Source organism: Pecten maximus, chromosome 8, assembly GCF_902652985.1.
Source record: "Pecten maximus chromosome 8, xPecMax1.1, whole genome shotgun sequence".
In the NCBI taxonomy this organism is placed as follows: Eukaryota; Metazoa; Mollusca; class Bivalvia; order Pectinida; family Pectinidae; genus Pecten; species Pecten maximus.
Genome location: NC_047022.1, coordinates 8,403,475 through 8,475,563, shown reverse-complemented (window position 1 = coordinate 8,475,563; position 72,089 = coordinate 8,403,475). Strand labels below are relative to the sequence as shown.

The 72,089-nt window shown below is 35.3% G+C and overlaps 3 protein-coding genes and 1 long non-coding RNA gene across 4 annotated transcripts; 2 read left to right on the top strand and 2 right to left on the bottom strand.

Moving 5' to 3' along the window:
- Positions 1 to 1,284: 1,284 nt before the first annotated feature.
- On the top strand, positions 1,285 to 15,744 carry LOC117332085. The gene is made up of 5 exons (XR_004533718.1): positions 1,285 to 1,555; positions 3,409 to 3,499; positions 12,772 to 12,954; positions 13,326 to 13,521; positions 14,010 to 15,744. It is a non-coding gene; the product is annotated as an uncharacterized LOC117332085 (long non-coding RNA).
- A 21,762-nt stretch (positions 15,745 to 37,506) lies between these two features.
- Positions 37,507 to 39,206, top strand: LOC117332094 (polyketide synthase PksJ-like). The gene is made up of 2 exons (XM_033890979.1): positions 37,507 to 38,206; positions 38,611 to 39,206. Exons 1-2 carry the CDS (start codon positions 37,507 to 37,509, stop codon positions 39,204 to 39,206), a joined length of 1,296 nt encoding a protein of 431 aa, XP_033746870.1.
- Positions 39,207 to 45,185: 5,979 nt separating this feature from the next.
- LOC117332093 (plasminogen-like) lies at positions 45,186 to 51,113 on the bottom strand. Its single transcript, XM_033890978.1, has 5 exons — positions 51,006 to 51,113; positions 50,500 to 50,590; positions 49,421 to 49,603; positions 47,711 to 47,905; positions 45,186 to 46,056 (listed from the first exon to the last, which is right to left on the bottom strand). Exons 1-5 carry the CDS (start codon positions 51,111 to 51,113, stop codon positions 45,830 to 45,832), a joined length of 804 nt encoding a protein of 267 aa, XP_033746869.1. The 3' UTR covers positions 45,186 to 45,829.
- Positions 51,114 to 57,676: 6,563 nt separating this feature from the next.
- On the bottom strand, positions 57,677 to 70,557 carry LOC117332092 (plasminogen-like). The gene is made up of 5 exons (XM_033890976.1): positions 69,548 to 70,557; positions 66,267 to 66,354; positions 65,387 to 65,569; positions 63,415 to 63,609; positions 57,677 to 58,753 (listed from the first exon to the last, which is right to left on the bottom strand). Exons 1-5 carry the CDS (start codon positions 69,866 to 69,868, stop codon positions 58,527 to 58,529), a joined length of 1,014 nt encoding a protein of 337 aa, XP_033746867.1. The 5' UTR covers positions 69,869 to 70,557; the 3' UTR covers positions 57,677 to 58,526.
- Positions 70,558 to 72,089: the final 1,532 nt, after the last annotated feature.

The following is a 72,089-nucleotide window of genomic DNA, read 5'->3' as shown; positions in this document are numbered from 1 at the left end:
GGGGGGGTGTCATTTACAATGCTTCTGACCCCACACCACCAAATCCCCACCCCGGGGCCACAAAAATAACTTTTTAAATTTTTGGTTTTGCTCATACTTTGAAATATGACTTGGGATCAACATAGAAACCTTCATATGCATATAAAAGACATCTTGCAACTTACTCCTTCCTATTACATTATATATATGATTATTTAGTCATGTTAAAACATCCGTATAATTCTTGGTCCTACATTGTAGATCTTCATCGAAATTGTCCATAATTGAGTAATGCTTTATAGATTTTCGTTTCTTAAGGCATAGGCGTGAAGTGTAATAGCGCGTGCAATCGATTCATGTGTACAGAAAATCTATATTATGATTCATAGTGAAATGTAGGGATTTTATGTTGGAGCAGAAACGAATAACGATACAGTCCGTTGACAAACCTATAATTTAGTAATATATATATTAATCAAAGGCTGTACTTGTGACTTGCCGATGCATGATTAATTTGAAGTTCATATTACGCAATACCTTTCAGGACATTGCACAAGTTTAGTTAACAAACTGTACTTAAGCGTGGATTTCAACGCATTATGTTAACGGATACTACATGATCAGTGTACACGGTGATAGTTATACTGAATATGCCAAGGAATTTATTGATTTATACATTAAATAACTATAAATTTAAAAACTGTTTTGTTAAATCTACAACAACAAAGTGCTTATATGGTAAGTTATCTAGAAAGAATATCAAACCTACATGTGCAAAATAAGGCAGGAATGATTTGAAAGGGATTTACAATCACAAATAATCACAGTTTGTTAAACCTACAAATTGTGTTTTCCTACGTTGGCCATACATGTTTAAATGGTTCAGGACAGGAAGCTGTAATCTACATGTAAACCGGACGTAAAGGAGCAACCACATTAGCTAGTGAAGTGATCATTTCATAATTTTCTGATTAGTGGTTTTATAAGATAACTTAACCGACCATGAAAAACTCGACTTACACATTGTACAAGTGGGTTTTATTCCCAAAAAAAGTTTTAGAAAGTTTGGTTTACATTGTTGGAAACAATATTTGGATACCTTGTCTAGAAAACAGATATAAGCATGAACATAGTGATTGAAACAGATGTGGTGCAGTCTGCATTATATTTAAACTGATTCGTTCGAGGACGGCATTAAAGAAACATTTCATGTTCAATCTACAGAAATCTTGATATAAGTCATTACATTATGCACTATTTCGCAACGATTTTAATTTTATTGGACTGCTTCTTCAAAGCTCTATTGCTGACACAAACAGCAGAAGTATGTCTTGTGCAGGATCAAGCAGTTCTAAAAAGAAACGTTGTTGCTATTGGTGACATTCTGCGAGTTATACAGGATTTCTCTACAATAATGTGTATGAAGGAATGCTTGACGTTTCCACTATGTAGCGCGGTGAATGTATACCCCGACTTGCTACGATGTGAGTTGATGCTTCACTCGTCTACAGATGTATCTGGCGGTGTCATAACGTCATTAGATGGAAAAACTATTGATGCTGTAGACATTCCTGTGGTATGTACACTTGTTTTTAATAAACTTTTTTTTTTAATATTTGGAATGTGTAGATTTGAATCCCATTTTCACATGACATATCCGGATATTAAATCACTAAACAGAAATTATATATTTTGTTAACTTTCGTAATATCGGTTGACGTTATAAGAATATATGGTGACATTTGAACGCATGTTTGGATTGTTGAACGCTCAACATTGTCAATAATATTTATTAAAAAAGGACGGGTTAAATTATTCAATTAATGCATGTAATTTACTTCTGCGATTATGCGTTCCATACGATATAATATAATAGTGTATTGTAAGCAAAAGGATTCAAGTAAAGTTGATTAAAGTATTTTTTTATTTACATTAATAATCAAGTACAAAAGTGATTCCTAGGGCTATGTCACACTTCTGTGCGTCAGAAATCCTAATGAGTTGCGCATTGTCATTTCTTTCATAAGCAATCGAATGCACAGCACGCACCCATATGCCCAACAGAGACTTGAGAATTTGTTAGTCTATATGTATTTTGACCTTCCCTAGTGTATATAGCACATTTGGAGACGTTTTTGGGGTCTAGATTAAAATTCGGTAAAAAATGCCGAACATTTACAGTACGCTCGAGCTCGAGAATTGTATATTAAATATGCTGATTAGTGGTTCTAGATTCGAAATTTGGAACGTACGGCTGTTTATTGATTAAATCCATACGGACAAAAATGAAACAGGGTCCAGAGAGTTATTGATATAAAATCCTTCCGAAATAACTATATACATATAGACATAGAAAATGGCCACCGTATGTGATATTTAATGATAATAATAGATTAAAAATGTTTACATAACATTGATTAGATCAGAAATAAAATATTTACCCAGGTTCTATACACGGATAACCGTAACATATCCGATACTCCTTAAATGTCGCCCGAGAGGGTTGTAACAATCTACCATACAGTGTAGATCACATAGTATGATAATGTAAATACAAAGTTAGTTGGATGAAAAATCGGTTGGTTGTGGCATTTAATGCTCGTTACTAAACCTTGCCCAAAACAAAGGCTTCCGTCTTTAGTAACACGCCATATTGAGTTGGTTTTTTTTTTACATGCAATGCGTAAATTACATGATGAAATTATCGAAAATTAGTTATCAGTTACCTCTTAACCAAATATATATAACTAAAGAAGCTTACCCCATAATTTGAAGAAATACAAATATGGATTTAATCAGAATTACTTTCTAAAAAAAATCTAAATCAGACTTTGATAGTTAATATCACTTACTGTTTTTACGTGTTCTTGTGTACAAATTTAGGTAAACAAGCACCCTTTTACGTTCGATACCTTTATGTGCTTGTTTGCTATTGTCATGTTTATAATAGATAGAGGATATCTAACAGTGTATTCAGTGATACCATTTATGTTTCACTCGTTTGGCTAATATTTTGATGTTTTCCCCATGCAGTCCGAATGAGAAATATCAAAACGTTAGCCACCCGACGGATTTTTGGTATTTCTTAAGATATTGTTAGATATTCTGTTTATTACATTTTATAGCAAAATATAAATAGTTCAGCTTTTAATTTTCCCTATTGTAGTTTAAAAGCAGTGTTTGATTGCTCAAATAAAAAAAGATACCTTCGACTAGAGAAAGATATCAGAAAAATATCAATTTTATTGAATGAATAATTTCCGATATTTCACAGGCAAAAATGTAATAAATAATATTTATTCGTAAAATACTTACAATATTTCGCTTTACAAAGGTACACTCCATACCAATTTCTCAAACATTCTACATAATTCAGTGAAAAATAATAACTTGCTATTTGTAATTCAAATTAGGATATAAATATTACAGGAATATGCTGGAGTGTGTCAAGGAAACAATTGCTCACTAAACGAGAGATGCATTGAGATACAGTCCCGGGGGTACGTCTGTGTGCAGTATGGTATGTATATCACTTTAGAGTCCTTTGTTTGATGCTTTGATTATTAACTGAAACAGTGATCATATTACAGTTTGGTACAATGCCAGATACTTTATCTCTATGATGAAAAAGCTACAATGCTAACAAAAAAATGTCATTTTGTTTTTGGAACAGAATATTTTATCTCAAACTCGAATTTCGCATCGTTTAGAGGTCTCAAGCAGACAACATAGACAGAAAGAAGCATTTGTGAAATATGAAAAAAAAACTGTTTTAAGTTAATGCAAAAAATAATTTATTCAAATACACTTATACTACATTACAATACAATTACATTTATCAAGGGTTTCCGGGAAAATCAATATCTGTCCTCGATTTTACTGATTTTGAGTAAGATGTGTGGTTTTCTTTATATATCGGTATCCACGGCTTCAGTCTATATATTGTAAAGTTTCATTTATTAGATATAAGTGCCAAACAAACATAAAAACAAACAAAAACAGCTTTACATTCATTACAAGGAAGTATGTTCCGAAATGATCATTTTACTAGTTGGGTGACACCTGAAGGATGTCACAGAAAGAATGAAGCGTAGTGAGGGGCGATAACTCTGTTTCAGCAGTTTTCATAAAAAAATCGCTCAATATCTAAATTTCAACCAATGAGAAGACTGTGTTAAAGGTTGGGCCGCGGGGCCGAGTGGTTAAGGTGTCCCAACATTTTATCACTAGCTGTCCATCTCAGGGATGCGAGTTCGAAACCGACGTGGGGCAGTTACCTGGTACTGACCGTAGGTCAGTGGTTTTCCTCCGGGTACTCCAGCTTTCCTCCACCACCAAAACCAACACGTCCTTACAAAAATTGTAAATGACCCTGGCTTTTAATAGGACGTTAAACAAAAATAAGTAAAACTGTCTTATTGCCAAGGAAATGAAACCCATAAAGTTGAATTTGCTGTCCCATAATACCCCTATTTCATTGAAATCAGACAATATCTAAATTTGGACCAATCAGAGGCCAGGAAATGGCGACCATTTTGGTAAAATGTGAAAATGAGGTGACCAGAGGGACCGGTGTCCCATGATGTACCTACATATCAAATTTCATCAAAATTGGACAATATCTTATTTTGGACCAATCAGAGGCTGGGAAATAGCAGTCATTCTGTTTTAAAAAAAGTTAAAGTGAGGTTACAAGAGTAACCGGTGTCCAATGATGTACCTATATACTGTACCAAATTTCATTGCAATCAGACAATATCTAAATTTGGACAAATTTCCTCGAAAAAGATAGGATTAACTCTTTCAGATAGGAATATCCAAGATTTTATGGGAATTGGCTCGCCCCAATATTAATCTTGGAGAAAATTGTTAATAAATCACACTTGCATGAGGAAAATCCCATTTTTGTATGAATTCCCCAGTGGAACACAATGATACAAATGAGAGAAGGAAAATTGTTTGTTTGTTTGACATAGCCATTTCTTTAAATTGATATTTCGAGACTTTCCCCATAGTTTAAAGTCAGTATCAGTGTCTTTGTCAGTGGTCCGTGTCGAGCAAATTGGGAGATTACCAGGTATCTATTTTTTTTATTCGAAAATTTTGCAACTTCTTCAGTAGTGTTGGGAATCACTAATAAGTTCATGATCAATCATCATCATATCGATAATTGATCGATCATGAATAGAACTTTAGGGAAATATCTACAAAAGCATTAATATGAATTGTACATTATAATTACCCAGGTAATTTTATATCAAGAACAGGTGAGCAAGTTATCTCCCTTTTTCTATCACAGATGAAAATTAGGTAATTAGCAAGTTTTAAATTGTCTTATGTGAATTTGAACAATAATTCATGTAAAGGAAGCTTAACCATGCATAATAAAACATGTTTTTATTTTTAAATACCTTTTTTTAACCTTTTATCAGGTAGCAGTGTACACCAGTTTGCCAAGTTTCTGAAAATTAAGTGGCAATTATCTCTTACTCTTATATATATTTGCTTTGTTAGCTTTGTTTATCACCCTTTGAATAGCCAGCTGAGTCAGTTTGAGGCAGGGTCTCCTTGTAGAAGTTAGTGACTACCTCTGAACAACATGCAGGAGACCTGTCTGTCCACATGCCATCCAGGAAATGGTGCAATAATTTATGAAAATGAAGCTTACCAAGCAAAATAAATAATATTTTCTTTTCAAATAAATGATTTAAACTTCTTGTAAGGTAGCAGTGTAGACCAGCTTGTCCGGTTTCTGAAAAATAAGTAGCATCTTTAAGTCTGAGGCTGGGTCTCCTTGTAGTAGTTGGTGACTACCTGACTGAACAACATATAAGAGGCCCATTGCATGCCATCCAGAGCAATAAGGGTAAAATGGTTCTGCCCAAAGACACAACCACGACAGCACATACCGGCCTGATTGTCAGCTTCCCTTTTCTTCTGCAGGATAACTTTTCAAACTTTTCTATACTTCTTCTATATATATAATACTAATAAACTTTGTGTATTTGGTTTAACGTCCTATTAACAGCCAAGTTCATTTGAGGACGTGCCAGGTTTAGAGGTGGAGGAAAATATTTGATATTGAGAGACTAGTTCTACAATATGAAATTAAAATCAGATTTTATGTAAAGTTTCAAAATTCTGAATTTGTTTCTTCAGTAGAATATAGAGGGAAATTAAGTGCGGTCTTTGGCCAACAATTTAGAACACCCCTCCTAATGTAAATATATGCATATGGTGGTGTTGGCCTAAAAAAAGAAACATATAAACTATTTACATGTACACTAGTCCCTGTGTTACAGTATTTTACCTGTGTGGAGATGACATTATGAAGAAGACTATTTTGTAGAATGGTTATAAATTAAAATCCTGGTCATTGTTTGAATTTGTCGAATAATTTTCTATAATACCTTTATATAATTAAAGTTTAGATTCAAAAGATTTTACTAATTGCTACCTGTGTGCAGATGAAATTTGGGAGAAAAACTATTTTGTAAAATAGTGATAACAAAATATTGGTAATTCTTTAATTTTGACAAGTAGTTTTCTATAATACCTTTTGTAATAAGTTGAAACAGATTAAAAATTCAAAAGATAAAACAAAAATACAACATGGTCCCACACCCTAAATTAGTTAATTAAATTAATGTGATATAACAATTGACATAATTTTAGTAAAATTTTGTCAGAACAGGTTTCTCGCACATGGTTTTCTTTGGCACATGTACATGTAAGCAAAGAGTTGAAATATGTTGATATGGAATTGATAATAAAGCAACTTATAGATATTTGAAAATTGACTAATTCATGAAATTTCAAAGTCAACTATTTTGTAAAATTGTGATAGCTAAAACCTGGTAGCTCTTTGATTTTGTCAAATAATTTTCCATCTTATACTTTTTTTTGTAATAAGTTAAGAAATTAATTTAATTTTAAAAGATAAAAAAAAAATGCATGACACCCAAAGCAACATAATTTTACTTAATGCAACATAATAATTGACAATATTTTAGCTTAAATTTGTCAGAACAGCTTTCTTGCATATTGTTTTCTTTGGTGCATAAAAGTGAAGGGTTTAAATATATTTGAAAACTTATTTCATATATTTATTAATGCAAAAGATGATATAATTTGACACTGTCCTAAGAACCATCTCAATAAAGGGCAGGTCAGAGACTTTAATTTCAAAATTTAAAGCATTAGAATATAAATATTTCATTAGAAATTTGAAAAAAAAACTTCTATTACTGAAAAAGAATTGTTCAATATACCAGAGACATATATACATGTCTCTGAATATACTGCTAGTGTGTACTGAAGTACGTGTACAGTAGTTCCTTGAAAGTTCGTGTCATCGTAAGCTAATATGTATGAGATTTGATTCTCGAAACGTCGTTGCTCCTCAACATAAACAAATATCAGCTGATCAAGACATCAAAGCATCAACTAACGACACAGTAATTTCATTAAACAAACAAACAATAAAAATTAAATATTACATATTTAAACGTCGCCTGTCTCTAAAACGTTAATGAACACGTAACATTTACACTAGGCCTACTGCCAGTACTGGAAGCCTACGACTCGGTAGGCTACGAGTTTAGATTTGTTATCGAAAAGAATTGAACGCTGGTCTGGGTTGACGATGAATACTGATCCTGGAAAGCAACAAATATGGTCATAGTAGAACAACTATAATCTCCAATGTCACTTTTAATATGACATAATATTAAAAAGTCCTGGTCCTGACGGGAAAATGTAATACAACTCCCTTAGAATGCAGCTGAAGCCTGGGGTTAAACGAGTAAGCGGCGTGAAGTCCCCGGTGTTGTTCCATCCGGAACTCCTCGGAGAATCATTTCAGCGATAATACCCGATGAGTTCAGGATGGCGTTATCTATAGTTGTCCTTTATATATGCGGTCAAGCCGACCAAACCAAGTGTGTAAATAATTTCTATTAAATATAAACTTCATACGTCAATTTTAACGGACCTGTTGATGTTAATGCAGGCTTTAAAACACATCATCAAGATGACTCGCGCAAAACAAATATAAAACCAGTTGATTCGTAATGAATGTAATGCTGATAACTATGTATGCCGATCCGGTCCATCTGTTCTACCGTGCTAAACGGAAAGGAAACACCCGGTCTTGCGTCATCAAAACGGGCAGGAAAATACCCCAGTCGAATGGAAAAATACTGAGAAGGTCGAAAAAATAGGCCATTTTCAAAACAATCTTGTAACCGTTCTGCTAAAGATATCGAAAAACTAAACAGACTGTTTTCTTCAGGAAACATTTATCTCTTTGTATGTGCATTGTATATATCTCTGGATTTTTTTCTGAATTTTGAGGGCGATTTAAACAGAACCTCTTAGTCAAAGTGACGATTTTGGCATGTTTGACCCAAAATATCTCATAAATACGAATTTCCACAGGGATACCAGATACATCCAGACCTAGATCGAGCCGAGTTTTACAATGGTTCAACAGCCCATCAAAATTGTATGTGCCATTTTTTCCGCTCCCAAATCGCTACAATAGCCGGCAAAAATCGCGAATTAGCTCATACTATCATTACGTTCCGTAAGGAACGATAACTCTAATGAGTTAACGCCCCTCACTACACTTCATTCTTTACTTATAAAAGGAAAATCGAAATCGAAGAATAGTTCAGAATATTCAGGGATATTAATAAAAAACATATCGTTTAAGTATTAATATGTTATATGCCTTTCTTTCAAAATGTAACAATAAAACAATTGCTTTTTAATAAAATTCGTTATTCCATACAAAGTATACGCCATGAATGGTGTGGTATATGTTTACATACAGAAGTATGTTAGAGTAATTAAACATTGAACCTCTCTTGGCCAGAGAAAATTTAATCTAAACCCATTTACCCTGTTTTCGCGCTTCGTTTTAAACAATCAAGGTTTACATTAGCACATCAGTGCAAATATCGAGTAGGAAATAGGCCGCTTTATATGTGATGTAACGTTTTTAACCAAATGTATTTTATTTGATCTCTAATGTTGCTTGGCATTGATGGATAAGTAAATATCCGTAGTTTTAATTCATGTTGCCAAATTCACACCCTTAAGTGCAAAATAAACACACTGAAGTGTGTAGTGTTTTACTGTAGGGAAGGATATTTAATTATTTTGTTTATTATTAGCAGTCTATGTGTTTGGTTTTATATATTACTAGTGTGTAGTTTAAACAACCCTCGTGTTTACTGTACCGGTTAAACAACATAGCTTATACCATCAAAATAGATGTTATCATATTCTCAACATTAAATTTTAACACTGGATAGAAAAGTTTACAATTGAGCAAATGAGGGGGGGGGGGGGGGGGGGGGGGGGGGGGGGGGGTGCAATTAGGAAGGTTGATATGTTGGGGTTTTTTCTGTATGTGTGTTTTTTGGTTTTGTTTTGGGGTGATTTTTTTTGGTTATTTAAGCGTCTTATGAATAAGATAAAGTCATAATAAGACAGTGAAAGGGTAAACACGCTAATCACAAACAAACGTGTTTACAACAGTCACATTTATTTATTTATGTCTGTTAAACCCTGGAGCTCCCTAAACTGTTTCATTTCACATTTCAGATTAAATATATAACATATCAACTTGATGAGGGATATAATCCTACCATTTACTGTTCATCGAAATATCTCCTATATGTACCAATGCTTTTTCGAAAGCGTCTCTGTGGGTTTTTTTTTAAATCGTTAAACCTGTTAGTATCGACTGCCTTTACGATTTACTTTATGTATTTCAAAGATATGTACATGGGTACTAATTTACTCATATCTATTAATGACAAGGGGGAACTTTGCAATAAGATTTTGCATTTATTTATAGAGTAACAAGTAATTGATAAGGATTCTAATGTATCTTAAATCCACTAAGATGTTGTTGGTAACACGCTGTTGATATTGTTATGACAATCTGTAAACAACAGTTAATTGACTAAGTTTAGTGTGTAAGTGAAAAATTGAGATTTTTTTTACTGTTGAAACATTGAAATCCCAAAAAGGGCAGTCGTCAAAAAAAAGTTTTAAAATATTTTTTGCAACAATTGTTCCTAGGAGAAAATTTTCCCTGAGGGACCCAACTTTTTTTTTTTTTTTTTGATTATGTGTTATATCAGACGCTAAACTTTTGCTATAAACCATAATTGTCATTTTGAATTCAAGAATTTGAATGAAATACTCCAGAACGTTAACACTAAAGTCTATGGGAAAACAATTGGTTGGTTGGTCCCTACTAGAGCTTCAATACTGGTGGTTCAGTACTGTAGCTTCAATATTGCAGATTCAATACTGAGACGTCATTACTGGAAATCCAATACTTGAACTTCATTACTGGATATTCAATGTTGGGGCTTCAATACTAGCGATTGAAAACTGTTGCTTCAATAAAGGACATTTAACTAGGTATATTATAATGGGAAGTGATTATATTACACTGTATATACATAGATTTTTCAATATATTTTCACCCAGTAACAAGAACTAGGTATAATCCATAAACCCTGTGTGGGTCTTAAGAAAAAAAGAAAACTAGTTAAACAAATAATTCAAATAATAACTGCCTCGAGCAAATAAAAATGTTTGATGGATGGGAAAAGTTGCTAATTATCTTTAGATAATAATGAAAGGTATATCGATCTGATACGCCTGGTTTTTAAATGAGACGTCATTATACTTATTGATAAATTAAAGTAACTTACACCGACTATGAAACATCTTCAGGTACAAAATGTGAAACACAAAATGTGAAATACAAAATGTGAAAGATCAATAGGATCTTCCATGGGTCTGTTCCGTGGACAGGATATCTCAACCATAGTATTAGAGTTTGGCTGGCAAGCAAGAGGCTTGCTGAGTGTTAGCAAGCTAGCATTTACATGTGGGTTAATATATATCTGTCTACGGTACAGGCCCAGGTTTGATTATTATTCTCACATAAATAATCAATCGTAAGCTGTTTTCAAATTGTGAAAAAAAAAGTTTTATTGCACTACAATTTATGTCGAAATTTATAACGTCATCAATTTGCGACCTGGTAGCGCCACATGAAATGATGATGTTTAGCGGTTGTAACTTGTCTTATCCCATCCCTAGCAACCATTGGATCACTCTTTGAAGTACGTGAGGCATATGTGCCTTTCCTGTGTTGAATACGCTGCGGTCGTATGTCGTGTTTGCCTATATTTACCCATTGCTTATGTCAGAATTTTAGCATGGTTATTCTAAAAGCTACCATACCATTTTCAGGGAAAATTAGAGAGTGTGGTACCGTAGTCGATTAGGCCCTATATTCTATCTTCCAGAAAGAAGTTTACGAGAACTTAATATGCAGAATTTTTTTTTTCAACATGAAACGGTCAACATCAGTTAATAAATTTAAAGTTTAAAATATATATCGAACATTGATCATTCTTTTTTCAGTTGTTACAATATTGCACAATTTCATTGATTCACACAAAAACGTCCATCTAAAATTAATGTATCGACTTTATTTTCAGTATTGTTGTAATTTATTTTAGATTTCAAGATTGGATTTTGTGTTTGTCGATTTCAAGGAAGGATGAATTCATATTGTTTTCAGACAGATTAACTGAGAGAAGAAGTTATATTACATTTTTACCAGTGAAATATCAAAAATTATTCATTCTATAAAAGTTATATTTTTCACTAGTGAAAAATATCACTTTTGCTGATTTGACCAATCAAATTAATGATTAGAAAATACCAAAATAATTGACCAATCAGAAAGCCCGACATATATGTCAGCGCCTGGACAGGGGGAAACTACTTTTTTTGTTTACAAATTATCGCTGTAGTCCTAGTTAGCATACGGGGTAGGGTTTTCGTTAATAAAAAATGTAATAAATAGAATATCTAACAGTGTCTTCAGTAGTACCAAATATATTTCACTCGTGTGGCTAATGTTTTGATATTTTTCAAGAGTGCGCAGCACGAGTGAAAATATCAAATCATTAGCCCCACTCGTGAAATATATTTAATACTACTGAAGACACTGTTAGATATCCTCTATATATTAAATTCGTCTCAAGAACAAGTCAATAAATCGTCCTCATATGATCAATAAAATAAATGCTATTCCTTGTGTTTTATTACATTGCGCATGTAAAAAGTATAGCTCGACAGTGAAACTTGTGCAAGTATGCAAAGAACATTTCATCAAACAAAACCATAAATCAAGTATCACTCATTCATTCATAATATTTTCGTTTTTATTTTTTGAAATCAGGAACGGATACCCGAAGCGGTTGTATTTCTTTCTAATATGCAAACGAAAAAAGCTAAATTTGTTAGTAAAAATCGACCGAATGTAAGCATATATTTAAATGCGTGCATTTACATTCATGATAATATTTTTGTATTAACAAGCAACATGTATTGTAATAATTAATGCGTTACATTGTGGAAATATATTTTAAAGTAAGAATAGCATAATAACTTTATCATAACAAAATGTCTCGGGATATGTAATTACCTTATGGGCTCTTTCACAATATTTAAATATATCAATATAACGCTTTTAATCTTAAGTACTTAAAAATCTATCTTGCAAAAAAGGCGACATGAAACAAAATGGTTAATCAATAAAAACCATCAGCCTAAAATATTAGCTATACGTTTGAACGTTATTGATTTTTATTTCCAATGCAAACACATTTTTAAAAATGCAATTAATTTGATGTTCGTTCATCTATTACATGCTGTTTACAATACATGCAATCATACATTTGATAGATTTCTGCAACGGACTTCCGCCATCAATTGTGAATACCAACTATACAATCAATAGCTCCCAAGGAGTCCCGATCGCTGTTTATTCGTGTCTCCCCGGAGCTGGCTATGTCGGTGGTGCACCGAGCTCTTTTTGTAATCCACTCACAAGAGCATGGAGTGAGGCAGATATTGTTTGTTCAACGAGTAAGTACAACGATTCAGGGAAAGATATTATGTATACCAATAAAACACCCCATCCGTAATTCCGTACTGATTTTGGGTTGGTCTGGGTGTTGTTGTTAAGGAGAGTAATTATATTATTTTCTTAATCAGGAGCGCGTGTTTCTTGACTGGATATTAACGAAATCCACTTATATCTAGTTGTACAAAGGAATGTCAACAGCTGATGTTAAAAAATTAGTTCAGGTATCGAAATAGCCACAGAGGTATTTTCATTTAAGTCCAAGATTTCTTAATTTGAAACACTAGACGAACCCTAGTTTTATTTGTTTCCATAAATATGCAGCTATTCATAGTGACCTTGACCCATCCTGTATGACGTCATCCATCTACAGGTTTACCGGACGGTTGTGGGACTCCTCCTTCACTGTCTATCCCGCACAAGATCACGCGTCCGTATGGAAACGACTCTTATTTAGCCGCCTTTCACCTGTCTGAGTTTTGATGGTCAAGTTACTCTTGACCACTGTCCAGTCACACGCTGCACTGGAATTGAACAGTGGAATTCCATTCCTAGCATGTCATGTTCAGGTATTCGCTTAATTTATCATAATCATATCCGACAAATTTTACTTCTTTTTATTTCAATACATGATATAGAATTTAAAAAAGGCATTTGTTTATGTAAATAGAGTTCCATACTTCTTATTTGCGTCTAGTATTATTCTTTGATTTGAATAAATTAAAAATATTAAATAAATATATATAGGTCAGATTATTTATGTATTAAGAGCAATATATATATTCAATTTCAATGTCTTTATTAACTTTAGCCACTTCGTAACTTTGAAATATATATGCATATATATATATATTCTAAATACATAGTTACCAAGTAATTTTTCACAATAATATATTCATTATGCACATATGAATATTCATTATGAACATTTAAATATTCAGTATGGACATATACATATCCCAAAATAAACACACATTTACATATTCATTATGAATATTTACATGTCCAAAAATAAATACACGTTTTCATATACATGACATATCTTTTTTTTCTACAGTGAAAGACTGTTATGCGAGTAACGGCGAGTACGACGGTCACGTGACATGCACGAACACCGGGAAAACATGTCAGCGTTGGGACCAACAGGTTCCTCACGCGCACACTTACTTCTTCGGCAGAAGTGACTTGCACAATTACTGCAGAATAAACGAAACTGTGATCCCTTGGTGCTACACTACGGATCCAACGACGAGGTGGGAATACTGTCCAGTCTCGCCATGTTAAAACCATACCCTACCAACCCGAAAATAAGACGTAGCTTATTTTCTTTAATAGTAATCCAGATACTGGATTACTTTTTTAGGAAAGGCTTATTTTCGAATGAGGCTAACGTTTGTGGTAGTTTATATGGTTAAAGCTTATCTTGTGGAGTATGATGACACATGACAAAGAAGCAATTACCTTTATACACATCGATGATGAAGGTGTCAACATAAGTTCGTTGCAATAGAGCAGAAACATATGTTTAGGAATTACAATGCACAACGATTATCTTTTTCAAATCAGACCTTCGCAAAATTATGTATTTGTATGTGTTTTACTCGTGAGAAACTACACGCTTATTTTAAGGATAGGTTCATTTTTGAGTTGGGCTTTTTTTTCGTTAGTTTGGAGTCACGATTTACAAGAAATCACCTTTTATCTATTGTAACAAATCACGCACCGGTTTTGTAAACACAAATATAACGTTTCATGATCAATTACGTCATTTGTAATTTCTTTCTCTATTCAATATCTTTTTAATTTAAAACAAGTCTAGACCAAATAAAGTAACTTAAAAAATATTAATTGAACGTTTCATCTCGTACTTTGAAATATTCTGCACATTACTTCAGCAAGAAAATATCAATCTTGAATCGAATCCATCATTCTAAAACACTAACATCGGTGATTGGTGTTCTTTAAAAGTTATATACTCTCCCAAATTTACAAAATTGGAAAAAAAAGTTTCAGATTTTATAAATCAGTCCTTTATTTCAACAAATGCCTGTCTCCAATCAATAGTCTAAATGTTAACAAGTTCAAATACTTTACCTCAGCCCAGGCAGTTACAATTAATTATTATGTGGATTTCAATATATAGAAATTGAATCGAAATTGAAATGTTAAGCAGCAATTTATATGCATTACGATTGTTTTATTGTATTTTAACACTATTCAAACATGTATATGATACAGATCATATTGGTGAAGCATACAATGGAAAAACGTGATGAGACGAAAGATTCTTTGTTTTCTTCAAATCATGGTAATGATTTTCATCTGCTATGATTGTTAATGTGTGGATAGACAATCAAATTGAAGCAGCGTTGTTTGTCCATTCATAGACATATTGGCACTATTCAAGGTCAATAAGAGACAAAATTTAAAAGAAGACACTGCACTGGCATTAAAAACAAAAGACCAGATATGCATATATTTTCAGATTCATTGATCGCGTTATGCTACGCGTGCCGCTACAGTGTTTATAACTAATGCAAAACAATCCTTTTTATTCCACCGAAACACAACACAGCTATTTTGTCACTGACAATCAATTTTTATGATCTAAATGAGGTATCTGTAAATAATGAAAAAAACTTCTTTCGAAATGTATTAATCTGGCTAAGGTTAACCGTTTTTCTTTAATCATACTAGATAAATAAAAGATATGATGTCTTTGATGTTTTTTTTTATCTTGTCATCATTAGTAATGATATAAGAACTGATACAGGGTTGGATGTTTATCTCACTCTTTAAAATCCATGGATTTTTCTTAAAGGCAATTGTACATTTGCTAAGCATATTTTATCTTTTAACTATGTGCAAATGTCATTCGATCACGCTACAACCCTATTTAAAACAACGCTGTTTTGATGTCAAGTGAAGCGATTACAGTACGACGTCGAAGATTACTCAACGAAGATTTTTTATTGTTTTATCTCATGATATAAACGACACTTCTGTCAGTTTTCTGTTGAAAACTACATATTTCAGAGTTAAAAGACATTTTTCTTTCAATGTTTGGTCAGAGTCTCTAAATAAATTTTAATATTCTGCGGTAAGTCTTCAAGTATCATTTTTTTATTCCAGCAGATAAAATCAAACATAAAATAGATAACCAAACATTCTTCTGTCTCTTATAACAGTATTTACTTAATTACAGGTAAAGAAACAAATTTGGTCAATCAGTGCATATACTGTTAAAGTGTTAAATTGACCATCATCTATCAGTTAAAATTGTTGCAGATAATACGTAGAGGAATTGAAAACAACACCAAGTAGGTATACGTTCTTTCAAATGAAATATTGCATGTACACTAAGTACAAAGAAAATGTCACTCCGTGTGATGACAATAACAAAAACTTCCTGGTTTTTACATTTATCAAAAGATATTTAGATAAAAGATATTATTTAATTTCAGGAATACAGAATTCTGGAGAGAATTTTAAAGTATTATATTCAAAACTTGAAACAATTCAGGTGGTTAATTTGATAGTTTTTTTTATATTTTGAGAAAACGTGGAGGATATTCCACATAGTACAGAATTATATTGAAAAAAACCCTTTCATTGCATACAATTTATTCGGAATATGATGTACTCAAACTGGGACTTCCAGTCCGACAAAAAAGCACCGACCGAGCAGTAATGTATTATACTATATTCAACACCTTAAAGAAGAGGAAGGTTCCGGATGGTTATCCTTGGTAAGCAGAGATGCTTCAAACCAAACATGATACTATTATTTTGTTAAGAAAATAAAACTCTTATGCAGTCTATTAGGCGACGGTCCTATATAATTTCAGTCCCCAAGAGTTCCCATTATCCTAATTGCAATTGCTAAATTGCTATTAATTAAAGATATGCATGAACAATTCGTGTTTTTAATTTCTCTTTTTTTTTTTTCCTTGTCAAAATCAATAAAGAAATCAAAGCTAATTTAATAATTTGAATAATCAGATTTACACACATCTAGCCAGAATTAGTACCGACTGTTTTATCGGTCTAGGGTCGAGTACTCGACAGAATAGCTCGGATTCATATATTGCCCTGTCTGTATATTACCGTATTCTTGTGATTCCCCGACAAGCCCTTACAAGGCAAATATGTATGACGTAGTTATATATCCATTGTAATCGATTTACTGTATCTATTTATTAATTAGCAATTCGATTGTGTTTCTATTGAAGATCGATTTTACTTACTTCAGTTCATAAGATAGTCAATTATATGTATAGGGAGGTCTGTACTTTTAATATACTTAAGTAACCATATTAGACTGTGTATCTTATTATATTGCAATTCGCAAGATCAACATTTAAATTTTACCGAACAGTAAATCATTAACAGGCGTGAACCAGTTATACACCAAAACAGCCAAGTGTTTGTTTATAACTACTTATATATGTAATTAATTCTAAAGTCATGTCATTCCTGTTTAAAAAGTAATTGTGCCAATGTCATTTTGCTTGGTAAGAAAGGCCAGAATGTCGTGAATACCAAAACTCATTTGATCAATTTACTCTAATCAGTATGCTTTCTATATCAACAGGGTCAAATAAACGAGATCGTTCATTTTTATAGTAATATTGATTCTTCGATTTCAGTTGTGTTTCAAACTTCATTAAAAAATCGGCCTGCTGTTTGTCTCGGCCAGTAGCGGCATGGCTAGCTGTATAGCTTGTCTCAAACGTCCGTCCATATGTGATCTTGTTCACACTACAGGGAATGATATACGTCATCTCTTGTTTATTCATGTCTACACAATAGAATTTAAAAACTTGAGTAAGTATGAATTATAATACGTATAATAATGACAACGGTGCAATGTTATTTACAAATATGTTTACTGTATTGGTTGAATTGGCATACATTGCATAAAGGACTGGTAGAACATCAAAGAAAGCAAAATCCAGTATATTGAACCGTACTTAAGACGCCGTATAACATTATAACGATCAGAAACCTCTAATATTCCATCGCTAACATAGCAAGGACAAAATATTGATGTCATGATATCACACTTAGAAGCAATTGGAACACAAATTTGTCCGAAAATGATCAACGTCTAAAATCTAATAAAATAGTCAGATTACCGTAGAAACAAGTAAACTATATCGAAATGGACAGAGAAGCTTTAGAATTTCCTGCTGAACGAATGCCATGAACACAAGGCGATCTCTCCCATAGTGTATAAATTACCTCGAGGAGCCTGTACCAATGTAAAAAAAATATACATATAATGACTTATATTATTTCTCAAGAAAATTCGATTTTATTATCTCCATTTCATTGGATAATATCAACAAATGACCAATCACGTATCACATTTTATCAGTAATTGTCTGATGATAACGTTTGGGTTGACGTGCAATCTAATTCAAATTAGACTTGGCTGTATTGTAGTGTATCGTAGACAAGCGGAAATTACAAGTCTGTATTGTAGTGTATCGTAGACAAGCGGAAGTTAATACAATTGTATTGTAGTGTATCGTAGACAAGCGGAAGTTAATACAATTGTATTGTAGTGTATCGTAGACAAGCGGAAGTTAATACAATTGTATTGTAGTGTATCGTAGAGAAGCGGAAATTACAAGTGTAATTTTAATTAGATTGGGTTGACGTGGGAAGCTGGAGGATAGACCTTTGATTCTCGAAAGTTAAATGCGATGTCTAATGGGTCATCGTACGTTGTGAACGCATGTAATAAATATGAAGAGCAGGGCTTTCTACGTATCTCTTTCAGTGTTAACTATTATAGGCCGGTAATCTGCTATCGGCCCCGTTCACTTATCCGTTCAGGTGTTATAGAGGTAATGATCTGTGTGTTTATCACGACATAAGACATTTTATCTATTAAATCTCATTTTGCTGCATTTTGAGAACGTGCCAAAGGGACAACTCGCTGATACGAGATGGCCGTAATCATCCAGAGCTACCAGCCATCTGTATACTTTAATCGAATGTCATTCATCCTTTACCAATGTATGTACATGTAGCTACTGTTGATAAGCTACGTGTTCCCTAGTTCTAACTTCATGAATTAACTCACTTCTTTACCGGCACCTATTGATATGTTGTATGTTGCTCAAAAATAAAAATATGTTAAAAAGATAATATTAAATATACCCATATATTTTTATTATTAATTTTCCGATAAATTCACAAGGAATCGCTCGTACATCAACAAATGGTCAAAGGGAAGCAACTCCCCGTAGTTACCACCAAACAATTTTATGATAATTAAATCACAACACGAATGGATAACGCAAATAAACAAGACCTAAATATCAATGATATCATAGGTTGTAGAAGACGCAAACCATTCAGTTTTATAGTTTTAGATCAATTTTTCCTTAGCAGACGACAGGAAGGAGAACCAAAACTTTACCGACTTTTAATGGTCATCGCCGATGTATGGAAATTCTGTAGAATTTCAATAAAGTGCAAACAACATGCAAGTGAGACTAGGTATCGATCGATGTGATAAACAAGAATCGGATAATTTCTTATTCTACTGGGTATCTTCTTCTTCTTTTTTTTATCTTTATTTTTTTTATATTTTTTTTTCTGTTTTTTTTTTTTTATTATTATTTTATGTTTTTTAAAGACATTTTTAATGCATAAATACATAATTACCACACACAAACACACATCTTGGTTTACAATTATCATCATGCTCACTATTTTCATCTTCACCATCATCATAATAACCTATATATTGGATATCGTACGTGATTGGTTCAGTCGGGCGATATTCTACTTTTTCTGTATGCTTGTAGTCAAAGTTCTGCGTATTGAAATCACTTGGGCTTTCACTGCTTTCGTGATCGTCAAAGACACGGTTAATTTACCGTATTTTTCGCCATTGTTTATCAATTTTAGGTTAGAATCACTATTATGTTGTGATGTGGGAATTCTCTGCCGAGACACAAGTGACCAGGTAGTGACTGGGAGTACCATGGGATCTATCAATTATGAATGAATCGCCTCAATTTGTTTGCTAGGTTGTTTTTGCTTGGCTGGCTGGTTGGTTGGTTGTTGTTGTATGGGATTTAACGTCTTCGAAACTCACTGAAAAGGTTTATTTGTTTGTTTGTTTTTGTTTTACGTCATATTAACAGCAAGGGTCATTTAAGGATGTACCGGGTTTTGGAGGTGGAAGAAAGCCGCAGTACCCGGAGAAAACCACTGGCCTACGGTCAGTACCTGGCAACTGCCCCACGTAGGTTTCGAACTCGCAACCCAGAGGTGAAGAGCTAGTGACAAAAGTGTCGGGACACCTTAACCACTCGGCCACCGCGGTCCCTACACTGAGAATGAATGATTGTTTTACTTACTAGATGTACATGTCATCCCAGGCTCACTTTATTGATATGTTTCAGGATCGCTATATGCATGTCTTTCATCACGATTATAGCCAACTCTAGGTAACTATGTTAAGTAACCAGGGGAGGTCCATAGGACCTATTAACTGTGACGGTGTTGGCAACATCTGGTGGTGGCTCACCAATACAACAATCTATAAGGTCAAGTTATACCTATAAACGATAGGAGTGTGAGACTAAAGCAGTCTTAATGTTGAACCGTATAGAAGCAGTGATTCAGAACAGGAATCTGCCAAATCCGAAATGAACTTTATACCCAAAAGTTATTACAGGAATATACACCAACATCATCTATGCTAACAAGTAACGACGGAATTATTTTAAATAGGTAATAAATTTGGCTTCGTTAAAAAAGGCCCATTACTAAGTACTTCCTATTCTAAAATAAATAAAACATTGGTTTTGTAAAAGAACGACCTGTCATAATTCCTCCTACGGATTGATAATTAATGAGCAGTAGTATTTTAAACTGAAGTCGATGAAAACATTTATAAGTGTATTTCCACCATCAAGACTATATATCTCTTTTATCTGACAGTGAACGTACACTTCCTTTGGGATTTCAGTAATTTGACGTACACTAACCTGTTTTAAAGTTATGTCGGAGATACAGAGTTTGGAGTTAAGCGTTCTGGCATCAGCCAGTCGTATGAGAAAACGTGTCTGGTGAGCGATGCTAGATTTGGTTGCTTGACTTCAAACTCCTGGCCATAGCTCATTAATACCTGTGTTATTACTTCTCTATGTCCTGGTCGTAAGAACAAGACACACAATATTTGAATAACAAGTGCAATATTCATCGTTAAGTTTATCTGTTGTTTTTTCAACCCATTCTTCATAAATGCAACAATTCTATTACTCTATGTATTTATCGACATTACTTTTTGATACAAATATTTATGTAAGTGGAGTTAAAATAACGTATTGTCATAAAGTAATGAAAACATACAACGATTAAGGAGACTGAAATTGAATTGATTCTTTACTACAGCAAAGTATTTTGTAAAAGTTGTTAGTATATAGACATGGAATGGGACAATATTGCTCGAGAAATCTCCGATCTTGTGAGATTCAGCACACAATAACTGCACGATGTTGGGAGTAAACTGATCAATTATCTTAAACAAATTGATAGTTGTATATGTTTTTAAATCAAATAATGCCGAAATTCTTTTGAGGTTTGCAGTATCTATTAAAACGCGAAAGGCAACTGGGAAAAAATCGAAAGAAGCATACAAACAAAACACATATCACACTTGTATCTCTCGATACACTTGACCTGATTATTGATTCATAGGATGTTAGTCTGTCAGTGGACCTAGACTTCTTTTGGAGGTTTAATTGTTTGACGTACACTAGCCTGTTTTAAATTGATGTCAGCGATACTAGTACATCGTTTGGGGCTTAGCGCTCTGACATCTGGTGACAGATGTTTGGTATGGTTGCTTGACTTCATTTCCCGATACACATGAAATAATAATTAATTTACACGATAAGTAACCTTGCCAAGCCATATATTGTTAGATAAATAATTAACCAGTGTGAAGCAATATTTGTAACGAGGTCAATATAATGACCCAAATGCTCTGAAAATTAATGAATGTTTGCCCTACCTTGATAGATTAAATGAAATGGGCTATTCATTTATATTCTAACATACACAATGAGTTTTAAAATGTCATTGGTGAAAGGCCTACTGTATTTGCAATCAAAATCGACACCGGGAACCCTTTTTCAAGCCAAACTTACACTAATTATTTATCCAGTACCTGTCAGATTAACATTCGGATGAACTCTCCATCCATATTGACGCCGGGAATTTATCCAGTAAAATTGACACTAGGGATATTTCTCTGGTCGAAGAGACACTGCAAATTATTACTATAGTCCAAGGGCCGCCGGGAGTTGTTTCCACATCCCAATTGACACCAAGAATTACTTCACCGATCAAATCGAGACTGTTAATTATTACTTTGGCCTTTTACGATACCTTCAACAGAATAATGATTTTATCACGTTTACAAAATCATGTCGCTCTGTATCTAAAATACACGCAATGCTTTTATTGATTAGTTGCCTGGGTTCTCTGAAATCTGAATGGTTCTAACTACTGATCGCAAACAAGTTAAAAAGAACGGTTTTGAAAATGTCATTATTTAAATATCAATTGTACGTCGACGATGTTTATTTAACGGCAAAACAGTCATGCAATGTTAAATCTCCTTTTGATTATGTGTTTGACCTTCCTAGCTTGCATTGAACAATTTGGTGTATACGTTGCCGTCATATGATATGATTCAAACTCTTGTATGTTCAGTGGCTATGAATCTCCTTAATTTATTGCAATGTAATTTATTTCGATATTGTGTACTAGGTTCTATCTAACGTTGTTTTTGTGTTTGGATTCTGTGGCTTGGTCGAGACGTACCAGAGTCCCTGAAATAGTAGTTTTTTGAAGCTCAGCATATTGTGGAGTGTGATGACTTGTTAGCTCGTTGTCAATTTAATGTGACCGGGTGTGGTGTCCTGTTGTCGGCCTAATTTACCGATGTCGATACATATAAAGACCATACGCGTACATACAAATGTATTTTGTTGAATAATTAATTTTCTGGAATCGCATTCATTACCTATCTCCCTACCCCCACCGTGTTTACTTGTATGTTCCTAACACCACATGTGTTTACTTGTATGTTCCTAACACCACATGTGTTTGCTTGTATGTTCTAAACCCCACATGTGTTCCTGGTGTGTTCCTAACCCCTCATGTGTTCCTGGTGTGTTCCTAACCCCACTTCATGGAAGATGCGTTGTATTCATTATTTGAAACACAATGTATCCATATCTGCAAAGATATATTCTACTGGTTTTGTCACCCTGTTTTTGCAGTACGTGGAATTGAAGTCGACATGCCATATTGTAATAGCTAAAACTTCCATTAGCCCGTTCTCTTTGATAAAAGTACATCCAGTATTTGATATTTGCATTCAATATTTCCGTTTTGCGTGGTGTTCTCTTATGGTTATTGCTTTCTTTTAGTTGAAAATATGAACACAGCTTTTTAATGAGCTGATATTTTCTGGGTTGTGATTGCTGTCATTTGTATTTGGATCTATATTCTGCATTGTTTGATAAAGTTGCGAGGAATTTAATTTCAAAATATTTGCGGTCTTTCAATTCAGCGCTAAAATCAATATCTGGGGAATATTCCAAATACACACCAATCTATGAAAGTGTTTACTACAAAATATTTACTGAACGAAATTTAATACCAACAATCTAGTACTGGCTAAAACAACCGCGAAATATTAGCCCCGTGGAAATTAACAATTCTACAGTATAACTATAACGCTTTAAATACCAAGCGAAAAATCAACACAAATTTTCTGATCAGTAATATATTTTTAAAGGCGACGAATGATTTACAAAATGCGAACCTTGAATAATTCATTAAAGAAATTTAAGAAAAGTCCATATGAGGTAATTTTAAGTGTCTGACAGGTAGTGACTTCAAGATATCTTCTGATGTTAAAAATCCCAATATGTTCAAGTCTGAATATTGTCAACGACAAAAGCATTTCGTGTTGAATTGTGAAGTATTTTAAAATGTATTTTTATTGTGACCAGAAGAACATATCAACAAAGAATATCCATTTACTACAAAATAATCCACATCAGTAGTTTTAGCGCCCCTAAGCCTGATGAACATTTGTGTAAAAAAAACCCAGCAAAAGCGTAAAAACGACAGTAGCAATAACCACATATCTTCGATGCGTCTGTGGTAAACTCCAACCGTCCACACTTATCATTTAAGCCAGTCCAGTTCAGAAACTCTCCTTCCTCCTTCAACAAACCTTCGGAGACACAAGATACAATAATGTACCTCATACTATCGGGTACAGAGATATATACAAGAGCAGACCGTGCTCGAAACTCCTTTCGTCACTATAACTCGTTTCTATAAAGGTCACATAATGTAGAATCGAATCTCTCAGGGTTATGCATGCACCTGAGAAGGGTATCCACTTGTTTTCAATTTTGCTCCTCTATCAAATTGGATTAGCCCAATCGCTTTTACAAGTTTTGATATATGGTGAGGATGTGCGTTTAATTCAATTTCCGTCAAAATTGGACAGCTATGTCTCAGAGACATCCGACTTTCTATCAGTAATGGATTGAACCTGATGTCCATGTAAATGTTCACTAACATTTCTGAACATCTAGCATTCTGGAACCGGACATAACTCCCATCTAATTGCGATATCTGTGGTAAAGCACCATGGCAGTACAAGGTCGGGAGTTATCCGACAGTAATTGTGAAAGTCACTTCTATCTTCGAAGTAGGCGTGAATGTGTGGTGTCTGCTGATCCCATCGTTGGCATGTTCTTCCGGTTTTCGTACATGTCACGCGACCATCATATCCCAGTGGTTGTGTAACAGTCCTTAACTGGAAATAAGATACAAATTCATACACATGGAATGATGATGTATCTCTCACTGTATAGTGTACTTTTTAAAATGGTGTTAAGTTACAGTATTTCTTCTAGGGAAAAGACAGACAGAAATCTTCTGAAGGAGGTTCCAAGGTTCATTTCTCGCGGAGTTACATATATACAAATGAGATATACACAAAACGAACACTGATAGATTAAATAGACAAACACATTTATACCTGAACAGGAGATATTAGCGCCGGGCGTCCACTCTTCTACTCCTTTACAACGTGTGAATGGACAATGGTCAGCGGGCTCCTGACCACTGAGGCTGGGACAGGTGTAGATTGCCCTGAAAGGGTCTCCCTCGTAGATACGTGTGATACCATGCGGAACAGACAGAGGAGGCGGGAACCCACATCCATTTGGTATACCTGTATAAGAACATATCGTAACATTATTGAGGCTAAATGATTTAACAAAGCCAATTTAACAAAGAACGCCTCGGCTAGTATGCATCCTTTGTTAAAACTACAGCTGACCTTTGTCATGGTATCATCATTTAAGTTTGCTTGGCTGTTGTTGTATTTTAGCATTATTATATTTTTTAGTGTTTAGGTCAACTGAGGTAAAATGTTAATGTCCTTTAGTAATCACCTTTCGTCCGCCGCTATGTAAGATCAGATCTCCGTTATCCATCGTCAGTCCGCAAACAAATTGCATTTCACTTCTCAGAAACCTCTAAACCATTTTCTATTATGAAATTGCGAATGCGAATAGTATGTGGTCCTCGTACCATGTCATCTTAAGGTGTTAAGGTGCTGTGAATTTCATGCCACTGACATAATAACGAAGTTATAATTAAAACTCAAAGTATATCAAATGAGGGCAAAATATAAACAAAAATAAAGATTTGCATGGAGACTTGAATAAGACCAGATACTCCAGAAGAGCAAGCGTCTTCTTCGACGACACCCGTTATTCAAATCAAGGTCGAATTCGGGAGAAGCCATAATATCAAATGAGAGATATGAAACAAAAAAATAACGAAAAGAAAAAAAAGGTGACTAACATTAACGTAAATACTGAATCATGTGTCAGTAGAGCGTATCGGTGAAGAGAAGCATGTTATCTTTGGTATAACGTTTTTACCTGGTGATAACTTACAGCGCATGAGATAACAAGGTCGAGACCCCTTTCTTTTTACATTTACAAAGGAAAAAACGCTATTGGCTTTCACCGCAGAAAGCTAAATTAACATTCCGCTAAAATGTTTATTGTTCTTTTTGCATTAGAGATTTGGTGTTATTGTTCTCTAAATGTGTATTATAGGCGACTAATTATGCTTGTTGAGGCCAAATAGTTTATTATAGTTGTGTTCGGAGGCGATTTCTTTTGTTACGGAAGTAGTGTAACAATTGAGAGTATAGGACTCCCCTCTAGTCTGAGATAGTGTGTCACCTAAGATGGCGAGATGTCGCTAGTTCGAATGCTAAAACAGTCGAATTCTAAACCCACCCTGGAGTTAATTAAAATAATAATTTTATCTTAACTGGTTAAAGTTTGTTGTACAATATAAGAAATATTTATTAAAGACAGATCCCATGAAGTTATGTCGTATTCATGGCAACCTACTTGAAACATTAGGAGTCACGTGAGCATAGATGTTCATGTTACATACCTGAAGCGTATGTCAGCCCAGGAGCACTCCACGTGTTTGTTTCGGGGTCGCAATATGAATGTCTTTCCCCTCGATTATAGCCAACTCCAGGTGGACAATGGTAAGTAGTGACAGGAAGTCCGTCGGTCCTATCAATTGTGATCGTGTTGGCTCCATATGGTGGTGGTGATCCAGTGCAAAAATCTGTAAGTCCAAACAGTATCTTATATTCAATTATAACGGCTTTGGCGTTGAAACAGATAGGGATGAGATCATGTATAATTCCCTCGTTTGTGTATGTTATTCCCTCATGTGTGTCTGTCATTCCCTCGTGTGTGTCTGTACTATTCCCTCGTGTGTGCCTGAACTATTCCTTCGTGTGTGTCTGTACTATTCCTTCGTGTGTGTCTGTGCTATTCCTTCGTGTGTGTATGTCATTCCCTCGTGTGTGTATGTACTATTCCTTCGTGTGTGTCTGTACTATTCCCTCGTGTGTGTCTGTACTATTCCCTCGTGTGTGTCTGTACTATTCCCTCATGTGTGTGTCTGTACTATTCCTTCGTGTGTGTATGTACTATTCCCTCGTGTGTGTATGTACTATTCCCTCGTGTGTGTGTTTGTACTATTCCCTCCTGTATATGTCCGTACTATTCCCTCATGTGTGTCTGTGCTATTCCCTCATGTGTGTCTGTGCTATTCCCTCGTGTGTGTCTGTGCTATTCCCTCGTGTGTGTGTGTGGGTGTCGGTACTATTCCCTCGTGTGTATGTGTACTATTCCCTCCTGTATATGTCCGTACTATTCCATCGTGTGTGTCGGTACTATTCCCTCGTGTGTATGTGTACTTTTCCCTCGTGTGTGTGTCTGTGCTATTCCCTCGTTTGTGTCTGCGCTATTCCTTCGTGTGTGTCTGTGCTATTCCCTCGTGTGTGTGTGGGTGTCGGTACTATTCCCTCGTGTGTATGTTTACTTTTCCCTCGTGTGCGCCTTCGTTATTCCCTCTTGCCACGTTTGCAGTTTGAGGTGATTGATTACCCATATGAGAAAAAACTGCTCACTGTCGTTAATGTACCACAACATTACAAATGCCCTGTTCTGTAGTAACGGTAAGAGTGGAACCTGCTGCCACTATTGTATTTCAAGATGTGACTACATTCTCAACATTCTCAATGTCTCCTCTCGTCACTTTTGGGTTACAGTTGGGCGCATTCCCGCTTATCCTTTTGGGAGTAGGACGACTAGTTCGCTTGTTGCCAGTTTTACATCACCGGAATGGTTGTCCTGCTTGGTGTCTTCGGTGGGATGGTTGAGGGGGGCAGATCTATTCAGACAGTATCAGTTCTTTGATGTCTCTTGGAGCGACAGGAGCATAACGCATCTACCAAAACACGAATTTACCACATGCATGTAACTGTGCAGGCGAGGCCGTCCTTGAATAACCGTATTATAAATAGTACGTTAAGAAATATACCTTCACAAAAAAACTCGAGTTTGGCGTTCGCAGGTAGCTATTGCCAGTGTTAGCATAGTTGACTGGTAAATAATAAAATGATATGTAAGTGCGTCTGTGAGTTCGAATTCCAGTCAAATGCCCCTTTTTTGTATTTTGTTTTCAAGTTGGCGTCGTTCTTGCGAAAAGGAAGTTAATTGAGAATAAATAAACAGTTAAATGGTTTAAATACTCTATAATAATTATTCAATCCGAATAATACTTCGTTAATAAAATTGCAAAATACATTCGAAAACTTCACCATTAACAGGATAATGCGTACCGTAATAAATACATAGAAATCCGTTTGACTTCTTTCCAACACATTTCTCGGCTGCTGTACAGGTGTGAAATTGACAGTCACCGGCGTATTCCTACAAAATTCAATGTAGATTCATATGTTGATCAGTGACATTAGTTTTGCGTTTTTCAGGTTTAATTCGTTCTTGTTTAATTCAGTGGTTTATTAAGGGCTACACTTAACGATAAAGGACAATTTAACCCAATACTTCATTCATGAAAATTCATTCTATCATCTCAATCTATAAATTCTCTTTCGCGTGGCAAAACAGTGAAAGTATCACAGCTTTGCACCGTTTTATAAACCCTTACATTATAATAACTATATAGCAGAAACAAAAGAATTCAACTATATAGCAGAAACAATAGAATTTAACTATATATAGCAGAAACAACAGAATTTAAAAACAAAAATATGTGTTCGAATTCCATAAGTTCTGCTCTCAATGTATATGTTGTCGCTTCGAATTTGCAATAAAGAACGACAAAATCAGCGGCGGAACATATTCTACACTTTGCAAAGTTTTATATTTCTCGGAAAGAACACTACACTATAGGCTACAATCATATTTTCATACTTTCGTTATTTTACCATATTCTTTCTACTGGTATAACGAGGCAGCTCAAAATAGATCAAGAAATAAATAAAATAAAAGATACTCAATTCTGTGATATAGATAAAACAAGTTAAAGCATTGACTTCTTTACCATGAATATTAGCGGTTCAATTGATACAATAAAATGTTTGTGTGGTCGTATATTTAATATCTGACTTTTTTCATACCCACGGAATATCAGCGGCATTAATCGTCATTCCACCCATTGACGCCACTAAACCGCCCTCTTCAGAATCTTTCAGCTTCACCTCACACCTCAACAAATCGGGATACATATTCACAGAATTACATATTGGTAACGTCAGGCATTCTTTCATACACATTATTGGAGAGGTGACGTTAAAAGCTCGGAAGATGTTACCACTGACCACCATATTCTTCTTCGGTAAAGGTGGCTCCGTCATCAAACATGTCGCCGATATTGTTGAGCAACAATTGCATAGTAAAAGAGCTAATATCACAGAGGAAAGAAAACATGCCATATTATAATAGAGTTCAAAACAATTTTCCTGCTCTCTTTGATAGAAGTACATCAAGAATTCTCTGTTGCTGTTCCAAATGAAAGTTTTAAGAAGTCTTAAATCACCTTTGGGAACAAATCAAGTTTTCGATCTTCATGAGATTAATTCTGGTAGAAAGATCACGAATATGAATGTAACTCGGTATGTTAAGTTCTGTTAGTTGTAACTCAAGTAAATTCTTTCTCTAGTGATGTTAGTACATCATATTGATATTTCCTTCCAGCATTGTCGTTTGTGTGGTTTCTTTTTCTGGTGATAGTCTTCTTTTACTTTAAAATATAGACACTATATTTTAGATGCTTCCTTGTCAAGGCAATTCGTATATAGTTCTAACGGCATTCAAACGTCCCTGTACTAAACAAGTATTCCAGTCCATCTATAATTTCTCCAATTTGCCAGACCACTGTACAATTTTTTTTTTTAAATCGTTTAATCGATGACACTTTTCAATTCCCTAATTCTCGACTTTCAAGAACTATTCACTGAGGACCCAGAAATGATTATAATACTCAGTATCATCAAGACTAGTTCCTGACAACTCGTGAAGCTATTCTGCTTCTGTTGAAGGTTTAGATGACTAAAACATTTAGAAGATTTTCAAAACATATATTACTTTTTCCATTAAATTTTTATATTTGCTCTATACCTCTGATGGATTTGCCCAAATATGACAAAGTCGATATTCAAATTAAGTGTAAATGAGTGGTTTGGGAAAACAGTAAAACCATTTTCTTAAAATTGTTTTTACATTATTAATAAAGGTTTTTTCATGTACTTTTTTACTACGAGATTCCAGAGAGACCATTACATTACCGAGTATTATCACGACTCGTTGCTGATAACTCATGAAGTCATTCTGCTTCTGTTGAAGGTCTAGATGACTATTTACAGAAACAGTCGATGTTCAATGTAAATGAGTGGCTTGGAAAAACGGTAAAAGCATATCTTAAAATGGTATTTACATAATTGATAATTAAACATACGTTCTGGAGGGTTATTATTACACACCACCATTGTCCCTTCACCCTTCATGTGAAAGGCTCATTTTGATATACTACTTTTGTTTGTAATTCTAAAAATATGTAGTCTTTCTTATATATAAACAGAGATAACATATGAGAGAGAGAAAGACAGACAGACAGGCAGACAGACAGACAGACAGACAGACAGAGATGTTGAGAGAGACAGAGAGAGACAGCGAGAGAGAGTTGGTTGGTTGGTTGGTTTATTTTGTTTAACGTCCTATTAACAGCTAAGGTCATTTAAGGACGGCCTCCCGTGCGTGCGACATGCATGCGTGTGGTGAGTGCGTATGTGTTTTTGGTAGGCTGCGGTATGTTCGTGTTAAGTCTCCTTGTGATAGGCCGGAACTTTTGCCGATTTAGAGTGCTACCTCACTGAAGCATACTGCCGAAGACACCCAGCAGCACACCCCACCCGGTCACATTATACTGACAACGGGCGAACCAGTCGTCCCACTCCTTATTTGCTGAGCGCTAAGCAGGAGCAGCAACTACCATTTTTAAAGACTCTGGTATGTCCCGGCAAGGGGGACAGAACCCAAAGCCTTCCTCACAGGGGCGAACGCTCAACTAAAGGCCAAAAGTGAGGCATTGTAACAGAGACAGAGAGATGGTAGCGTACAAACAGACAGCAGGCGGACGTAGCAGGAACCAGACAGGCAAGAGCTGACAGACCTCCAAACAGAAAAAAGGAAGAGAGATCCGACTGCCACTTTCATATACTCTCTAACCAAACCGGCGTGAAAGGCAAACAAATAGGGATGGCGAGAGGGCAGGACATTATGTAACGCATGTGGGTTAATATTGCATTTATGATTGAACAGAACAAAAATCATGATGTTTTAAATACTTACATTATTTAATAATTCCCCCGTCAGGTATGTGTGTTTTCACAACCGGATACCAATGTTCTGTGTCCAACGTCCTTATCTGGATGTTTGCTTCGGTTCTCGTGTTCTCCCGTGGTCACGTGACCAGCACGGAAAACTACACTAACACTTTGTCGGTAATAATGGCAAGAGCACTCGCTTAACGTATATCTTCGTACAAATAAACGTGATATACCTGTTCATCGTACTTAAAAACTCGATAAAGTGCTGTACATTCTTTTATGTATAACACTTTTTGTTGTTCACGAACAAATGCCTTCACGCTCGTATCAGTTTCATAAGTATTAATTTTGGGTATTCGAGTGCTCTAGGACGAATCATAGAGAAAGTAGTATTGTTAATGTATCTGTTTTGGAACTCTTTTTAGTATCAAACTCGGCATATATAAATGAACAAACGTTGATAGACGAATAGAATGGATTGTTATCAATTCAACTAGTTATTTACAGATGATTTCCAAAGGCATACGTTATTTTGTAGACGTTTCCGATTGTGCATCTAAGTTTGTATATTCAACACTGTGGTAAAACAACCTTTGTCATTGTCATGGCAGCCAATCCAAGCTGAGATCACGAATACACTGACAAAGTGAAAGTGGGGAAGTCGTATGCACAACATTCCGTTTTTGTCGTAAAACTGCATTCATTTTCAGTTTCTTTTATTATATCTGATCAATTCAAACATAAGAAAATTAACAAAAACACTAAAAACAAGTACTAATTGTAATGGGAAACCATTAAAGTCCCCAAACGCCCCCGCAGTCGCACCATTATGTTCGGCATCCCTCATTATCCCTTTATACCAAGTTTCATTGAAATCGAACAACATCTAAATTTCGACCAATCAGAAGCCTCCGTATGGTAACGAAACCCATTAAGTTGATTTTGCAGTCCGCTAATACCCCTAAATACCAAATTGCATCAAAATCGGACAATGTTTAGACCAAACAGAGGCCAGGAAATGGCGGCCATTTTATTAAAATATGAAGGTGAGGTAACGAGAGTGACCGGTGTCCCGTGATGAACCTACATACCAAATTTCATCAAAATCGGACAATATCTAAATTTAGACCAATCAAAAGTCTCCATTTCGTTTCCATGGCAACACAGGTTTTCGAAAGTGGTACCATTCTGTTCGCCTTCCATCAAACCCCTATATATACCAATCTTCGCCAAAATCGGACAATATCTAAATTTCAGCCAATCAGAAGCCTCGCTATGGCGGCCATTTTGTTTACTCGTTTTACTCGATTTAAAAAAAGGCCCTTACACCCCTCCTAACTCACCCCAATACTCGTTCAAAGTTTCATTAGAATCCGACAAACAGTTTTCGAGAAAAAGTCCGGACAAAATTTCACAGCGGAAGAAGACGAAGAAGAACAAACGGAGCAATACCAATGAGTCCCCCACTTCGTTTGGGGAACTTAATGATAAATTAATAGTGTCAAATGTGCGGGAATCAGTAACATAATCCATGACGTTGTCTCTTCGTGACGTCACTCCACGTCAATTTGACGGCGCCATTTTGAAAGACTGATAAGCGTTGTCTGCAATTATCGGAAATGTTTGTATGAAAACTAATGTCAATTGGATATTTTGTTAAAACCGAGTCTGAATATTTCAAAAATACAGCACAAGTATCCATTAACTACCTTCGCTTCGATTGGAAAATCGGCAAAAAAAATCTCATAAGTCAAAAACAAAAACTTAAATGTTCATAGCTGCAGTGAAAATATAAGTTTTATTAGTTTGTTAAGTAAGTTTATTAAACGAACAGAAGCGAAGACAGATATATTGGTTATTTTGCTGTATTTTTTAAAAATTACGACTAGTTTTTGACAAAATACTCAATTAACGGAAGCTATATATGCACAGGCTCTCCGATAACAGCCAAAAATGCTTAAATTTTGTTGATTTGTCCTTTTAAAATGGCGCCGTCAAGTTGACGTAAAGTAATGTCACAAAGAGATGACGGCATGAGTTATGTTACTGATTCCCGCACTTTTTGAAACTATTAATTTTTCGATGTTTTTAATTTTGTTTTTAGGTATATGAAATGCAATAAAAAAAGGAAATTGAATGGTTTCCCGTTTAATACAACATATATTTCACTCGTATGGCAGAATATTTGGATATTTTTCACTCGTGCGACAATATCTATATTCTGTCATATTCGTGAAATATATATTATATTAAACGGAAAACTATTTCATATCCTCTATATATTTCACTGGCAAACATAAAATAATCCTTGTATAGGCTCATAACAATTCTTCACGAAAGATTATAAACAACTGATTAAGTCAAAGTTAAGGCAAGAGTTGTTTACTGTATTCGGCAAAAGTTCCGGCCTATCACAAGGAGACTTAACACGAACATACCGCAGCCCCGAAAAACACACATACGCACTCACCACACTCTTACATGTCGCACGCACGGGAGGCCGTCCTTAAATGACCTTAGCTGTTAATATGACGTTAAAAAAAACAAAAAAAAACCAAAAAAACAAGTACCACTTCTGAAACAAAGTTTAATAACATATTATATTGTGTGGATTAGTAAACCAAAATCAATGTTAACAAATATTTCCCGTATTTATGGTACAGACATGGTGTTATACATGAGTACACAATCTAGTCTATGAAACAAATAATATCTCTATGAATATATCAACAACTGTTATGACGATAAAAACACACTTAAATGTTTTTATTGGTGAAAACATCAAACTGCATTCTCTCAGAGCACAGATTTAATTTTAGCTTTATAGCATGTCCGCCTGATAAGTAATGTGTTCTTGTAAATGTAGTTATTAAAAACAACAAGCTAAAAGTGAAAAAAAACCTGCTCCGTCTGAGTTATGTAGTACTATTTACATGTCATTTAGCATAAATACATTTTTTATAACGTTTATAGCTTGTTCTAGCGTTTGAACTTTTAATTAATTCTTTTGAATCCTAATTAACTGCAACTATCATAGGGTACACAGATTGTATTTGTTTGTGTTTCGACCGCGTGTTTCTTTAATAAGTACATATGTTCAAGATTCTATAAATGACAATGTTTGTTATTGTCCTTTGACGATGTTGTTTTATCAATCGATCAATGATATGGATAAGTATTTAACCCGGGACTGATATTGTGGTAATGAATCCGGATTAGCAGTCCAGTCAGCGTTGGATTTACGAAGAACAATACTAGTGGACCTTTCTATATTCCAAGGTATCCAGTTCTGTGAAGGTAACATTTTAGGTATATGGAATGATACAAAATGTAATAGAATGCGGCGTATTGTTGTTGATAGACACAGGATCAGCCGGGGTACAAGTATCTGTTCGTTTATATACGATATAACCGTGCTGTTTATAATGATTGTAACTGCAATGATTTTCTCTGTAACTCAGGTTACATCGGTGTAGTCTGGCTATTATCATTAAAATGTTAAACTTGATTTTGTAGAACATCGATATGTAAGTTTATCTGTAGAGACCAACCAACCAATTGTTTTCCCATAGACCTTAGTGTTAACGTTTTGGATTATTTCATTCAAATTCTTGAATTGAATATGACGATTATGGTTTATAACAAAAGTTTAGGATCTGATATAACACCTAATCAAAAAAAAAAGTTGGGTCCTTCAGCTCAAATTTTCTCCAGGGTAGCCATTTTGAAAATAGGTGAATTTCGCAGTAAAAATTCTCAAAAATCTTAAATGTTTACCTGTTTACTATTATTACGTGAACTTTTGGGGAAAAAAAACAATCGGACTTAAGAAATTTATATCAACATTTCTTATTGATAGTTACCTATCAGGCTACATATCTATTTTCTCACTTCATAACATACTGGCCAATCAGTGGCTGCCAGACATTTTGTCCTTGGCTCAACGTTCTATACACAGGGGCTGTTTCAAAAATATATTTTTTCAATTGGTTGGTTGTTCCCTATAGCATCTTTCACATTTTTCAAAAATAACTTTTCTGGAACAGGATAGAACCATAGGATATGCTATCAAAATATGCAGTGCCTGACTGCAAGTCTTAGGCTGGTAGGTTGATTCTTCTATTGGTACCGGATATGAAATTCTTAAGAGAAAACCACATTAAAATTGAGTTAATTTTGAAATGTAAATTTTAATATCTTGATAAGCTTTGAATTTAAAGTGATGGCTTTTAGTTAACAGCCAAGTATAGAAATCGTGCTACTCAGAAATATAAACAAATAAGATATAGAATAAAGATCAGGGGGAGATAACTCAATGTTATCTCCTCCACCCCCTAATTTCTGGTCTTTTTGTAAAAAATGAAGAAAAAAAGGCCGAACGAGAAAAAAAAATAGGAGTGGAGCCATTATTTAGATAAAAGAGTCGAAACACAGACACAGAACACGGAACCGGGCAAGTGACAACAAAAAATAACCAGATATATCACCAAACACTGAATTGGGGTAGTGACAACAGAACAACCAAACATATCACCGAATACCGAATCGGGATAGTGACAACAGAACAACCAGACACACACCCACACATTGAACCGGGGTAGTGCCAGCAGTACAACCAGCATACCACCGTACCCCGAGCCACGATATATACCGCTACAATTGAAATATAGAATGTATGTCCGTATCTGTCCGGTCTATGGTCCTCCTTGTAACACTACATGTGTCATATTTTCATCATCAATCCCCCCTGAATCTCAATTTCTCTCTAAATTCTGCTACAATGCCTCCAAGATGAGAATCCCGTCCGAAAATGTGCTAGTCGGTCCCATCATCTGGTTTCCAGGGACGCTAGATGGCACAAAATGTCATATGCGGTAGCTATATGTAGAGACCAACCAACCAATTGTTTTCCCATAGACCTTAGTGTTAACGTTTTGGATTATTTCATTCAAATTCTTGAATTGAATATGACGATTATGGTTTATAACAAAAGTTTAGGATCTGATATAACACCTAATCAAAAAAAAAAGTTGGGTCCTTCAGCTCAAATTTTCTCCAGGGTAGCCATTTTGAAAATAGGTGAATTTCGCAGTAAAAATTCTCAAAAATCTTAAATGTTTACCTGTTTACTATTATTACGTGAACTTTTGGGGAAAAAAACAATCGGACTTAAGAAATTTATATCAACATTTCTTATTGATAGTTACCTATCAGGCTACATATCTATTTTCTCACTTCATAACATACTGGCCAATCAGTGGCTGCCAGACATTTTGTCCTTGGCTCAACGTTCTATACACAGGGGCTGTTTCAAAAATATATTTTTTCAATTGGTTGGTTGTTCCCTATACACTCATCATTAAAGGAGTTTAATTCATAATGCGTAACATTGGTCAACACATTTTATCAACAAAATTTGCTATCTGTGTTGACAAAGTCCGCAAAATGTATACACGACTATTTTTTGCGATAGCCAAATGGTGCATTCTAGTCTACTTTTGCTCCACCGTTTTTCATTCATATTACCTATAATTAAGGATTAACTTGAATATTTTTTTGTTTAAATCTAAAAAAAAAACAAAAAAAAAACGAAGTGTACTCTATATCCAGCGCGAAGTGGTTTATGTTGAGAATACACTCCGTTTTGTTGTGTTATAACTCCATAACATACCAAATATATATTTAAATTATTTATTTTGATTTGATCTACAACGGGCAAACTATCTCTTTATTGATTGGCACTTTTCTGTTTACGCTGCTCCATCCGCCAATCAGAAGCGACGTTAGAAACGGCGATGTCATTTTTGTTTACGTAATGGACTGAAAACTTATATTTCTAAGCAAATGAAAATGCTTGCTACAAACAAGACTAAATTACCATCACATGAAAACAGGTCGTGCTTTTCTTTTGCACCACGCCATTAATATTTTGATACATTTTGTATTTCTTTTTGTCTTTGTTGCGTTTTCTCCAAGGCGTCATCACTATAGTCCCTTTCCTAAATGGAAGAACCAGCTGTGTTATGTAGTTTGATTATTTTTTTGCTCTAAAATATCTAACTCTTCATTTGCATTAAAGTATGATAAAATGTTCAATTCCTGACAAAAGTAACGCACTTCTGACAAGTCTTAAATGAGATTCATTGCATTCATCCTTGCTTCACTTTTAATTTGTAATAAAGTGTGGTAGTGGCTAATCTTCCTGTTCATATTTTGACAAATCGTATTTACTTCTTTTCAGAGAAGTGATATGGCTGCTTTGTCAAATCTTAGTTATCTCCATGTCCCGCCTGGTAGGCCCTACAACTACAACACAGTTACCCAGATAGCTCGGGAGAATGCTCGCTTACGTCCAAATCAGGAACTATTAATTATCAGAGAACTGGACGGGTCAAGGTATACTTTAACGAACGCCAGCCTGTATCAACAAGCTGAACACCTGGCAAGATATCTGGTGACACTGGGAGTCAAGAGAGGTGACATAGTAGGCCTGGTAGGTCCGAATTCCCTAGAGAAGGCTATTGGATCATTGGGAATAATGTTAGCTGGAGCTATTATATGGAATGCCAATATCAATCTGAAAACGGCACAAGATGTCATGGCACAAATTCAACTTCTACAGGCAAGAGTCATGTTGGTGGATTGTGGCAAAGACAACTGTTTTCTTCCCCCTGTCAAAGCTATGCTGGATCACTACACTGTTCAAACAGACAGCGCGAATGAGGACACTGATATCAAGGTTACATATCTCAGAAAAACAGATGATAACATGTCGGAAACTTTAGAACGCATACAATCACTTCAGCTGGATCAAATCGAACTGCCAATCATTTATCCAGAAGACGACGCGATAGTCCTCCCAACATCGGGGAGTACTGGAAAATCAAAGATTGTTCGCCATTCTCACTTCAGCCTTTATAAACTGCCCTCAAGCCAATACTCCGTGTGCGGCAAACTTTCACAAGGCTAATTTCAACGAAAAATTATTTGGCTGGATGTCGAAAATTGTTCCATATATTATCGTTCAAGGTCAACCCTGGGTAATGTTAGGGTCAGATGTAACAATGAATAGCGCTAATGCTGGCTTTATTTGGCAGATTTTGAGAGAAGAGAAATTGCACAGATGCATGGCTCCAGCCTTTTGTAATCAATGATTTACTGGACCTACCCAAATCTGTAACGGAGGACGGATTCAGGCTCCGCAGCATTGTCGTAACTGGTCAGATGATTGACAACTTCTACATGGGAGTCATAGGACGATTCTGTCAAAAACTGATGATAGTATATAGTTCTGTGGAATGCTTTCCATTAGCTGTTTACAGTTCTACTGATGTGAATGAACCTCTAAATGCAGGAGACGTTGGTAGGCCCTTTCCTGGAGTAGAAATCAGAATCGTAGACCATCAAGATATACCAATCGAAAAGGGAATGATAGGCAAAATTCAGGTCCGCTCACCATATGCAATGAAAAAATATGATAGAAATCCCGAGCTTACAAAGAGGGCTTTTACAGAAGAGAAATGGTACAGAACAGGGGATCTTGGTAATCTGTCACGAGATGGAAATCTCGTTATCGTAGGGCGAGAAGCTGATGTCATATCTAGAGGCTGTAAAACTATATACCCGGGAGTGTTGGAGTCTCTTTTAAAAGGGATGACGTCCATCAAAGACGTCTGTGTGGTTCCTGTACCTGATAAAAGACTACTTGAAGAAGTTTGTGCGTGTTTTGTGTCGTCCGGGCAGGTCAACCCAGAAGACGTGAAAAAGTTCTTCGAGCAGAAACTGTTCAAGGAGCAAACTCAGAACAATCTTAGCGAAATACCGACCTACTTTTTGCAGTTTGAAGCCTTTCCAGAGGTAGGAAATGGAAAATTTGATAGAAAAACAATACGTCGCGATGCAATTGCAAGATTGGGTCTGACTAAAGCACACGCCAGTATGAACAAGTAGCTTCTGATTGAAGTAACAATACAATGTGTCAACAACATCCACTGCATGTAAAACGAAGACCAATTATCAAGGTGTTGACATTGTACAGGTGTTAGTACATTTATTAGGGTATTTCATGCTTACATCAAATTATTGTATACAATTGTATAAATTGCCAATTTAATTTTTTTTTGAGATTTCTGTGAGGCAAAGTCGTTCATTGTTTTAACATTACTGCTAATACATGTTTATTTCATCTGAACAAAATCTCAATCAGTAAACGGAAAAGGAAAACTGTTTCCCGTAGCTTTAAACTGCCTTTTACAAATATATATCTTATTTGTCGAGCTACAAGTGTTAAATCGTTTGCGTATCAGAACCACGTTTTCATTATTTCTATGTACGCTATGTATGCTTCATTGCTGAGGGATGCTAGCAGTTCCTACTGAATTTGTATGTATTCAACTCTAAACATGAACATGTATCTATTCAACTCTAAACATGATCATGGATGTATTCAACACTAACCACGAACTTGTATGTATTCATCTCTGAACACGAACTTGTATATATTCATCTCTGAACACGAACTTGTATGTATTCATCTCTGAACACGAACTTGTATGTATTCATCTCTGAACACGAACTTGTATATATTCATCTCTGAACACGAACTTGAATGTATTCATCTCTGAACACGAACTTGTATGTATTCATCTCTGACTACGAACTTGTATGCATTCATCTCTTAACATGAACTGTTTTGCCAACTGACCTGGTGATCTGATCAGCTGTTTATCTTGGTAATCAAATTGTGCAAAATTCTGCAGTTAGCTGTTATTGAATTTCAAGTCATCAGAATTAAAATCAAAAAAATGAAGTGTAGTAAGGGGCGATAACTCTGTTATCGGTCCTTACGGACCGTGGTGAAGTATGGCCTAATTCGCTGATTTTGCCGGCTATTGTAGCGATATGAGCGTCGAAAATTGACAGATATAAGTTGGCTGACATTTTGCACCATTGTAAAACTCGGCTCGATCTAAGTTTGGGTTTTATCTGGTATCCCTGTGAAAAAACGCTTTTATGAGATATTTTGGTTAAACATGCCAATGGTTCTCTTTAGATCGCCCTCAAAATCCCAAAACAATCATGAAACATATATAATGCACATATAGATAGTTAAATGTTTCCTGAAGAAAACGGCCTGTTTAGTTATTCGGTATCTTTTACAGAACGGTCACAAGATTACCTTTGCAATGGCCTTTCGACCTTGTCAGTAATTTTCTCACTCGACCGGGGTTTTTTCCTATAAATAGACGGCTTGTTTTTATGACGTAAGACCGGACGTTTCCTTTCATTTAGCATGGATTCACAGTTGGGTCGGATTGACATATAAAGTTATTTAGTAATAAAATCAATATGGATCAACTGATTTTATATCTGTTTTGGGCAAGTCATCCTGAAGATGTCTTTCAAAGCCTGCATTAACATCCACAGGTCCGTTGAGATTGATGTTTTGGTCGGTTTGACCGTCTTGTCCGCATATATAAAAGAAAACTAGGGATAAAGCCCATCCTGAACTCATCGGGTATTGTCCCTGAAATGATTCCCCGACGAGTACCGGGTGGAATAACACCAACTTCACACTCGTTCATTTTAAAGACTTTTGCTGTTATTTGGGTGGATTGTATTACATTTTCCCGTCAGAACCAGACATTTTCAATATTATACCATATTGAAAGTTGATGTTGGAAGTTATAGCTGTTCTATCATGACCAATTTTATTGTTCAACAGCATCAGTATTTATCGTCAACCCAGACTATGGTTAATTTTCTTTCGATAACAAATCTAAACTCACAAGGACGCGTTCGTTGAAGATTTAGAAAAAGACGACGTTTAAATATGTTAAAGAACTGTTTGCTTGTTTAATGAAATTACGGTTTCGTTAGGTGATGCATATTTATGTTTTGATATCTTGATCAGCTGATATTTGTGTTTGCCAAGCTATAGAAACGTTTCTCATTTGATACTAATCTGAACAAATGAAATTAACAAAAACAAAATCAAAACACGACGTAGGCTACCGAGATTCAACTTTGCAACTACTGTTGGTTGTATATGTATTACCTAATTCAAAATTGTTTTTATTAAATTAAAATATTAGAATTTATAACGATTACATAGACTTTATAGTGTCCCAAGGAGAAGTGAAGTCTTATTCGGGGCAAGTCTGTCTTGTTACGTACTCGCACGAGAAAGTCTAACCTTATCGGTGAACATTTGTGCGGTTTTATAGAATCATTACAAGCATATGTAGCACAGGCGACTTATAGATTACTACGATTTCAATCAATTTTGTAGAACTATTTTTATTGAAACTACAGCGAACTGAAAGTTCCTTAAGTCCTATCACTGCACTACAGCTGACATATCAATTGATTAAAAATGAAAATATTGTTATGTATTTAGTATTCGGTCAAAGAGTCCGGATTTTAGTGAGTGTCATATTTGTGTATTAGATGTTGTCACGTGATTGAATAAAGACCTCATTCTCGGTGTGATACCCACATGTGTGTTGTCGTTTTGTCGTTTTGTCATGAACAGAACCGAATCCCACATTTAACATTTCTGGCCACGAGGATGCGATGCTAGCAGGATACACACGTCCAGTGAAATGTATGTACCTAAACGAAACGACTGTCAAGTTTCGGAACTCGAAGGGAGGTCAGTCGAAACCGATTAATATCCGATCGAGTGGTAAAAATTCAAAAACAAAATGGCGGCCAGGATAGGAAGGCTCGAACCATTTGATGAAAACATCGAGACTTGGGATTCATACAGTGAACGATTAAAACAGTACTGCCTTGTTAATGCAATAAAGAACGAGAATAAGTTCCCGACATTACTCGTTGTAATTGGCGGTCGTACGTACGGAATAATACGAGATCTCACAGCCCCAGATAAACCTGCTACGAAAACTTACGATCACTTACGACATTATCTAGAAATTATCTAAACATTGCCAATATTTATTTGGACATGTAGTTTCTTAGAATAAAATCACTAATAATTTGCTCTAGACTCTCACAGCTTCTTCTATAGCGTAACTTTATGGTGAAATGTAGCATGGATAATTCTTAGTCACACAAACAATCCTGAAAAATTGCCATGCTTTTATACTAAAAATGAGCTAATTGTGTCCTTCTGAAACATGCATTTTTTAAATGGATATAAAAACTTAACAAAATGTAAAATATCACTGTTTTACTTGATTTGCTATTGATGGACCCCTTGATAAATGATTCCCAAAAACCGAGGAATCAATGCTAAATCTCTCTAATAAGTCAATTATATCTTGAAAAAGTCTATAATTATAACCAATGAATCTCTTCCGAATATATCCATTTCGATCAGTTATAATCATCTTTGGCATTGAAGGTTTCATTCGAGTTGCTAAAGCATATGCATTTATTTTGTAATATGTATTAATTAGAGTGATCGGCATCAAATTTCGTAAATTTAATTCGTCATTCTTTTTTTATTCCCTTCTTTCGACATGTAATTAATTCGCCCTCTCTATAACAATCGTTCAAGGATCTAGCTACTGTTTTATCTTTTTTCCCAGGTTGTTTTTTAGAATTCAGAATTTTTAGTTTATTATCATTTAGAAGTTATCATCAAACTTTATATTCAGCATACCATATTTACTTTAATCATCTGACTTACTGACATTACTGATAATGCTGGAATTTATTTGCTTATGATGGTACTCACCCCTCGTCTATTCGTTTTACCGTAACTATGATAAACGTTAGCAAAATCGTATATCCCTCTATTCATTTGATAAAGCATATCCCTGTTTCTTGTAAAGAAGCTATTCAATTTTTTTCAGACAAAACAAAACATTCGTGTCAATTACATCATAATCTCTTATATTTATTTTAACTTTGTATCATTCTTTTTAGATTTTTTGTTGTCGGTTTCCTCTTCCGGCGTTGGTGGTTATCTCTGTTTTGTTTAACTTATATTCATTGTCCTGGTTGATGTCTGGATCTTCTATAGCTGACTTGAGGAAACGCTCCATTGGTCGATCCGTATTTCCTGTCCGGTGTACGATCCATTTTCCCTTTGGGTTAATGTCTACCGTTCCCTGCTTGCTTTTGTGCTTATCCTTCTTTTTCTTCTCTACTTTGTCTTTGTCACTGTTCTTTTCCATCTCTTTTTCGTTACTTTTATACGAGTCGTTCCCTGTAAAACCATCATACGTACTCACATTCATTCTGTTTGTGGCAAATTCCATAGCAGATATTGCACAGTCACCCTGTTGTGTGACATAAGATGTGTGTCCTTCTCATTTACATTGGTATTAAAACAAGTTTATTTTCGGAATTTTCGTCGTTTATCTTTGGATCCGTGATATATATTGTTGGTAAAATACCCGAGATGTTGATTTCAATATCTACACGTTTTTAAATTAAGTGCAGAAATCAATTCCCGGCGAATATATTTATATAAACACCAATGCGAAGTGTTTATTAATAAAAAAAATTCTGAACGAAATTGAATACCTAGTACTGGCTAGGACAACCGGGAAATATCATCCCCGTGAAAATTAACAGCTTAACAGTATCTCTACGACAATTTGAATTTTAGATAAAAAAAAAATCAACACCAGTTCTCTGCCCAGTAATTTATTTTTCAAAACGACGAATAATTTACGAAAAACATACCATAAATAATTCACAAAAGAAATTACAGAAAAGTAAGGATGTTAGATGATTTCAGGAATTTGACAGAGTAGTTATCTTAAGATATATTTTGTGAATAACCAATATCAAAAATCCTAATATTTCAAGTCTGAATATGTAAAGCATTTTTAAATTGTGTTCTTTTCTGTGACCAGGGCCCATATTCATAAAAAAGCTTAAGTTAAGTATTTACTTAATTCAAGGTTTTATCTTAAGTTGTATTCACAAAACTACTTAAGCATAAGTATTACTTAAGTTTTTACTTAAAGTTAAGTAACGTCATGAGGATATTTATTACTTTGTTGTATTCAATCATTTAAAACAAGATGTAAAGGTTTGAATCGAAGATGGAGGAGTCAATCTCACTGTCGTTAAGACCCATTACGAAGTCAATACTACAACGACACGGAGCAATTGTAGTTAATAAGGAACATACCCACATACCAATCAAATTTTATTTAGATAAAACTTCATTTTTGTTTCTCTTGCTGACTTTGACAAACCAGAAATACTGCCTCAAAGTTTTATTGTATCTTTTATTCATTAATTTGAAAAATGTTTTAAGTAAAGGTTGATTGTTGTGACAGTTCTAGCATGTTTGGGGAGCGGGATTTTACAGATCGTACAATGTGACTAGAGGTTTGATATGTACATTTCAACTTATGTTTGGTTTAGTGGAAATCAACTAAAACGTACTTGTTGTCCTTGACTCTACGATGAACACGCTATGTGCATTTTTGGCCTGAACGCAGAGGTTAGTCTAATTTTCATGCATTCTTCTGGCTCTCTCCTGATTAATGCATTTGAACTGTTCAATATGTCGGCAACCTGAACCCACGCTTGCCTATTTGCCGATGCCGACAGTCTGTCCTTAAATCGTCCACGTATGACATGTATTCTTTCACTTGTAAACATGTACTAGCCTCACCATCACCAGACATTCATCCTTTGTCCAGTTTGGTCATCTCGTCTTTTTTGCTGTTGCTATTTCCGGATTCTGATCGTTTTGGAGTGCCAGAAACGCCAGTGCCAAATTTCACGTTTTACGAAAAACGTCACGCAGCTACTTAACAACAACATAGCAACTACATGTAATACTTAAATATTTATACTTAGCTAAGTATGCACTAAGTAAATACTTAAGTCGTTTATGAATAGCACTTAATTTCTAACTTAAGTTTTATTTAACTAAGTAAATAGTCAAACTTAAGTATTTAACTTAAGATTTTTTTATGAATATGGGCCCAGAAGTACATATTAAGGAAATCTATTCAATTATTACACACAAAAAATCACACTAGTTTAAGCGACTGTGCCATGAAAATAACGAATCTGTATAAGACATCAAACAGTTGGTCACCCATAAACCTAATGAACATTTGTGGAACGCATATAAACGAAGTAGCAATGACCACAAATTTCGTTAAAGCCTGTGGCTATTGTAGGGAACGGATATACTACATGTTCAGCGGCATTCAATCCAGATTAGTGCAGAAACTCTTCTTCAGCATACTTTCGACCGTGAAGACAAAAGAGATACTATACTATCGGGCATTTAGCTGGCATAAAAACAGAGAACAAATGCAAGAGCAGGTGGTACTAGACCCTCCTTTCGTCACCGTAGCTCGTTCCGATAACGGTCACATAATGTAGAATTCAATCTCACCGTGTTGTCCATGAGCTAAGGAGAGCAACGATTTTTTTGCCATTTTGCCATAGTTTGAGTTGCTCGCTCGGGTATAAAATTGGATTTTCCCAAGTCTTTTAATATGTTTTGAACTATGGTGGGGACATGTGTTGAATTCAATTTCCGTCAAAACAGGGCATTCGATTATCTTTTGGTTATGGGGTGCGCCTAGATGTCATTGAACAAATTCACAACAGTTTCTGAGCATCTAGCATTTGGGAACTGGGCACAACTCCCATCTCATTGCGATATCTGTGGTGAAGCACCACGGCAGTCCGATATCAGGAGTTATCCGACAGTAATTGTGGAAGTCACTTCTATCTTCGAAGTAGGCATGAATGTGGGGTGTCTGCTGATCCCATCGTTGGCATGTTCTTCCGGTTTTCGTACATGTCACGTTACCATCATATTCAGTGGTTGTGTAACAGTCCTTGGCTGGAAATAAGATAGAGATAAAGTAATATACAGAGAATGTATAATCATCTTTCATTGAATATACACATGCTTACATTTTGTATTATGATATAACAATGATATTTAATATAAATCATATATCTGACAACAAGTGCAATACAAAGTATTGAAACTCTTACTAATGCATGCAAAGATTATTTTTACGAAGGCATAATATTTTTTTTTTTTAATATTTTTTTTTTTTTAATATTTTTTTTTTTTTTTACAATTTTCTGAAGCTCAAATATTGCTCAAGGAGTATACAAATGACACATATGTACATTTCCATACCAATTGCGTGTTATATATTTGATACTAATTGAATTCAACTGCATTGCACAGCTGCTTCGTTCTTGTGTGACCTATAAGTGCTTATGGGTTAAAGTATCTAGGAGGCTATCGGGGAACTAAAAACGGTCAAAAGATGCCAAACCTGGCAAGCAAGGTTTAATCGTGATATAGTAAGTGTTATACTTTTCAATATATGATCTTAAAAAAACGCCAAGCACATATTCTGAACTATTCAAATGAGTGAAAATGTTTCCTGGAGGTTTCGAAAACCTTGGGGACTTAATTCCACTGGCTTATTCTACCACACCTGCAATCTCAAGCTGTTTTTCCATAGACACATAAAATATTAGCACCATTCAATACGAAATGAGAGTTTCGCAAAATAGTGTTTAGGGATTTTACATGTTAAGGTTATCTGTGTTCGTATCAATTCATACAAGTACATTTGTATATCAGTATATTAACAATACTTTCTAAAATGTGAAAAGGTTAATTGTAACTAAAGGAATATATAGTATAGTTTTGCTGGATACGTATTTTAACTTAAAAATACTAGGGATGATTACTATGTCGTGAACCTCGTATTGAAGGAGATACTCGAGAATATTCTTTTTAAGTCCTACTATTCTCTGACTATATAGGGCTGTGTACCCAAGGACTGGTCTCATTTGGTTCGTTTATATCGACGAGGTAGCACTCCAAAGTAAACTAGACAAGCGGCTTTTGCAAAATGGACAACATCGGTTAGAGTTTGGGTTAGGGTGAAAGAGTTCGTCATTGCCATGGCTGCCATTCACGATTGTGGCTTTAAAGTGATTGAGCAGTCGCCTTATTCACATGATCTCGCTCCATCAGACTTTCATCTATTTCCAAAACAAAAAAACCCAGCTGTTTTAGGCACCTTTAATCCTAACCCTAACATGCAATTGATGACTTTCTGAAGAGCCAAGAAAAGGGGTTCTATAAAGTGGCATTGAGGCCCTTAAACACCGCTGGCAAACGTGTATAGATAATGAAGAAGATTATGTTGAAAAATAATACTATATGGCCAGCAAAATTTAATCCTTCAATATGAGGCACACAACCTATCAATTAGCACCGTAACATATGCATAAGCATTTCCTCTTTATGACGACGTGGCGTTAATAAAAACAACTTGGAAAATCGCTAAATGTCAGATAAAATGGTGTTTGGTGCCTTTTTGTCTCCTAGAGAGAACATAAATCTTCTGAAGTGGGTTCCACCTCATACGATAGCACCACACGGATTATGGCAAAACGGTTCATTTATCACGGTTGTTTATACACAAATAAGATTTTAAAATAGCAAACAAACATCTGAATACCTGAACAGGAGATATTAGCGCCAGGCGTCCACTCTTCTACTCCTATACAACGTGTGAATGGACAGTGGTCAGCGGGCTCCTGATCACCGAGGCTTGGACAAGTGTAGATTGCCCTATAAGGGTCTCCCTCGTAGATACGTGTGATACCATGCGGGACAGACAGAGGAGGTGGGAACCCACATCCATTCGGTATACCTATATCAGAACATATAATATCATTGACGCTAAATGAAAGCAAGTTTCACAAATAACAAGATGGCTAGTATGCATGCATTCTTTGTTAAAACTTCAGCAGGCCATTGTTATTGCGTAAGTATTTTTGCTTATTTGTCTCTTTTTATATATATTTTTTGATCGCTTTTAGGTCACATGGGATTAAGTGTCAATGGCTTTTGGCAATCACCTTTTGTCCGCCATCATTGGTTTTCTGTTCTCCGTCGTCAACTTTCAGGAACCTCAGAACCGTTTTCAATGAAGTTTTGCAGAAACCTTTCAAAATTGCAAATTAGGTGGTCCCTATTTCGAGCAGTCATAGGTATGCGATAAAAAGTATCAAATTGCCTGAAATTTCACAAATCTTCATAAAGGATTCAAATATCCAAAGGTTTTAAAGTGCATATGCCTTACCAATTTTTTAATCCCGTGACCCCGGGGTATGACATTCCTCAATGAAGGGGTTAAATTTGACAATAGTTATATTTATAATATATAAATTGCCACATCATTCAAATTGGTTAGAAAAATCAGGTGGTAATTTGATTGTATTCACACATCGGCCGAACGGCTGATGGACTTGGTCAAAATGATATCTCGTTCCTCTTTGTAATCATTAAATGATTGAAATAGATATTTTCGATGGCCAATGTTTGATATTCCTTAATATGTTGCAGGATGTTTCGGCAATGAATATTACACCCTATCCTTATTCCCTAGTTTTTCATTGCCCGTTTAAATAAGGCATGTCAAAAACAGCGAAGAATACCGAAGCTGCAAGTCAATCTCAATGTATATTAAGCGATGGCAAAATATAAGAAATATATATTTATATTGAAACAAAAATAAGAGAGAGAAAAGGATGACAAAGACAAACGTAGACAAGAGGATTAATTTTAATACAAACATGTGTCAAAGTGCAGCGTAACGTTTCAGTCTCTTGTATAACTGTTTTACCTACTGGTGATTTACTGAGGTCGAGACCTTTTTCTTTTTACATATATACAAAACAAATATTCAAATAATGAAATTATAATAGCGGATGGATTTCACCGCAGAAAGTAATGAATTTTGGTTTCCGCTGAGATATTTCATTTCTGAAATCCTTTTTCATTTGGTGCTATTGATCCATACGTGTGTGCAATATAGGCGACTAATAATGTTTGTGCGACCCAGTAACCGGATTATAGTTGTCTTCCGAGGCGATTTTTCTTTTTTTTTTGTGAAGGAAGTAGTGTAACAATGGAGAGTATAGGCCACCGAGCTAGTCTGAGATAGAGTGTCAGCTTAGAGAGCGAAATGTTTCGAGTTCGAACGCAAAAATGGTCGAATTACCAAATTCACCCTCGAGATTATTGAAATATTTTTTTAACTGGTAAAAGTTTGTTGTACAATGTAAGGCATATACATTTAAAACAAATCGCAAGGAATTATGCATTGTCTATGGCAACGTTCTTGCAACATTACAGGTCACGAGAGCATAAATGTCCCTATTACCTGAAGCGCATGTCAGCCCAGGAGCACTCCACGTGTTTGTTTCGGGGTCGCAATATGAATGTCTTTCTCCGCGATTATAGCCAACTCCAGGTGGACAATGGTAAGTAGCGACAGGGAGTCCATCGGTCCTATCAATTGTGATCGTGTTGGCTCCATATGGTGGTGGTGATCCAGTACAAAAATCTGTAAGGTCAAGCAGTATCGTACGGAATGATAATGAGTTTGGTCATCAAAACAGATAGGGACGAGATTGTGTAAAATTGATTCATATTGATCAGATTAAGCTTAAACTGTAAACCGATATTCATTTTCTAATTTTCTTATGTATTTCAATCTCAATATCACTGGCGGACACATCTATACGCGGGACTTTAATATGATATAAGGTTTAAACTATTGTTTCCGTCGTGTGTTCTGTGTTATTCCCTCTTGTGTCCCTTTTGGCCAATGAGCTGAGTGATCATCAATATACATGTAGGGAAGACTTGCTCACTGTGGTTAACGTACAAAAATATTTAATGCTACATTGTACCTCCTGTTAGCCCTATCCTGCAGTAGGGCGTCGGAATCGTACCTGTTGCCACAATTGCATTACATACATTTTGCTCTTGGTGCCTTCGGTATAATGCTTCAGTGAGGAAACACTATTAAGCCACTATCAGTTCCTTGCTGAATCCAGGAGGCAAACGCGAACATCCCCCCCCCCCCCCCCCCCCCCACCCCCCAACACACACATACAAACAACAACACATCTATCACATGCATGCAGCTCGCAAACAGGCGAGGTCGTCCTAAAGTAACCGAAGTTCTTGATATGACATTAAGTGATATAGCATCAAAGATTTTTGCTCTTGAATAGCTATTTCCGGGTTTTAGTATAATAGACCGGAAAACAAAATGTTATGAGTCTGTGATTTGACATTCCTGTTAAATGCCTTTTAAGATGGAACATTTCAAATAGGCGCCGTACAAGGTTAATTAAACATATAACACAGTTACAGGGTTTTAATACTTTCTAATAATAAATTAATGCAAATAGTATTTCGAAAATAAAATTCACAATACAAAAATATACGTACCGTAATAAATACAGAGAAATTCGTTTGACTTCTTTCCAACACATTTCTCGGCTTCTGTACATGTGTGAAATCGACAGTCACCGGCGTATTCCTTTAACATACAATGTAGGTTTTTGGTTTTTATCGTTGACATTACTTTAACTTTTTCAAGATTTCTTTTGTTCTTGTTTAATTCGGTGTATTAATGTGGGCTACACTTTCTGATAGAGGACAATTTTACCCAATACTTCACTGATAAAAATACATTCTACTGCATTAAAATGTACCTTTGGTATGGGAAATTGTGTTAGCATCCCAGATTTGCACCGGTATGTATAATTTTCATTTTGTAGTAACTACAGAAACTGCAGAAAAAAAGGAATTTCTAAATGTAATGTCTTCGAATTCCTTTATGCTCTCAATGCAACCGTTGTATATTTGCTTTAACATATACAACGACAGTTGCTGAATAAAAATGTTTTAGTTGTTTGCTTAGTTAGATGTTTAATATTTGATTTTTTTCTTACCCACGGAATATCAGCGGCATCAATCGTCATTCCACCCGATGACGCCTCTAAACCACCCTCTTCAGAATCTTTCAGCTTCAGCTCACACCTCAACAAATCGGGATACATATTCACAGAATTACATATTGGTAACGTCAGGCATTCTTTCATACACATTATTGGAGAGGTGACGTTAAAAGCTCGGAAGATGTTACCACTGACCACCATATTCTTCTTCGGTAAAGGTGGCTCCTTCATTAAACATGTCGCCGATATTGTTGTGAAACAATTACACAGTAAAATAGTTAAAATCCCGGAGTAAGGAAAACATGCCATATTGTTATAGTTCAAAACTTCCATTTGCCTGCTCTTCCTATCATCGTAGTACATCCAGTATTCCCCGATGCTGTTCCAAATAAATTTCATAAAAAAAAAGCTAAATCAACCCTCGGAACAAATCAGTATTCAATCTTCATGAGATTAATATCTGGTAGAAAGATCACGAATTTGTATGCAGCTGGGTATATCAAGCTCTTAGAACTTCCTTTTAGGTGTAACGAAGGTAAATCCTTTCTCACATAATGTTAGTACATCATTTTGATTTGCATAGAATTTTCCGTTTGTGTGGCTTTCCTTTAGTGGTGATTGTTGTCGTTTAGTTGAGAAATTTAAATACTCCATTCTAGTACTCTCTTGTCATGGCAATTTGTATATAAGTCTATGATAATTTTCCCCCCCGGTTCTCGACTTTTTTTCAAGAATTATTCACTCAGAATCCGATTGTTTGTTTGTTTTTGTTTAGCGTCCTATTAACAGCCAGGGTCATTTTTAAGGACCTGTCAGGATATGGAGGTGGAGGAAAGCCGGAGTACCCCGAGAAAAATCACCGACCTACGGTCAGTACCAGGCAACTGCCCCACACTTGGGTTTCAAACTCACCACCTAGAGGTGGAGGGCTAGTGATAAATTGTCATGATACCTTAACCACTCGGCCACCGCGGCTCCACTCATGACAACTCGTGAAGCTATTCTGCTTCTGTTAAAGGTTTAGATGACAAGGAACAGAAATAGATCTTTATAATTAAATTTTAATGTTTGCTCTAAACCTCTGATGGATTTGCCCCAATATAACGAAGTCGATATTCAATGTAAATGGTTGGCTTGGGAAAACAGTAAAAGCATTTTCCTTAACTTTTGTTACCTAATAAATAATTAAACAGACTTTATTTGTAGTAGGAATTTTTAGAGGTAGAGTACTGTTGTTACACAGCAAAATAGTCTTTTTATTGTGAAAAGCCCATTGTGATATACAACTTTATAATAATACAACCTCCTAACAGAATATCATCTAGGTATATCTACGGATATATTCATGATTATGTAAGTTGGAATATTGCTAAAAAAAAGTGTAAAATATAGACTGTTTGGTACTGTTTTCAATAATATTTCCTTCTTCTCAATTCTTGAATATATTTTGTTTATGATTCATTTAGGTGCTACCATATGTTTATAACCAATTACTGATGATACAATTGATATTATAGTAGTTAGTCTGTATAAGCAATTTTGTTTTTAATTACTCTATTAACTAATACTAATTTTTACTAATATATCCAGTTCCTTAATTGACAAGTGTAACCCCAGTCTATCCAGCGTCTGTCGTCCATGCTGTCAAAGTGAATCAGTACATCCACATGCAATAAAGGATTTATCATAATTATCCTTACCCTTACCACAATTACAGTCTTCGTTTAATTTAAAATTCCATCTTTACAGAAATACCATTCGGAGTACGCTTTTCGTCATTCTCTATTATAAGCCTAAATACAGAAAAACAAAGTTTGAAAATGTAATAACAGATGTATTTACTATTTTATTTTATCCTTCCACGCATCAAAGGAATGTGTAACATCTGGGTTTTTTTTATTCCGTGCTATGTTATAAAGGTCCTTTCTTATTTATATTTTCTATTGCGCCATTTTTTGTGTAACTTTTGATTTATTTTATTTTCAAAACTTGTTTTAAATACAGTGACATTAATAGTTAGTTCGTACTAAATACTAACCCATTTACACCAAATCTGGCTCCCATATAGTCATATTTCTCATACCATATAAGTTATATAAAAATATTCTTGGTGACTCTATAAAAAAGTTGATATTTATTTTTTTATAATATTGTGAAAAAAAGAAAGAACGAAAAGCTGATGATAGGACAGAAGTGAGAAAGAAGAAAAGGAAAGATAAAGGCAGCTCACAGAAAAGGTATATCATGGAAGGGAATCAAAAGTGAGTCAATCTAGGTTAGATCACAAGATAGTTACTGACTAGTTAAAATTTCAATAGTTGATGAAGAATATGACAAATTTTAACCAATTGCGTCAGGTTTTAGTCAATATCTAAAAGTTTAGTCCATTTCTTTCATTTCATTTACAAAAATTTGTAGATACGGACTCCTTTACCATATGAAATACATTTTTGAACCACATAGATTTCTTTTATCACATTTACTAGAGCCATTACAGAGAGAGTACAGGGTATAGTTCTGGCTCTTTAGAGATAAGACTTAATTAGAAGAACAATGTCATTATTTACACGATTGTAAATGCCTGTATTATTTACCATTCCAAATAATAATGTTTCTTTATAAATTAGTAATGTAATTGTTAGTGCATCTAAAAATCTTTCAAGACTTGCCAGAAATGTCTGGACATACTCACATTCCAGAACTTTTGCACGATTGTTGCCCTTTCTCTATTACAAAAGTTACAATTAGATTTGTTAGATGATACTTTGTTATATACGCATAGGAGTTTGTTGTTGGAATGAGGTGGTAAACCTTGAACTGTAGCCAGTGGAGTTTAGCATTTTGAGTTGTACGAAAGGAAAATAATGTATTATATTTTCCATTTCACTTTATCATAGTCAAAGATATTCCTCCACTTTTCAAAAGAAAATGGTAGAAGTCCAGCGACTCTTTTTCTTAAGGATTAACTCAAGATGTAGGGGAATATTAGGAAAAATCAGTGTTATACTTTGAGCAGTCTGAAGTATTTCATAGTGCTTTGGATTACTCCATAATACTGTATATACTTTGTTATTGTGCCAAACAGTTTTATGAAAATTATAAAAACAGAAAGTTGCATTGTCTTTTATCAAATTATTCACACTTATAACTGCTGCATTGCACCGGTTTTCATTAAATATAGGCTGGTTATTTGTAACAATATTTTTGTTTTAAGCATCCATTCCTCCTCATCATTAATATTTCTAACAGGATTTATATCTAATTTAAAGATGATACAAAGCCTAGAATACATCTTCCCAGAAAGTGTTGGCTATGTGAAGATAATCATTCCTAGGTTTAAATAGAAGCTGAATGTCTACATTTTTTTTCCTTCAGAATTCCTTAACAATAACCTAAAATTATCCATCCTATCTTAAGAGCTTCTATACGATTTTGTAATATTTGTTTGTACAATTACTTCTCTCTTAACTTTGTCAGTTTTACTTTTCCATATTTTTTTCATTTTTTTTTTACCATAGCTCAGTTTGGGTATATTTCAAAGGTCTATATGGAATTCGAGTTCTTAAAGATTAAAACGTTCAATCCCCCATTTTAAGTTTCGTTCAGGTAAAAGTTCTTCCTCACTATATTTCTTACTCCCTATCCATACAATTTTTTTAGTTTTATTCAAGTTGATTTTAGACTTGAAATTTGTTTATATGCTGTTACTTTCTCCATTGATTCCCGAAGAGAGCAATCTGACCCGTCTAGTATAAGGGAAGTATCATTCGCATATTGCGAAAGAAGTATCGGATAATTAGCAATATCTATTTACAGAGAATATATAAATATGGTGCAGGCGGGTCCCCTTGACGAAAACCACGTATAATCTGAAAAATGAAGACAGATTTCCACCTTGATTTATAGGAGAACACGCATTTCTTTGTAAAACTTTTGCCCAAATGATTTCCAAATCTAAAATAAAAAGAACGCAATCAATACATTTTCATGAAGCTGAATCAAACGCTTTTCTTATATAATCTATCCTGAACATCATTCAAGGAATATTATGGTTTTCGGTATATTGCATAAAGACATAAATGAGTTTTTTTCACGTTTGTATCGTCCCAATAAAACAGTTTGTCTGGTCCGAGTTTATTAGTTCACCCAAACAATTTTCATTCTATTAGCTATAAATCCTGGGGTTATTTTTTACACAGTAATAAATAAAGATATTGGTCGCCAGTTCTTGGTAAATTGTCGGGGTTTATCACCCAACGACAAATGCAATCATACCTTCCCTCCGATTAATAGATAACTGATCATTAATTAGTAGACAACAAACTTCCCCGAATCTTTCCAAAAACATTTTAAAATCCTATAGTGAACCCATCAGACCCGGGACTTATGTATTCTTCATGCTTTTCATAATTGTAAGTGCAATTTTAATATTCACACAACCCTTCAACAATATCGCTTATATGTACCATATAAGATTCAATATAATTTTTAAGGCATAACGTTTTGCTGTTAATAGTTATGTATTTTTCCCCAAATCACTTGTTCTATTTCCCTGTAACTTTTATCTACACAATCATACGACTGTATTCTGTATCATCAACTTAGTTCATCCAAATAAAATAGGGGTAATTCGTGCTTCTTTTGAAAAGTTTTTAAGAACCTGTGTTCCCTTTTAATATTCAACAACCTTTCTCTTTCTCCTAGTTTTTAAGTAATATATCTAGACGTATTATTTTTCCATCTTTATCCTTTTTATAACCTGATTTTATTTTTATTCGTCACGACGAAATTTGTCTCTGTTTACCCGTATTTAATTTCAAACTTCTGCGAACTCCTTTTCAACGTCCCTATGCCTCATAAAAAATCCTCTCATCAGCTGGGATGTTTTTACAAAGTTATTATTTATGTTAGCAACATCAATATTTCGTAATTTAAACCCCAAAAGTTGGGCATCTTTTACAAACAAATAAACAAGAGAGGGGACATCCTTGTCTAATACCACTAATACCCTAATATCAATTTGTGTAGCATCCTGTTAACCAAATATTGCTCTTCACACATTCCCTCCTATCAGTATATAATCTTATAAACCGATTTATAATTAGGGCCCCCATAGTAATCAGGTTGTCCGTCCGTCCGTCTGTCCGTTTTTTTTTCTTTTGCGCCAAATTATTGACAAGAGTTGGAGGATTTCGGTGAACATTGGTACATAATGGTATTTAGAGGGAAGCCAAACACAATGGTACCACCTACGAAACCGTCTGTTGCCATGGTAACAAATGGTGGTTTCTGATTAGTTGAAATTTCGATATTGTTCGATTTCGGTGAAAATTGGTACATAGTGGTATTTAGGGAATCCAAACACAATGGTACCACTTATGAAACCGTCTGTTGCCATGGTAACAAATGGAGGTTTCTGATTGGTTAAAATTATGGGGAATTTTCGAGTTGATTTTGGGAAAAAATCAGGCTAAAACGCATTGAGAATGGGCTTTCTGACGTGTCAGTGTTATAGTTATCCCAAAAAACATTTTTGACAAACTATCAAACATGAATTTCCACTCGATGGTATCAAAGGCCTTTGAAAGGTTTAATAATACTAGAACCTGTGTTAAATTTCTCCGAAAAGTCAATTTTTTCCTGAATCAGTAAAATATTGTAACCGATGAATCTATTCCGACTATAGCTGATTTGAGGAGACGCTCCATTGGCCCTGTGTAACTTTTTCCGTGCTGCCTGTCCGCTATACGATCCAATTTCCCTTTTGATTCATGTCTACCGTTCTTTGCCTGCTTGTTTCTGTACTTATTTTTTTAATCTTCTTTACTTTGTCTTTGTAACTGTTCTGCTCCGTCCCTTCTTCGTTACTGTCTGACGAGTTTTTCCTTGTAATACCATGTTATTCTCATTTCCTTCTTACATTCCTTTGCCCTGCAGGTAGGGCGTAAGAATTGTAAGAGTTGTCAGTATAATGTGACCGGGTGGGGTGTGCTGCTGGGTGTCTTCGGCAGTATGCTTCAGTGAGGTAGCACTTTAAATCGGCAAAAGTTCCGGCCTATCACAAAGAGACTTTACACGAACATACCGCAGCCTCCCAAAATACACATACGCACTCACCACACACATGCATGTAGCACGCACGGGAGGCCGTCCTTAAATGACCTTAGATGTTAATAGGACGTTAAACTAAATAAATCAAGCCAAAATTTTCACATTCCTTTTTGTATCCCATTCAATTGCAGATGTTACATGCTCACGCTGTTGTGCACTCATAAGATGAGTGGCCTTCTCCTTTGCTTGATGTGTCTTTATAGATTTGTCTTTTTGTTAAGGTGTTGCTAAATATACCGGTGACTAAAGAGAGATAAATTCCTTACAGACATTTAAGATGTGTGTATGTGGTTTGCAAATAGTTCTATCGGGAATGTTCTGGAAGAGAGATTTGTTTACAAAAGTTTATTGATAAGCGGTTGTTTGCAAGAATTGTGTTAAAGAACTCAGGAAAGGAGAATGCACTTGGAAGAAATGGAACTGTGAGCTATTGGATGTATATAACTGTTGTAAGATAAGATAAGTAATTAACAGTCTTAATTTATACAACTATACAGTAACGCTGTGACATTTAAGGTATCAAGTGAAAAAATCAACACAATTCTGTGAGCAGTGATTTATTTAAAGAAAAACAACGACTGGCTAACAAGATAGATACATTAGATAATGCTAGAAAGAAAACTAAGGAAAGTCCCTATGCGGGGTTATGTTAGATCATTTGAAGTGTTTGACAGAGAAGTTATTTAAAGATATCTTTTGGTAATAACTGATGGTAAACATTCGAATATTTTCAATTACAAAGACACTTTGGTAAAGGATTATTAACATTTTTTTCTTTTCTTTTATGACCAGAAAAACATTTCAATGCAGTAAACATGTTTACCATAAGAATTCATAATAGTAGTTTAAACCATGCCGTTAGTATGAACAATATGTAGCAGTCGGCTAACTGTTCGGCACTCCTAAACCCGACAAACATTGGTGGAAAGAAGCCAGAACTGGCGTAAAAAGGATAATAGCGAAAATCAACATTTTGTCTGCACTGTTGATACTGTAGTCAAATCTAAATACAGAATTGGGACTCAGCACCACTGAACACTAGAGGGAAACTCTAACCACGCTGATCAGTTACCTGTCCACCAGCGATCGGTCAAGTCCAATTCACTCCAGTTCAGTCACTCTTCTTTCCTATTCAACAATTCTTCGATGCAGAAGACATGCGAGACATTATTTTGTCTTTCACGACCATTCAGGTAGGAGCCAAACGTAACCTTAATTCGCCTCAAAATGTAGAAAACTAGCATTCTATATTGTACATAAACCGAGGAAAAGTTACTGCTTGTTTTGCCTGAATTGAAGTTGTTTGCTCGATTATCAAATATGATTTTCCATTCATTCGATTCTCTATTCGTAATGGATTGAACATAAATGTCAGTTAAAATACTCACTAAAATGTCTGAGCATCTAGCATTTGGAAACTGGGCATAGCTCCCATCTAACAAAGATATCTGTGGTGAAGCACCAAGGCATTCCAACATCAGGAGTTATCCGGCAGTAATTGTGGAAGTCACTTCTATCGACAAAGAAGATATGAGCATGAGGGGTCTGCTGATCCCATCGTTGGCATGTTCTTCCGGTTTTCGTACATGTCACGCTACCATCATATTCAGTGGTTGTGTAACAGTCCTTAGCTGGAAATAAGATAGATTAAGTAAGATACAGAGAATAAAGAATTGACTTTCAATGAATAAACAAAAGTGTATATTTTGTATCATTTATATAACTATGGACATATGTTAAATATGATTAACGAGCGCAACAGAAGATATTGAAAAGCTTGATACATGCAAAGATTATTTGCGTTACGGCATAATACTTGTTGGTTTTAGGGTTACATTTTTTAGAAACTCGAATGAACAAAAGGCACATAAGATTGTCATAGTAGATCAAAATAGAGTTACACTGTATTACATAAATGATTATTCCTTATACGACTTGTGAGTGATGCAAAGGGCGTTAAGTGTTGATAGTAAGGCGGTGATTACAGGAGATTGGGCTAAGAACATATCTAAAGATGCCAAAGTTTAATCGCCATATCATTCAATTAATGCGATACTTTTCGTGTGGTTTCAAACAATGTTGAATTACCATAGGTGTTGGCCTGGGGAGCTTTTTAACTTCGAGATTAATCACTGATATATTGCATTGTGCTATCAAAGTTCCTTGGCTATACATTAAACCCAAATTGATCGACGATTCACTTGTCTAAATCACCAATTACGTAACTAAATAACTTAACACGTAGATTCTCACTTAACAGATAAAAAATAACATCATATGTTTATGAAATAGAAAAGTCAAAAGTCAAAAATGATCCAATTTTGTGAATAAATGACATTTTGATTGGCTTCATATTCAGTCCATTCAGAATTATTTAGCGTATGGGGAGCTTTATCACTTAACCAAATTAATTGTATTAGGGACTTTTGATGAAATATAAAATATAAAATATTACCTGACCGGTAGTGAGTAAACAAAACTTGCATCAATATATCCCATATACCCCAATAACATTGTTCTTCAGCCAGTACCTTTTCGGTTTTTACGTAATAAGTGTACATGCTGCCCCATTGAATGATTGTAAAAGGCGACTTAATGTGGGATCTTATCTTTTCTTAACAACTTCCTAATGTCTCCCTTGACTGTGCCTCACTGTTAGCCTTTAGTTGAGCGTTCGCCGCTGTGAGCAAGGCTTTGGGTTCTGTCCCTTGACCGACACATATCAGAGTCTTGAAAAAATGGTAGTCGCTACTCGCTTAGCATTTTGGGAGCGGGGTGACTGGTTCCCTGTTGTCAGTATCAAAATCAAACCAATAACTAATAGATTTTATGTCCTTGGTTTGAAATGTTATATTAGAAAGCTTCTATCCTATTTATAAAATCGCGTCAGACGGAGTCTTTTATCACCTAATACAGTATCGTACTCACAATGAGAGATAGGGGTGTAGGTTGTGTAGTTGTCTTTTGGGGAGACATTACAACCAAGAAATCAGCTGGAAGCATGACCTCCCTAGTACAATCGGATGCTTGATGCTTCAAAAGCAGATGGCTATAACTTTAGTGGGTATTAAGAAGGCATTGGCATGTGTGTAAAGTTTTTCAAGAATTATCAGCAATGAAAGCCGCAGTCTGCTTTGGTGTTGACGATGGTACGTGGCGGAACATTCCATTATAATTCATAGAGGTCCTAGGATCTATTTATAGCCAGTCTTCCCCACACCAATACACACTATGGAGAGTTTCTATAAAAACTCGACCATTTCGTCGCAGCGCAGGAAACATCTACTTATATTTCATATCGAGCTTTGGTGTCCTTGGTCCTCACGTGTTTCTCATATCATTTTATAGGGAAGATTTTAACCCTAACGCTGACAGTGGCACTAATGGAAGAGAAATGTTGACTTCCAAGCTACCTTTCAGATAACGGAAAATCATCAATGAACTTTTGGAGATACCACATATGCTATCAAAAGAGATTCTCTTTCTTTCCTCTGCGTCCCTTCACTCAGAATGATGCATATTGTAAATTTAATTTCGGTTAGACAAGAATACAGTTTCACATTGTACACTCCAAAAAGCGAGGATGCACTGCTGTGGTGAAAACAGACATATCCTGGAAACTGTTCAACTCCTTTTAACATGCCAGCTTCTAGTATATCGAAAACATTTCATTGCGTAGTAAATGAAATAGACATTAGTATTGTCCCATTTATCCTTGGATGTGAACATCTTACAAGGAAAATTCTGGCGGATAACACAATGTTCTCCAGAGCATTTTTGGCGAGCGTGCGACTGTCATACTTGACGGTATATATAGAGGATATCTAACAGTGTTTTCAGTAATACCAAATATATTTCACGAGTGGGGCTAATATTTTGATATTTTTCACGAGTGCGCAGCATGAGTGAAAAATATCAAAATATTAGCCACACGAGTGAAATATATTTGGTATTACTGAAGACACTGTTAGATATTCTGTTTATTACATTTTTTATCAACGAAAAACCCTACCCCGTATGCTAACTAGGCCTACAGCGATAATTTGTAAACGAAAAATGTAGTTCCCCCTGTCCAGGTGCTGAGATATATGTCGGGCTTTCTGATTGATCAATTATTTTGGTATTTTCTAATCATTAATTTGATTGGTCAAATCAACAAAAGTGATATTTTTCACTAGTGATCAATTTGATTTTTTTCACTAGTGAAAAATATCACTTTTATAGAATGAATAATTTTTGATATTTCACTGGTAAGAATGTAATAAATATCGTTATCTTCATAATAACATGAAACAGAAAAGTTGATAACAAGCCTCAGAGAATCTACTACTGTGGCCTGAAGAAGTAGAAATATGTGAAGTTCGTGAGCAAAGCACTACCTGATTGTTACATTCTAGACACAGTAGGTATTTTCTTTGAATCGGCAATGATGAAAAGATTACAAAAGCTATCGCAGATATTCTCACTTGGATAAGAAAATACAATTTCGCTTTTGATCGAGGGTTTTGGGGTGTTTTGCAAAATTTGAAATAATTTTGTTTGCTAACAAAGATGCCTTCTTATCTAATTCCTGTATGGACTCAACATGACGACCTACATGATACCATTAATAGATCTCTAACTAAATTAATTGGGTAGTAGAATCATATCACGGACGCTTCGAGCAATGGCTGTTCTTCAAATGCAACTTGCCTTTTAACTATTTCATTGATGTCACCAAGGCACTCGTCAGAATGGTAACAGCCTGTCTGAATGGAATCCAAGTGTCCATAGATGTTACAACACCACAGCGAAACGCAAAGGAAAGGACGCTGGCAACAAGCGCGCCTTTTTGTTCACAACAGTACACCCTTGGCGAACGTGTGCGCCAGCTCTTACCAGTTACTATGTGTCAAACCGTGGATAATTATCACTTTCCAAAGTTAGACATTGTATAACTTCGGACAATCACCCTTGACGCAAACTGTATCAAAATCCCAGGCAGCTTGCTAAATCAATGAGCGCCTAAGTGATAATGGTAAATACGATATATGGATACATCGGCACTCGCTAGTTACTGTACGGTGTCAGATATGCTCAAGGCACAAGAGCAGTGTAAAGTACAAAGTTTGGATCAAGCATGACAATTCCGACACCTTTAATCCCATAAAGGATTTTTATTGTCTGTGTCCTACTGGTCAGAGAATCATTGCTCATGTATCCAGATTCGTTTAATATTAAGGATATGACTTGCATTTGGAGTAGCCATTTACATTCAAACGTTACATGTTTAAGACAAACCTCTAGTAATATTGATTTCGCTACCAACCGCACTCTTCCAGGTATGGTTGACCTGCACAATTAGGACTACAATGTAGACTACCACTTACATGGCAAATCAGATTCTAGGACGACGAGCCATATTGGATTCCAGATAAGGTGGTTTAATGTGTAAACCAACATAAATCTACCATGTAGCGTTCTTGTAAAAAAAATGGTTCAGCAGCTATAAGAACCATTGATATTTGTGGTTTTCGTAGAACATTTTGAAAGTGGAAATTTCATTTCAATGGGTTATTAGTGGTGGTGGCAGTCCCTGTATACTAATAAAACAAAGTACACACATATTATCCCAGTTCGCTTCACTTTATTTCAATGCAAAACAGATTTCCCCCTGTGCTAGTTCTTTTTCTTTCAAAATTGCATAGCAATATTGCCAATCAGTTTCAATGGATTTACACAAAACTCCTAAATACTATTGTTTGGAAAAATATTTGATACAATTTGAAGATGCTTCGATAATAATTACAAATGGACTATAATAGGAAATTTTGCTTAATGTAAAAAGAGCATGTTCTTACTCAAAATCCATATTTTTTATCTCCTCTTTCTAATAGATTCAAAAACGTAACTTTTTGCTTTGCATATTTAATATCTAACATATGATTATCAGTTTATTCATGTTAAGTTTAGTTTTTTAATTTTTTTTCACAATAAATGATGCTCTTTTCTTGGGCATGTACATGCTTGGACTTGTAAACATGTGACTACAAAGGCTACCAATAGCACAGACAAGATATCTATTTGCTACTTAACTTAAACGCCAACTTCGAAGGAAAATCACTCAGAGACAAATTGATGTTTGATGTGTTTACGAGAAGACGCAGACAGATGATGGTTCCAACACATACGATAACACCCCTTAGATTATAGCAAAACGGTTCATTTCTCGCGGATTACTTGTATACAAATAATATATACACAAAACAAGATGTACACTGGTATATTGAATAGAAAACAAACACCTGGATACCTGAACAGGAGATATTAGCGCCGGGCGTCCACTCTTCTACTCCTATACAACGTGTGGATGGACAGTGGTCAGCGGGCTCCTGATCATCGAGACTGGGACAGGTGTAGACTGCCCTGAAAAGGTCTCCCTCGTAGTGACGTGTGATACCATGCGGGACAGGTAGAGGAGGCGGGATCCCACATCCATTCGGTATACCTGTATCAGAATATATAATCTCAGCGGACCTTAGCCATTCCATTATTCATTACATTTGTAGGGATTTATATACTGTAAACGTACTTATTTTAGCGCAATCAAATTTTAGCTCATTTGCAGATTTTAGCCAGTTAGCGCAATGATGAATTAGCGCATCCACAGAACTTTCTATAGAAATAAAACGTACAAAAAGTAATTAGCGCAATCATAATTTAGCGCAAGGCTTCCAGCGCGAAAAGCGCTAAAATAAAATTATCGCTAAAATATGTACGTTTACAGTATATATATATAATTTGTTAAGGTCACCTGAAGTAAATTGTCAATGACCAATCACAAACACTGTCCTCCGTGATCCGTTGTCAGTCAGTAAATTATTTACATTTTCGACTTCTCATAAACATCTGAACCATTCTAAATGAGATTTTCTTTCAAAGGTCAATTACAATTGTGGTTAAAACCAATCGGTCTGTAGAACAAAAAGGTGTTAAATTGATTGAAATTTCACAAATCTTCTTTTCAAGTCTCAGATATCCTTAACGTGCGGCTTCCTCGCCATTCCCTGACCCTGAAGGGGGGACAAATATAGTTTATATAGGGAGATCACATTTTACCAACAGTAGCTATATTGCCATGGGATGTAATTTAACTTGGTTGGGATGTTAATTTGATTGTAGGCACATATTGGGCTGATTGGCAAAATGACTTAAATCTCAAAAATCGTGTTCCTCTTTTGCCTTGCATGGATAGCTTTGATAAATGATGTTTGCTGTCCAAAAAATGACGTGGGAATTTTCGGGTATCCATATGATTTAATTATATCACTCTCAACTGAATATCAATATTCAAACGAAGTTATAAATCAAAGTATATAAAAACGAAATAAAAATGTAGGTCTGCATGAAGACTTTGGCGACATCCGCCATACAAACATAGGTCACGGCGACATCCGCCATACAAATATAGGTCACGGCGACATCCGCCATTCAAATATAGGTCACGGCGACATCCGCCATACAAATATAGGTCACGGCGACATCCGCCATACAAATATAGGTCAAATTCGTGTTCATTCACACTCTCGAATGAGAGATGAAATAAAGTAAACGAAAGAATAGAAAGAAAAATTAAGAGAAAAAAGGAATGACAAAGATAAACGTATACAAAGGGAATAACATATAAATACTTAAGCATGCATGTCAATGTGGAACGTACCGGTGAGGACAGGAGTGATATATCTGGTATGACTTTATACTGAGTGGTAAATTACACAACAATAGAATACTATGTCGAGACCCAGTTATTTTTTAATTTCCCAAAAAAAATCCATTTAGTGGAATCATAATATCGAAAGGATTTCACCGCGGAAACCGCTTAATCAATATTTCCGCTAAAATAGTTATTTTCAGTATTCCTTATCACAATACACATTTGTTAGTCTTGATCACTACAAGTGTACATTAAGGGCGACTGATAGCGCGTGTTGAAGCCAAGTACCGGATTGTAGTTGTCTTCAGGGCGAATGTTTTGTAAAATAAAGTAGTGTAGCAATGGAGAGTATAGGCCACTAAAATAGTCTGAGGTAGGGAGTCAGCTTAGAGAGCGAGACGTCACTAGATCGCATGCTAAAACGTTCGAATTACCACTGTTCATCTTACCTGGTAAAACTTTGTTGTACTATATAAGTCATATAAATTGAAGACAACGCATGAAATTATGTTCGTGGCAAAACTGTTGCATCATTACATGTCACGTGAGCATAGATGTTCCTTTTACATACCTGAAGCGCATGTCAGCCCAGGCGCACTCCATTTTTTTGTTTTAGGGTCACAATATGAATGTCTTTCCCCGCGATTATAGCCAACTCCAGGTGGACAATGGTAAGTAGCGACAGGGAGTCCATCGGTCCTATCAATTGTGATCGTGTTGGCTCCATATGGTGGTGGTGATCCAGTACAAAACTCTGTAAGGTCAAGCAGTATCGTATACTGACTGATAATGACTATACCAGTTTTACCGTCAAAACAGGTCATGCAAAGGTTATTCAAGTCGACACCACCTCCCCCGTGTTCGAGATGCATGCGTGCGGTGAGTGTGTGTGTGTTTTGGGAGGCTTTGGTGTATTCGTGTTTGTCTACATGTAATAGTGGAGAACTGGTGTCGAATTCATAGTGCTACCTCATGATCACATACTGCCGAAGACACCTAGCAGGACACTCCACCCAGTCACATCATACTGACAACCGGCGAACAAGTTGCCCCACTCCCAGAATGCTGAGAGTTAAGCAGGAGTTCAGCAAACACACGTTAATAGTATCGTTTGATATGAATTTACTTAGAGATACAGTATATACCGAATTAAATAATGAATTACTTATGTCTTTCATTCTCACAGGAAAAAGAAACTTGACATGAAATGAAAAAAAGAAGATATACCAAGTGTTTCAGTGGGGGACAGCAGATCTATATATGCCTGACCAGTGTTCTGGTGAAAAGGAAGACACTAAGATTCAGAGATATTTTTTGATTTTCGCAGATTTTGAAGATTTTTTCTCTGAGTATATAACATTTACTGAGTGAGATATACTCAAACATGTTGTAAAGCCAACAAACGTGTTAAATAAAAGAAAAAACGAAAGTAAGGTATACGTTATACATACCATACGCAACACAAACGTAACTTCCGGGTTTTTCAATACACTTTTGGTACGAAAGACAACTGTGGTCTCGACAGTCTCCACCATAGTCCTACAACATCCAATGTAATTAAAAAAGATTCATAATATTTAGCGTGCAAAATAATCGTCGATATCCGTTATTATATCATATCGGGGTATTTCGGTTGAAAACCCCCTCACCCCTTGCAATTAAACTCATACAACTTACTTAGTAAATCTACATTAAAAATTGTTACATTTAGTTTGTTTTTGGTTAGCGCCCTATTAACAGACAAGATCAATTATGGACGTGCATGGTTTGGAGGTGGGGGAAAGAAGAGGCCTACGGTCGGTATCTGGAAACTGCCCCACGTAGGTTTCGAACTCGCAAAACTGTTACATACGCATGCTAACTAAATAAGCTTCTATAAGTCTCTAAACGGTTGATACTATATATGTACCATTTAGGATATATAGAAAAGACAATCCTTGATTAGTCTGAGTGTGAATACTCAAGTGATCGTTGTACTTTACCCTATTAGAAGTTGTTATTTCCTTTGTGCCATTTCAAAGATTGCAGCTGAAGTCTTTCACCTATATTTTGACCTTGTTTCACAGAATGTTTACATTTTTAGTGATATGACTTACTACATGTATATAAATATATATAGTGCTATATTTCATATTCAAGGAACGGTAAAGTCTTAACGACAGCGACAAAGGGCCCTGAACGCCAACCCCGATGTAAACGGATGTGATTAAGGGATTTAAAAATGGTTAACATCGACTGTTTTGTTACGAATACAGCAGAATTAGTCACGTGACAAGTACGTGATTTTTATCAAAATAATAATGCATTGTGATATTAGTGTAAACAAAGCGACTTGTGTAAGACATATCTTGCAGCCCACTTTTCTATTCATTTCGAATTATAAAAGATGATTTATTTGTTGTATTTAGTCGCGTGTTACAATTTGATGTCAACGATATATCAATAGAATATTTTTGTCGAGAATGAATATCGCTTTCTTCTGTTAGCACTCGTAGTGTTTCTTCCTCAAGACGCGGGCATGCAAGTAGAATTGTACCTGTTGCAGAATATGGAATTTTATCCCTTTTCCTCTTTCTCAGAAGCTTCCTCCCTAATGTTTCAAAAGGCTTACGTTTGGTCTTTAGTTAATCGTTCGCCTCTATAAGGACGACCGTGGTTTCTGTCCCATAGTCGGGACAAACCAGAGTCTATGAAAATAGTAATTGTGGCTACTGCCTAGCGCTTAGCATTTTGGGAGTGGGTTGATTGATTCGCCCGTGTCAGTATAATGTGACCAGGTGAGGTGTCCTGCTGGATGTTTTCAGCAGTATTCTTCAGTAAGATAAAGTCGGCACGCGTTTCGCGCTATTACAAGGAGACAAACATGAACATACCGCAGCCACCAAAAGACACGTTTACCATATACTTGCATCTCGCATACAGGAAGGGTCGTCTTTAAATGACCCATGCTGTTGGCGTTAAACAATACAACAACAAAAAACCATTCTCCCTTGAGACACACGTAATGAAAAGACTTAATTTAATTATATATCTTTATATCATTACTACATCTGGTGATATTTCAAGATTTTTTTCATTTTAATGCCTTTCCTTTGCCTATTGGTTTTGTTACTTTCACGGTTCCCATTTTACCTAGATATGAACATGACGAGTGCCGTGGATGGCCAACATAGAATACTCATATATAATAACAATATCGTATTTCTAATTCAAAAGCAATAAAAAGAGGGCAAATTATCAAATTATGAACAAGCAATCTAGAAATCACAGGAATGTGTGAGCAGGTGTCCCGGAAGAGCAAGAAACCGACGCTCAACCTTCCGTTATACCTGGTCTCTAGTACGTTACAGAGATTTACGTGTGTATCTTTCTGTTTGTTTATATTTTTAACAGACATATGTCCAACTAAAGTAATTAATTAAATTACCATCACTTTCACATTACTTTTCCTGATAGATATTTTATTACAGGTATACCCTGCCATCTGTAAAAAGTGTGACTCTTTTCGGCTTGTTTTAATAACATCAGCGAATGAAAGAAATTTTTAACTTTGCACTTTCTGGGAGTTGATTTATATGTCATATGACCCTGGCTATTGCGAGACGTTCAACTCCCAAAAAAAACAAAAACAAAACAATAACGTCTTGTTTTCTGGTGTGAGCTCGTTGTTTATATGTTTGTTTTATAATAACGGTGTAATTGATGGTGGAGCCACAAAAAAACTATTTTTGGTACCACCTCGCCTCAAGTTCAAAATCCTGGAAACAATATATTTACACACTAGCTATAAGGTTAAGGAAACGAACAAAGTAAAAATGGCAAGAAAACGGGCGAAACTTTGTTGAAAGTGTAATAAGTGTATTTATAATAAATAAACATTATTTATATTCATTTATAAACAAGGTGTATAAACTTTTATTGCATTTTTACAGTGAAATATAGAAAATTATCAATCTAATAATATCTTGCAATGAAAATTTAAGTTGTGCAGTGAAAAAAAATTAAGTTTTTCGTTTATGACCAATCAGAGCGAACCTTTCTATTCACCTCATTGAAACTTGCAAATTTTTCCAATCGAAGCGAAGATAGATAAATAGGTTATTTTGCTGTTTTTTTATATTCAGACTAGGTTTTGACATGTTACTCACTTGACGTTAGCTAGTCATGCACATATTTCCGATAACAGCACCTAGCACCGTCAAGTTGGCGTGGCGTAACGCCACAAAGAGATGACGTCATGAATTATGTTACTGACTCCCGCACTTTTTGACATTATTAATTTTTCGGTGTTTTTAATTTGTTTTTAAGTTTTAGTTTATAAAATACAACAAAAAGAAAATTGAATAGATCCCAGTTTAGTATAACATAAACTTCACTCGTATGACAGAATATTTCGATATTTTTCACTCGTGCTTCGATATTCTGTCATACTCGTGAAATATATGTTACATGAATATTAAACGGAAAACAATTCAATATCCTCTATTAATCACTCTTGTTGGTCCTGTCAGAAGCACGGGGGGAGGAGTCTTAATGTGAGAGGAAACCGGTGTACCCGCGAAAACCCACGTGGCCGGGCAGGTGACCCCATACCTTTTCACGTCCGATCGGGAAATCGAACCCCGGCCGCCTAGGAGAAAGGCAAGTGCGTTACCACTGTGCCATCCAACCAACCAAGTTATTGTTCTTTAATGGTCTTATTAAATTACTCAAGGAACATAAATGTTCTTACCTTAGGGATGTCCACAGCATCAATGGTCATTCCAATCGACGATGACACAACACCGTTCGATGCCTCTCCAGAGTCTTCTAACAACAGCTCACACCTCAACAAGTTCGGATAGATATTCACAGATTTACATACTGGTAACGTTAGGCATTCTTTCATGCACAGTATTGGAGAAACCGTGTCCTTATCCCAGAGAATGTCGCCACTCGCCACAGAGTTTCTCTTCAGAAGTGCCTGGTCCATCATCAAACACGTCTCTGATGCTGCTTTCATAGAGGAACAAAGTAAAACAATATATATAGATGAGATGAGTGAACGCAACATATTTTTATTGTTCTAAAAATTAAATTCCGGGTCCGATTAAAGTTATTGATATATTTAGTAGAAGAATGTAAATCTTCTGTCAGGTTGCTAAGATATCCGTCCGCAAATAATTCTCCAGAAATATGTCGCAATTTATGAAACTCCATTCATGAATAAATTCTTCTGAAAACACCCGTCCGTGATAACTTTGTTCCCACCTTGTGATACTATCCGTCGAATTCCTTCACGATTAAGTCCACCGGAAACTTTCAATACAAAATAACATTGAAAGATTATGATCAATATTGCATTTATAGTAATAAAGGAAATATGTTATATCCTTCGTTTAAAAGTAAGTTTAAATAAACTCACTATCCATCTCAAAGCAGCACTACACCATTAACTGAATTTAAATTAATGTTAATTAATATGCCGTACGGTAGCTCATCACTGCCTGTCGCGTGGTTTCAGCTCGTATCACGTGGCTTTAAGCCGTAAATCCACCAAGGGCTTTGCTGACAGTCAGCTCGAGCGTGTCGTTTTTCAGGGTAGTAAAAGAAATCCAATTAAATCCTTTTCTGCATAGTAAGGTGATATAAAATTAATCGTCAGACAATTGATATTTATTTCAAATAGTATTCTATGTACGAACTCCTCAGTTCTTTAATTGTTTGGCAATTTTGGATAACATTTGAACACAGAGGCTTATATCAAATTAATTTACATTTCATACTTGGCATTAAATAACATCCACTAGATCCATGCTTTTTTCTAGATTTTCATCGAGAAGGATATCATGTCAATCAATTAGTCTTTTATTGGAGGTTCTTAACATAAATCCCAGGATGACAGGCGCTGTATCTGCCAGTCGGACTCAATGCTGACAAAAAAGAATCTGAAAGTGTCTTCTCACATACTTTAAACAATCAAATCAATAATGATATCGATTTCTCATTACATTTTAATGAGTGCTAGGTCGCGATGATAAATGACATATCAACCAAAAGTATCCAAATTAATAGGCACCTGGGGTTATTTTAATGGAAAATCCTACGTTTTGAATATATACATTTATAATAAGAGTTTGTCAGGTTTTGGATTTCTATGGTTCGGTGCCCATCTACCAATACATCATAATTATACATCGATTGTAAAAATAACACAGTATTGTTAATTCAGGTTATTCGCAAGAGAGACAAGCGGTTAAACTGCACCTGTAATTTTACTTGGAGGTTATATTTCAAAGAGAAGCAGCAAGCGTATCATGCACTGAGCCGTGTCTTTTCATTGCCGTACCTGTTTATAGAACGTTAAATCCAACCCCAACCCCGAACAGACAGACAGACAGACAAAACTTAGCTAACAAGTCTTTCTTCTCTTGATCAAAACATAATAAAAGATTTATATTAATGTAGGGCTTGGCTGTGCTTTACGCCAATATAATATTAATGTAAATCAATTACCATCTTTATGAAAAAGTGACTGTCATTTGGGAAATCGTGTCGGGTCTAATCGAATTCTGTATTTATAAACATAGTATTGTATCTAATCAAGCAACTTTAAAGTATGCATAACATATGGTTGTAGAGAGTAAAAAAACACACATTTTTTGCTGAAGCAGCTGTGTCTGTTTGAAACCACTTAATGATACATCAGGGTGAAATACCGTTTCCTTTACCTGGACAAGACTTGTCACCAACATGTGGCTGGACTTGGCCCTGTATGATACTGTAAATCACTTCTATTTCGCGTGGGATTTATTTTCGTGTTATTTGTTTAATGTCCTTTCAACAGCTTAGGTCATTTTAAGGAGGCCCCCGTGCATGTGACATGCATGCATGTGATGAGTGCGTATGTGTGTTTTGGGAGGCTGCGGTATGTTCATGTTAAGTCTCTTTGAGATAGAGAAGCAATCGCGAATTCAAGTCCTTCGCGATCATTTGTACGAGAATGATGGAGGCCAAGCTCTCGGTTACCGATATAGAAATCTTAGAGTCCATGACTCCAATAGCTCACTATTCGCGAATTTAAATTCATTTCTAGATAAGCAATCGTGAAGTCATAATTATACTCTTGAAAACTGAACTATTTACAGTTTATTTTCAGAGTAATTAGTTCATTTTGAAAGTAATTTGAAAATTGTCATGGGATTGTACAATTAAGAGACACGTAATTTATAAACATCTATCAAAATAACCTGAGTGTTAGAAACCGTAGCGACAAAAATGAACTAAACTTTATC

Bases quoted from the DNA above. Each gene is read 5' to 3' on its own strand.
- LOC117332094 (XM_033890979.1), top strand. From the start codon at position 37,507: ATGGCTGCTTTGTCAAATCTTAGTTATCTCCATGTCCCGCCTGGTAGG. The intron at 38,207-38,610 runs GCAAACTTTCAC...CTCTAAATGCAG, and splicing joins AAGCCAATACTCCGTGTGCG to GAGACGTTGGTAGGCCCTTT.
- LOC117332093 (XM_033890978.1), bottom strand. From the start codon at position 51,113: ATGTATCCCGATTTGTTGAGGTGTGAGCTGAAGCTGAAAGATTCTGAA. The intron at 50,591-51,005 runs GTAAGAAAAAAA...TGTATGTTAAAG, and splicing joins ATGCCGCTGATATTCCGTGG to GAATACGCCGGTGACTGTCG. The intron at 47,906-49,420 runs GTAATAGGGACA...GTTCTGATATAG, and splicing joins TGGGCTGACATGCGCTTCAG to GTATACCGAATGGATGTGGG.
- LOC117332092 (XM_033890976.1), bottom strand. From the start codon at position 69,868: ATGTTGCGTTCACTCATCTCATCTATATATATTGTTTTACTTTGTTCC. The intron at 63,610-65,386 runs GTATGTAAAAGG...ATTCTGATACAG, and splicing joins TGGGCTGACATGCGCTTCAG to GTATACCGAATGGATGTGGG. The intron at 58,754-63,414 runs GTATCCAGGTGT...TCTTATTTCCAG, and splicing joins CGCTAATATCTCCTGTTCAG to CTAAGGACTGTTACACAACC.